Source organism: Emys orbicularis, chromosome 3 (genome assembly GCF_028017835.1).
Source record: "Emys orbicularis isolate rEmyOrb1 chromosome 3, rEmyOrb1.hap1, whole genome shotgun sequence".
NCBI classification, from domain to species: domain Eukaryota; kingdom Metazoa; phylum Chordata; order Testudines; family Emydidae; genus Emys; species Emys orbicularis.
Genome location: NC_088685.1, coordinates 205,488,639 through 205,560,727, shown reverse-complemented (window position 1 = coordinate 205,560,727; position 72,089 = coordinate 205,488,639). Strand labels below are relative to the sequence as shown.

The 72,089-nt window shown below is 42.9% G+C and overlaps 1 protein-coding gene across 1 annotated transcript; it reads left to right on the top strand.

Moving 5' to 3' along the window:
• Window positions 1-36,886: 36,886 nt before the first annotated feature.
• BTBD3 (BTB domain containing 3) lies at window positions 36,887-43,786 on the top strand. Its single transcript, XM_065401566.1, has 4 exons — window positions 36,887-37,212; window positions 37,750-37,840; window positions 38,319-38,437; window positions 42,754-43,786. Exons 1-4 carry the CDS (start codon window positions 36,887-36,889, stop codon window positions 43,784-43,786), a joined length of 1,569 nt encoding a protein of 522 aa, XP_065257638.1.
• The last annotated feature ends 28,303 nt before the right edge of the window (window positions 43,787-72,089 follow it).

Below are 72,089 nucleotides of genomic sequence, written 5' to 3'. Positions count from 1 at the left end.
AACTGTGTTTGACTTTGACAGATTTTGGGGCTTGTTATGCTCAACTCTGCTTTTTCCCTTGCGTAACCTTGTCGCTGAAAAAATTCCAATGTAGACAGCTTTTCCACTGTCTGAATTCTGCTGAGAAAGGAGCTAATTTTAGGCTATTATCTGTTGTAAAGTTAATATTTTTTCTTTGAGACTCTGGTAAAATGAATAGGAGGCAATTGCATTTTATCTACTGTATTCTATGTGCAGTGATGGCCTCATTAAATGGTGGATTTCTTTCAGTCCTTTGTGATCTGTAATTCTTTCCAGACTTTGGGTTTTCTAAATATTCTCAATGCCTTTTTGTAGTTTAACTGATTGTTTCAAGGATTCTTTACTGTACAAACTGGAAGAGATTTGTTTGTTTTGCTCTCTAATTTGTCCTTGGCTTTGCTAAAGCAGCTGTGAGAATAGCTCCCCCACTTCCCCCACCCTGTATTTTTTTTTTTATTACACCAAGTTTTCCTAGCTTTGTTAAGGGACTGCACAGGGATCCAATTTAATGTATTCCTCTTAACTCTGTTCCATTAAGTTCTCAAGCATCAATGTAATTTCAGAGTGCCCATTGATTAGGGCTCTCTTCCCAAAGGACACAGTATACATCCCGTATTGTGTAGCATGTGTGTAGATCTTTGCGAGCCCCATGGCATGAAAAGTGCAATTGTTACTGGGAGGCAGAGAAGCTGTGACTCGTTTTCCTGATTCTCCAAGGCTTTTGCATGTGTGTTTGCACGGATGGACACAAAGGCAATTCTCAGGTACGTTTTTCCACCCTCCAAATGGGCTTGTAAATGTGTCTCACAAGCGGTGCACGCGCTGGTGAAGCTGCAGTCCTGATGTCCAGTTTTGACAGCAGCGTTTTTCCATGCGTAGGATCCAATCCCAAAGCCCACTGAGTCCATGGGAGTTTTTCCATTGACTTCAATGGGCTTTGGCATAGGCCCACAGAGGCAGTTGCATTTGCACTGCAAAAAAGAATCCCTGTTTACTTGCCTGCCTGCCTCCCATGAGCCAGCCACGCAGAGCTGAAAATACAGTCCTGGTTTACTGATTTCTTTCATGTTCTGAATGAGAGATGGATATGAGCTGCAGTTTGATCTAGAGGTAGAGTTTTAATACAAAATTGGCGTGGTCAGAGCTGAAGTTCATTATAAATGGTAAAGGCTACAATATGAAATGTGGGTGAGGCTCTGGGTTGAATATTGAACGCTGCAAAGTTTGGGGTGTTTAGATCCAGAGCCAAAATCCTCATACCCAATACATTTGGGAGCATGGGCAGCACTAACACACGCTCTCTCTGGGGATGGGCAGGGGCTGTTCACCAATCATTTGACAGACTAAAAAACAATACAATCTCTTTGTAAATAACCACGTTTTGGGGGCCAATCTCCTGATTTGTTGGGGATCTGACTCATTTATTTTGTGATCTCTTGAGGTGGGCAATACACCGAGTGGGACTGACTTAATTACATTGCATTTCAAAGCTGCGGAGCAAGTTACACACCCTTGGGGAGACTATTTTGGGAATGAGAAGAAACTATTAATTATTAATTGCTTGTCATCCCAAAATATTATCCTCAAGTGCATGTCACCTTCTCCACTGAGCATGCTCTAGTCCAGAGTTCTTATATTTAGCTGTAATGTTAGCGTCCGCTGTTGAAAATGTTAATTCTGGCGCAAAAGACAGATCGCGATCTAACGTTAGCTGCCAGGGTTGTTTTGATTTTAATCCTACTAGCCGCGTTCGGGATTGGCTCGTGAACATTCATGAGCTCATTTGGAGACAATATGGTGGTGTGCCCTCAAAATAATGAAAGGTATCAAGGTGTGATGCGGCAGAAGAAAAAAAAAAAAAGGTTGGGAACCACTGAGTTATTGAGCTTGATGCAGGAATCACTGAGGGGAAATTGTTTGGCTTCTATGATGTTCATATTAAATGAATCTAATAATCTCTTCTAGCTATAAATAATAATAATCTATGAATCCAAGGTATGTTAGTAGATCTAGGGCCGGAGAATACTGCCTCTAGCCTGCAGAATTTAAACCCTCCTGGGTCAGAAACTTCATCCTGGTATTCACAAATGGACAAGTCTCAAAGGAAGCTACAGTAGCAAAGAATTGTAGCCAAAAGGAAAGGAAGGGGGAGGGAGGAAGGACAGTAATAAAACCAAATTGCTGTTTCTTCTGCTATAAGACAGCGGCATCACGTAACCTTGATCAGCCTGAGACATTTTGCATGTAGTCATTCTTTGTGTTTAACACACGATTATTCAAACCCTCCTCCTTTGACTTCATATCTTGGAAGAGTTTTACTGCGAAGATTAGTATCTCGGTAACCACTCCATACTTTTATTATATTCCATAGAAGGGGGAAAAAAACAGGTTATTTAATCTCTCCTTCCTTTATGTTGTAAAAACTCATCTATCCATATAACCTGTGGCTTTGCTTTACTTTCCATGTCTGAGAAAAGCTCTGCTGCAGCCTGTTTTACAGTAGCACAAAGCCATGGAGGGATTAATTGCAGGTATTTGGCATTCACACTGTGCTTAAGAGGTTGTCAGAGATATGTATATTTGAATCCAGTAGCCAACTAAACCACACAGGTCTGACTGCATTGAGCACAGGGGCATGATTTACAAGGGCTAGCGGTTGCCCAGTTACGGTCAATAAATCACATTTGGTATTTAATTGGATGATGCAGAAGAAAGAATGTTAAAAGATAAGGCAAAACCTGTCAAGACCGAGATAAAATGTCCACTTTCCCAATTAATAATTGGGACTTTTTATTTTTATTTTTTGCATCAATAGACCAAGAAAATGTTTTCCTTTATAATTGCAGAGGTGGATTTCCCTGTATTATATGATAAAAGCAGGACTCACTGTGTCGCTAGAGAGAGTCTTGTATTCAGGAGATCCAGATTCAGGTGACGAATCTGCCATAGGACTTGCTATGTGACTTTGCTCTGTGCCTTAATTCACCATCTGTAAAATGGAGATAATCCTTTCCCACCACACTTTCTCTTGTCTACTTAGACTGTAAACTCTTTGGGGCATGGTCTGTCTCTTACTCTATATATGTACAGTGCCTAGCACAGGGGAGCCCTGATCTCAACTGGTTTCTTTAGGGGCTAATGTAATATCATCACCACCCCCATTAGTATTATGAACAATAATAGCCCCTGTGTTATGGGGATTAAATCAGTCCATGCACACATGGTAATTTGCTTCTTTTTATTGTCATTTAGAAACTCTACCAGCACTGAATTATGAAATTACAACATAAAAAGCAAGACAGTATTTCCTGAAGGTAGGCATGCTAGATGGCATTGAGATAACTCATTTGCCTTCTTTTCTGGAGGCACGAATTTAAATCCTCCTTCCATCACAAGTGAAATGAATTCGGAAGGGTCAACCTAATCTTCGTGGCCACATATCCACCTCAGACAGTCACCATGTATCTTAGAGGTTATTGCTTACAAACTGATGTGCCAAACTAGGAAGCCAGAGGCCTGGAATTCTGGCTCTGTGGGGCTAAAAGCCTAGGCAATGCCGGTATATCAGTTGCTTTACATTTAAGAGGACGTACGTGAGTAGTGACTTTGCTTGTGGCAGATAAACAAGCCAACATCCTACATGCACCTGCTTGCTTCACATGCTGCAAAATCCAGTTCTAGCAGCAAATTTTCCTCTTAACCTGAAACAAATTTGACAATTATAGTAGTAATCCATTCCATATCATATTTACTAATGTGCACTAAAGGTTTCTCTTTTAGACTGAAATACAGGCCCACATCTTGTTCATAAACAGAATACACGGTGCGATTATACCTATATCATACATATAATATACAAACTATGCATGTATATCTATATTCCTAGACAAGCTACATGAAGGCTGCATCTGCCCTTCGAGCAGGGTGTGATTCCCAGCTTGAGTGGACATAGTCATGTATCTCTCAGCGAGCTAGCATGCTACAGCTAGCACTGTAGCGTGGGCAGCCATGAACAGCAGCATGGGCTAGCCACGAGCAGCAGCATGGGCTAGCCACCATGCGTACAAGCCTGCCCAGACCCTGTGGGTACCTACACAGGGTGGTTAGCTTGTGCCATCGCTTGCTGTTGTGGCCAGCTTGAGGAGAGCCAGCCTGAGTGTGTCTGTGCGCACTGAGAATCACACCCCTAGCTCCAAGGGGTAGCCAAAGATGGAGTTAAGGTTCAGAGTAGCCTCTGGGTAAAAAATGTTTCAGAGATGTTATCCCAAAACCTGAGCATTACAAACCCAAGAAATGCAGAGTTCAGGTTAAACTTAAAAGAAATTCAAACATGTTAAGGCACAGAAATGCATAGTTTAACACATAGTAAGGCACAGAAATACATTCCCAGAAACACCTCTGGATTTCCCCAATGCACGTGATCAAATGCCTTATGCGGGGAAATGGCACCCATGGAGTACGTGCCCACGAGAGCCGGTTAGGAGAAGAGCTCTTGCTCAAACTCCTACTGTTCATCCAATCCTACTTACTCAGCTCCTGCTTTATGGCATCCTGTACGAAGATGGCACAGTACCGGAAGCCCTGCTTGCCAAATAGGATTCCATGGTGCAGCCTCTGGAAAATCCTGCTGTGAGGATGTGAGGAGTCCCAGAGCTGTGTAATGTTATTTCAGGCCCATCATTTCAGACTGAGAACAACCAGGTGTCTGAAGCCCCAAAGCAGCTGCTGAGAATTTGGAATTCCAGCCCACAAACCAACACCATAGCCAAGCACGTAACCAAGTCTGCTTTGCTGAGTGAGTGGGAGGAGGTTGTTGGAACTCCTTGGGCATGATCCAGCTTCATGGGCGGCACGTAATGGAGGCTAGGGGAGGCTAAGTCTCCCCAAACCTCGCGCCGCTGGGGCAGGGCAGTGGCGGATTTGGGGTCCCCTGAAAAATCGTCCACCCCCACCACAGCCCCAGAGCTGGAGGAGCTCTCGCTCCCCGCTGAGGCGGGGGCACAGAGCTTTTCCAGTGTCAGGGCAGAGGGGCGGGGGAGAAAGGAGTGAGCATGGGCGGGGCCTCGGGGGAAAGAGGTGGAATGGAAGCAGAACAGAAACAAGGCCACGCTTGAAGAAAGAAATCCAGGCTGGTCCCTTCACTCCACCTCATAATACAGCATTAAATGTAACATCTAGCACAGCACTGGAGCATGCTAATCCTGACTGATTTGGGCTGACATCAACAGAACAGCACCATTCAAGGCGAGATCTCTTGGGGTGAGAAATCAGTCATTAGGTTATTGTTTTCCCCAGCACTATATTATCCCCTTGGATGCTCACTCTGTTTTAAATTACGCTCATGCACTTTAATACTAGTCATGAAAAAATAACCGACCACTCATGCCTAAAAGATTTTAAATGATCAGAAACAATACACGTAGCTATGGAACGCTGATCCTTTTGTTTTCACCTACTGCATGCTTACAAGGCCTAAGCAGTCTTAGTGCTATCGAGTAAGTCCTGCAGGAAGTGTAGAGCTGCCACACTACCTGTACACTGGAGGCGCAGCCTTTGGTTTCCCGGGATGCTTCCTGCTGAGGTAGGAACAAAGAAGCCCAAGACAGGGCAGTCACAGGCTGCAGCTACATAATAGGCCTTGGCTACACTGGCAATTCACAGCGCTGCACTTGCTGCGCTCAGGGGTGTGAAAAAACAACCCCCCTGAGCGCAGCGAGTGCAGCGCTGTAAAGCGCCAGTGTAATCAGCGCCTGCAGCGCTGCACGCTCGCTCGCTGCGCTGCAAGCTATTCCCCTCGGAGAGGTGGAGTACTTGCAGCGCTGCGAGAGAGCTCTCGCAGTGCTGGCGGCGCGACTACACTCGCGCTTCACAGCGCTGCCGCGGCAGCGCTGTGAATCTGCGAGTGTAGCCAAGATAGAGTAGTAGACAGCTTTGTTGCCTCATTTCTGTACATCGTTCCTGTTCATAATAGAGAGTTTATCTTGTCGGACTTATTACACATGATTTTTGAATACTTGGGGTTGGCACTACTGCTTTCCTCCCACTGGATCTATGGCTGCTCCCACTGAAGATGCTGGCAGAACTCCCACTGATTTTAGGGGAAGCGATTACAGTCCCTTAGTCTCTGCTTTAAGTTCAGACTAGAGATAACCCTAAGTCAATGTCCAGGTGTAGCTCCCAATGCTGACAATGTTCAGGGATATCTGGATATGTGGGCTTGGTTCAGGCTCATTTCAAGGGGTCCATGTCTAGGATGAAGATCCATGCATTTCTGCCATGAGATTCAAGGTCCATGGTCTGTAATTTTAAAAGCACAGACCATATGGTTTTTCCCATGATAGCATAACATGGATTCTGTTTGTAACAATTAGCATCTGGATCCAGGGGTTTGTTGTATAATGAAATGTCAGTGTCCAGGTGGGTGGGAGGGGTTATTGCACCAGAGAGTCATATCATGTAGTTTGTGGTTCTAAGTTACCCTTTGTATTCATTTACTTTCGTGTTTGCTGCTGTGATATGAAGACAGCCGCATATGATTGATCTCTAACATGGGGATAGTGAGCCTGACCTCCTTTGTAAAGCACTATATAAGAGTGAGGTGTTACTATACCTCTGCGCCCTTCATTAGCCCATAGTTTTCCTTTGAAAATCTAGAAATGAAAATCCGAATCACATTACAGTATATAGTATTTATTTCGTTTTAAACCCCACTTACAGCAGCACTTAATTAACTTTTCATCATCTAACACCATTTCATCTGCTACTTTGGATTCATTACTGTGGAATATTTTAACCAGCAAGGTCTCCTTTTGAAAAAAAAATTGACACTTAAAACTGAACATTGTATCTGACACATGTCCATTTCATCTCTTATACCGCTATGATCTCTAATCAGTGCAGTCGCCCTCTTGATCTGAGACGTATACATCTTTAAATACCCCCCATTACAGTCAATGTTTAAAAAACTCAGAATGGTTCTGTCTACACAGCAGATGGGAGGTGTTATTCCCAGCTCAGGTAGATGGACACACACTAGCTCTATTCAAGCTAGTATATAAAGTTAGCACAGTGCTGGTGGCAACACAGATGGTGGCTCAGGCTGAGTACGTATGCAGGGAGTCAGGCAGGATTGTAGTTGGTAGTTTGGTAGCTACCATGGCAACACTGCCATTTTTAGGCACTAGCACAGCTGGGAATTATCCCAGTGGTTCTCAACCTGCGGCCCATGGGCTGCTTGTGGCCCAATCAGCACACATGTGCGGCCCATGTGACATCCTCAGGGCCATACAGGTAGTATATATATTGTGTGGATGTGGCCCACATAACACACAGAAACCTGCATATGCAGCCCATGGTGGTAAATAGGTTGAGAACCACTGGTCTAGCTGTAACCAGAGTGGTCTGCCTCTTTAAGAGAATGTCTGGCTTCTTTACTTCTTTTTCCCCCTTAGAGATGCTGCTCTCTTTCCCATTCTAGGTTCCCTGTTTTGTGTGGTCTGGGCGTGCGAGTGAATGATAGGAATGAAATCTGAATGGAGGTGCATTCTTCTTCTGGTTTATTTCTTCATTTTGTTAATCACGGTAGCATTTGGCCTTTTCTCGATCCCACCCTAAGACCTAGGGAATGGACAAGCAGGCAAATGCATACACCTGTGCTGATGGCCACGGGGGTATTAATGACTGGCAGAGCCAGATTAGCCTAGCTCTGCTGCAGGCTGGGGCAGCAGGTGAGCAAATGGGAAGCTGAGGCCCGGAAAAGAGGATTTTTTAAAAAAGAATGCAAGATGACTGTGGTTTGAATAATTTATATTTATTGAATAGAAACAAAGATGGGCGATGTAACACTTATAAGGTTAAAGAAACAGTTGATCGCCTGCTGTGGGAATGCAGGGAGTGTTCCCAGGAAAGACAGGTTCTTTGTGAAGAATTTATGAGAGTTTATTGTGAGGGGTTAGTGAAAGTAGCGGGAAAGTGGAGTGACACTAAAGAGCTGTGCTATGTTTTTTGAAGGATATAGAGCAGTGTAAGTGTGTAGGAATGTCTGAAGAATAGAGCAGGTAGTAGACCCAGTAGGTGAGCCTGCTTCACTATAAAGCAGAAGAAGAAGAAACAAGAAACCTCAGGGGAAGTGGGATTGGAAAGAGAAGGCTTCAGAACTGGCTACCCAGACTAGTAATACTTGGGCTAAGATCCCTATATAGAGAGAGAGAGAGTAAATCATATGTGTCTAGCTCTTTGTGTTTCTTTGCCCCATAATGAGGGCTGAAACTTTCCATTTCACCCGAACTGATCTGCAGCACCTTTTTCTTTCTGAGCCAATTGAATTGACCGGTGTCTATGATCTGGTGCTGGAGGAACAGCCCCACAGAGCCACCTGGACCTGACATAACACATCATGGGGGAGCCTTGTTTCTAGAGGAAATGGTGGCCCTGTTGTGTGTGGAAGAATGACATAGTGCTACAGGAAAAGGGGAGGGGAATTCTAGGCAGAAAGACAGTCACAGTGCAACGAGGTGAGCTGCCGGCCAAGCTCAGGGACCTAAGAGTGGTGTGCTACAAAAAGAGACTATCCAATGAACAAACCCTAGATTTTAATTATGGTGCTCTCTCATTCATGCACAAAATTAAAACCCACCCGTCCTCTATCGTTCTCTTTTTTTAATTAAGAGTTTTTGCTACACTAAATTGTTACATTGGTCCAATTCTATCAAATCAAACTAATGACACCAAATAGTCCCTCTCTCAGGATTACATACGAAGGGCCAACGCCTGCCCTCTCTTGTGTGGAGGAAAGGAACGTATGGCACTTCCTCCCTTCCCCCATGCAGCAGTAGGGCAAGATTCAAAAGCCAGTACTCAGTAGAATGCAAGGAAGCTATGTTCAGCCCAGTCCTGAGGTGGTGGGATGGGGTTGGCCAGCTTGGGGCATGGTCAGACGTCTGACCTCTTTAATGTACTGCACTCAGCAACACATGCTGGGGGAGAAGGGTAGCTGTTCCTCTCTGGAGCACACTTGTCTCTTTGAAGCATCAGGAAGCTTTGGGGATACATGTATAGCTCCCTCCTCCCCCCACCATCATGCTAGGCAGCCCCCTGCTCCCTCCACCCCACTCTCCCTACCCAACACAGGTAAGAGCATGACAGATAGGATTTTACCCTGAACATCTCTCCAATAATGTCAGATTCAAGATGTTGTTCCTGGCAGCTCCTAACGATAAATGCATGTCATTAAAGAGAGAGAGAGAGAGAGAGAAGAAGAAGGCAGCTTATTTAAGAAGTCCTGGGTCAAACCTATGGTGATCAGTTGAATGATACTTGAAAATTACTGCAGGGTGATCCCATTGTAAGTTATGATAATTAAGCCTGCTGTTAACACACTGCTCATCCTTACTGCCAGTTCAATTCCCTTAAACATTTTACATCCTGCTCCTTGTTCTGCCCTGGGGTGTTGTCATAAAATGCAATAATCATCTTCCTTTCTAATTTCCCACTAAAACACCACGTTACTTTTCATTAAAGCTCCAGGCCCCTGGTTAGCTGATGAGTTGTGCCCCCTTTGCTTTGAGGCTATTGGAGCCTGTTTCTGCACCTGGCTGAGCTCTCTAGCAGGAGTGGGTTTATGGAAACATGTTTAGCTAGTTCTGCAGGTGACTCCCATAGGGGCTGCTTCAAACCCATTGAAGTCAACTGGAGCCTTTCATTGACTTCAGTGGGCTTTGAAGCAGGCCCACAGAGAGCTGTGAAGTCAGGGTGAGTTTATCATGAGCCTTTTAAAACCTTTCCACCTAACTCAGTAGTAGCAAAAACACCCTTCTAGCCCTGTGTATACTCTGTATGTGCACGCAAATGTGTCAATGTGTACAGGTATCTCCCAGGGTGAAGAAGGATGGTTTTGGAGTTAAGACACTAAACCAGGACTTGAGACCTATGCTCAGTTTCTAGTTCTGCCACAGACTTTCTGTGTGACGTTGGGCAAGTCACTTAAACCCTTATCCTGGAAAGCCTTATGCTTTGTAACTTCACCCACAAGGGTAGTGCCTCTGAAGCCAAGTCAGGTGAGCAAATTTAAGCATGTGTGTAAATGTTGCATGATCAGTGCCTCAGTTCCCTATCTGTGAAATGGGAATATTTCCTTAACTTACGCAGGTGTTGTGAGGATACATCCATTAATGTTTAAGGCAATAGGGGTCATGTAAGCAGGGAGGGTCCCTGTGCTTGCTGCTGCTGACTGTTGACCTAGGTAAGAGCATGGAGTAGCATCCCTGGGTCAGATTGTCCCCTGCACACAAACTCTATGGTAAGGATAGGAATGAAGAATAAAGGGCAGGTCATTCTCCACCCAAGTCCTGTATCCTTTGCTTCTTGTGCAGCACAAAAGACACGCTTCCTCATCAGGGATGGCTCTGCCGATGCTGGTTGACCCTCCAGTGCCTCCATTTGTTTGACAATGAAGTTGTACACCGTATCCTGGCTTACTGCTTATGCAGTCTCCATTGGCCCTATCACCTACCTTTACAGAGGCCTGGAGAAAGCAAAAGGAGTTAATGTTCTTCGAGTTCAGACATTAAATGCCAGGAGGAAAAATGACCATCTCTGGAGACAAAGATTTATAGTCGCTCCTTAAAGGTCCCTTTTTATCCCAAGCCTTTTCCTCAAAGCAAGTTTGGGTTGCTTCATATTAAAGTAGTCTGGTCACAAATGCACCAGTCCAGGCGAACAGGCAGTAATTCACTTTGGGGGATAGTTCCATGCTACTGAATGAAACTGCCTTTCACATTTTATAATGTCAGCAGAACCTGTCAAATGAATTATTGCCTTGTAACAGACTCAAGTATCTGTATTTTCCAGAGCAGTTAATACTAATGCAATTGAATCCGAGAGAATTGCTATGCAACCTGCTAGAAGACAAAAAAATGGGGTAAGAAAAGACCAATCTGCACCAAAACACTGCGCTGGAAATCACAATCTTTGGCTGCAACTTCCTGGCTTCTGGGTTTGACCTTAAATCTTTTAGTATACGGGATCAGGGATGGCCAAAACTACAGCCCTAAAGAGCTTTACTGTTTGACCTGCAACTAGTTACATGGTTCGAGAGAGCTGTACATGCTAGGACCTGTAGCCTTGATGGGCTACACCTCGCTGTTTAAGATAATGGGCCCAGTCCTGTGAGATGATGAGTGTACTCAGCTCCTCTTGGTGTCCATATAAAACTGTGGGTATTCACACCTTATCAGGGGCATCCAGCACCCCACAGGATTATGACTTACAGCTTCGGCTGCTGCAAACTGCTCCATTTGGTGCAAATCACTTGCAGTCGGGAGATCAGGGAAAGTTACCAATGCATGTCCCTTCGGTCGGGCCAAGTCTGGATGCCTGCGTTTAAGGCTGATGATTTCTAAACACCTGGCTTTTACCCCTAGGGCTTGCATGGTAGCTCATATGTGTCACTCACTTTGCCTGACAAAACAGAGAAGAGAGAGCAGCAGCTGCACAGGTTAATTTTACAACAGCTCAGGTGTTTGTCGCAGGCAGGCAACTTTTCCTATCTTTAGTACTAGACATTATTATATTGTGCTTTCATTTGCTAACTGCTCCAGTTATGGCTTCCATTTGCAGTAAATCTCTCCTTCTGTCTTGCCCTCCCCTATTAAACATAGGATGACAACCTTTCCAGGAAGCCTGTGCTGTGAATAAAATTCACTGAAGCTTTAAAAAAATAAAGGAAAAACAAAAACAAAAAGGTCAGTGCTAGCACAATGTCTAATGGGAACATGCCTGCAAAGATGGCCTAATTACACCCCAGAGTCCTCGGAAAAACCTGCCCAGCATGCAAGCTTCCTTGGAAAATAAATAAATAAATCAATAGCTCTTCAAGCTCTGAGGGGAGCATCGCTTCCTATTACCTGAGACTGTCTTTGTCAAGCAAGAACAGATGTGTCTTAATGTGACTGTTCTAAAAATAAGACTCTTCTTATTTTCCCTGTGCCTCAAAGCAGCAAAATCTAGCCCCGAATAGCATGTGCTGTGCTGTCTAAAGGAAAATATATTTTTAATCATTCGCAAGCCAGATCCTCAAATCCATTCCAGCTGAAGTTAATGGGGGCTATGGAGGTTCAGCACTCCCGAAAATCACTCCTCACTGTAACCTCATAACAGCCTCCCTACCAGCTACAAAAGCTAAGGAGAAGAGATGGGCATGCAGCATTGGCTAAATGTCAGGAGATTCATGGCGAATGACTTTTATACCACTGAAAATTTGAACACAGCCCTGGTATGCTGGAGTTCTGAAAATGTTATGCTAAATTTGTGCATACACTTTTCCTGTCTAATATACTTGTTCTGGTACATACTGTACTTGTGAGTAAATTACAGTAGCAGGCAGCATCTTGCGTCTGCGTCAACTCCTGTCTCTCCCAACAAGGAAATAACCCATTCTGCTCAGAAGCTATAACATGAAAATAGTTTCAAACACAAAGAAAAAATGTATCATTATGCAAAAAGGGCAGGGAAGCAAACACTCTGCCAAACAGCAATACACAATCCTCCTGGAGGGAAATAGAAAGGAAGTCTGATAACATTTTAATTTTTTTGCTCACTGGACATGTGATTCACCTCTTGTTGTTGTCAGAGTGCCAGGGTGGAAAGCAGTCACTCATTGTTACCACAACATACTCAGTACAACTCAAACTGCATGTTACATGGCCCTCAGCATTTGATATAGCAAATTAGGTATGCATGAATATGTGCCCATGCAATCTCCACCTAATATGTGTGAGCGGTTACATTTTTGTGTTGCAGATACAAATAGCCAGTTGGGTGCATAACTGGCCATTTACACACCCAAATTAGATGGACAATTACACTATCATATGGGCGGGTGTAACTGCATACACCCAACCTTGAACCATCAGGCCCTCCATCTAAAACTGTAGGTTACATTGTAGACAAAGGACTGAATCATACGCTCTTCCACAAAAACATACTAAAATGAGAGAGAGAAAAAGTATGTTAGTGAATAAGCTTCCAAGCTCTGGAAAACTCCTTATGACTACCTAAGTGAGCCGGGAGATCTGTACAGGACACTGGCCCCAGCCACACAAAATGGCAGCCCTCTCACATGCCCCCTTCTCCCTCACAGAAGCATGGCTGCCTGGATTGCTGTGCTGCCATTTATTCACGAGTAATGCCTATGTGCATCTATCCCCTCCAAAGTGGTAAAAAGCACATTGCACAGATTAATGCTGCTTTGACTAGGGTTAAATTCCCTTGCCTTTTCCAGTAGTAATTGGATGAGTTTCATAGTGGAGAATACAAAGTAATGAATCTTCTTCCCACCACTCTCACCCTCCCCCCACCCTCATGTCTCCCCCCGGGGCAAAATTTTGCACATCCCCAGCAGTACAGTATTTGCATGGTATAGCTGTCTGGAAGCTCATCTCCTTCCATTATTTTCAGTTGTATGTGGACAGCTTTCCAAGTTCTCGTGTTCTCCAACTTGGGGCACAGGGCCCATTAGTAGGTGTTGTTTCATTAGGATACTTCCATTCATTTTAATGCTTTGGTATTAAAACAAACTGGGTGTTTTGAGGCTCTTTAAAATAAAAAGTATGCTAAACAGTTATCATCTAATAAATTACATAGCATGTCTTAGAAAAACAAATTATACCTGAAGTGCTGCAGGGTTCTGAGACTCACGCCAAGAACAAAATAAGTACTGGAGCTGGTAATTCAGACTGTTTTTAATATACAGTTTTGAATGTTGCCTGGTGTTTCTGAAAGGATTTGTTCTGTCCTCAAATCCTCTGTTTATCTATGGAACCTATACTGTGCAGGCATAAATAGTCTACAAAAACAGTTTAACAACAGTGGTTAAATTCTGAGGACTATCTAGGTTATAACCTCTGGTCCCATCTACAGTCCAGTTACAACCAAGTCAGGAGACACAGTTACAATATGTTTCCATTTTGTAGAACAGACAGAGGTGAAAGTAAGCCGGTCCGGTCCGGCGTACCAGCAAGAGCCAGTATGCCGTGCCGGACCCCACCGGCTTCCGCAGCGGGGATTTAAAGGGCTCTGGGCTCCCCGCCGCGGCGGAGAGCCCAGAGCCCTTTGAATCCCCCCCGAAGCTCTGGCAGCCGGAGCTGCGGTGGGGATTTAAAGGGCCCGGAGCTCGGTAGCGGCCGGAGCCCCGGGCCCTTTAATTTGTCCCTGAGCCCCGGGGGCTCCCAGCCACCTCTGCAGCTGGGAGCCCCGGGTTGATTTAAAGGCCCTGGGGCTCCCAGCCACAGCCGGTGCCCCAGGGCCTTTAAATCTTGAGAGGCCCAGCCTCTTCCGGATGAGGCCACGCCCCCCTCAGGACTCCGGCAGTACCGGTAAATCCTGTAAGCTACTTTCACCCCTGAGAACAGATGAGGTCTTAACAGTGTTTTCTGACCAACCTAAAACCGATTACAGGTTTACCCCAGATATGGAACATGAGTATGGTCCCAATGCACACTATAAATGGATCTGGGTTGCAAATGGGTTACCACCAACTTAATTACCAACAACTTAGTTGTTTACCCAGTGTAAACAGGGACTTATGCTGCCAACGATATTGTACACATTGTGTAGATAAACAGGAATTCAATGTCCGCTCCTTTCAGAAGCAGTAAATTTGCATATAGATAGACAGAGAGCTATCTACCTATATGCAAATTTAGGGCTTCTGAAAGGAGCAGGATTAACATCACAGATACTGAATTCCTGTCTATATATATATCAAGAAGTGCTCAACCCAAGACTTTAAATGGATGATGGAACACAGTTTATGGTCCAATCTACACTACAAAATGGAACTGTGTAGCAACTGAGTCCTCTGATTTGGTTTTATTTGGAATCCAGACAGACTCTTTGTGGACAAAGATCAATTGTGTTACAGCGAGGTTAAAAAACTCTCCTTTGCCCAAGTCTCTACCAAAGCTAACGCATAGATTTATCACCTGGTTGTAACATAGTTTTGCCCTGTCCACAATTGCTAGGCCAATCCGTAGCATAACTTGGATAAGCCACAAGAAAGTCCAAACCACTGGAAAAGTTCTCATTGTGTGAAGAGACTTCAGTTTCCCTGTACTACATCACTACATCACTTGACCTGGAAGAACCACTGCTAGATGTGAGAGAGAGTTCACTCTCCAGGCTGTCTATGAAACAAGGGTTCCAATTAGTGCCAATTGTGGTGGTCTTTTTGTACTATGGATTTCTGTCCAGTAGATACTGGACTGAGCCCAAATTCATTCACATAGAGCATCAAATGGCCACCAGATGGTGATATCTTTCAGTCAGTATTGACCTGGGCAGTATTAAAACTAGAAACCTAGAAATGAAAGGCTCTGTATCCCATTACCTGTCTCCCTGACCCATTCAGGCCCTTAGGCTGTCTTTTTAATTTATACTTTCTGCCTTTAATTCATAGTATAGGTACCGTACAAGCAGCAGCAGTACAAACTTCCCAATAGGCCTCAACCCTGCCCAGAGTCTACCTCTACAGGTAAGAGGATAGCTTAGCCTCAGTGTCCTCTCTGTTGAAATGGCCAACAGGAATGCAAATTGTGGTTTTGTATTGCAGATACACCGTCTACTGGGAACTGGTCTATGACTTTTCTCTTTGGCCACCAAACACTCTTCAAATGTTAACAACTATTTGGCTCACGAATCTCAGGACTGCCTTTGAACTGGTATCCTAAACACAGTATCGCTAGAGTCTATTGAGCTGTCCAGTTTTCTGGCTATGCTTGGCTTTCATGAATTTGTATATCATAGTCATTCCAGACCAGCACTTTGAAATAATTTTGGACAAGCACTTTATTTATTAATGTACGTGTACATGTTTTAAACTGGATTAATTACACTTTTCACTTACATCATGTAAATCACCTTTATTCAAGGATATCAGAGCATTTCCATACATAGTTAAGTTCCCTCTGAGCTAGGTAAACTATAATTCGTGCAATGATTTACACTTGTTTTTAGCCAAATATTATAATATGCCTTCTAAGAATGTATTAGACCTCAGTTCTGCAGGTATTCCACACACATTACTCCCACTGATAGCAGTGAGAATTTTCCATGTGAAAAGAGTGCAAGATGAGATCCATATGAAAAAAAAATCTAATCCTGTTATTTAGTGGGGAATTTTTTTTTTCATCCATTCTTCTGCACACAAAACTCCCAATGGTTTTAATGGGACATACACACATAAGGACTACAGGACAGGGTCCTTAAAAAAAAAAAAAAAGGCCAACCAACCAAACATTTGGACATGCTAACTTAATTTAAAGTGTTAGCAGGACATTTATCCCCCGTGTAATCATAACATCAGGTGGTGAAATCATTTTCTGTAAATTACAGAAGAGGGTCTCATCCCACTATTTCCCCATCTAAATTACATAAAAGCCACCAAAGGGTCTTTTAACTTCAATCAGAAAATAAGACAGAAAATGACAGTGGTTATTTAGTTAAATAAGCTGTTTAAATTTGTTTCAAGCAATGAAAATGTTGTTAGCTTCCCAAGTCCCAGTTAAATCATCATTTACAATGAATCATTTAAAATGTGTACTCTTCTGGTAAAGATCCAAAATAGCTATAGAACGTGTGTGGGTATATACTTATGATTGCTACTGCTTAATGTTACTTTATTTTTGAATAGATAAAATATTAAATCAGGAAAAACAAGGCACTGATTATCCACAGAGATGCATAATTCCACATTGCTAAGATACCCATACTTCCAGTACGTAAATGAATATTCACAATAATCTAATTTCAAATACTTTGTAGAGACAAATGCTTCTTAAAGACTCCTCAGGTAACGGATTTTGCCATGTATTTCAACAAAGTGCCAACAGCATGTTTTAATTTCTCTTGTGTTTAGATACATGAGCATGATCAGCAATCTTTTAAGTGTCTATAAAGACATTGAATAAACGTGGGGCCTTATCCTGGAAACTCTTACTAATGCACGTTCTTACTTGCACTAATGTTCCCAATACTGGTTTAAAAATCAGTCAGTTGCTTGCTTGTTTTTGAACTCAGTGGGACTACAAGAAAGGGTAAGGAGCACTCACATGAGCAAAGATTTACCGGATTTACAGGAATCCTTTGTTTTATAACTTTATTAAATTCAGGCTAAGGAGGAAAGGATATTTATTCTTCCACATAATGTGGTGTTAATCTCAGGATAAAAGCAAAAGAGTGACAACTATCTTCCTAAAGGGATTTTCTCCTTGTGTTTTCTATAGCTCAGAGACTCATCATTTTTAGTTGTGTAGTGGACAGAGTACGAAGATGAACCAGGTACCTAATATTGACACAATGGAACTAACTAGCCAAAAATCTGTTTTTTCTTTATTTTAAAAGCTGTGATCAGGGCAGGAACAGACAGCATGTCATCCTTGAACACTCACTTATTCTCACAAAACATCATATGCATGCAAATATTATCATGCAAAGCAAAAAATGGACATTTTCTCCCTCATCTAGAGGACAACCCCTTAAAATGGCTTGCAAAGAAAAAGAAGTGGTAGGTTCTGTCCTTTTTTCTTTTTCTTTTTTTTTTTGGCTTCTTTATGTTATAGATAGAAAGCTTGGTTGGTTGTTTTTTATAAAGGAAAAAGCTCCATGTTTTCTGGTTTTACAAATGTCAGGTCTTCCTTGTTTTTCTGCAAGAGTCCCTGGCTCAGATATGTGGGCTGAAACCTCTCTCAGCCTTTAAAGGGTGGAGGTGCTGAATCCTTAACAGAAAGGAGAAAGTGTTTCTGTGGTAAGGTGCAGGACTAGGACTCCAAAGACCTGGGAACTGTCCACTGGTTTCCTGTGTGATTTTGGACAGGTCATTTGGGGCCAGAGTTTTAAAGGCATTTAAATGCGGAGGCTCTAGCATGGCAGTGGGGCCAGGCCACTGGCTGCACAGAGGTAGGAGATCATCCCGCAGCCCCAGCCGCCGGGACATGGACTCTGCAGTGAGGCTGCACCCGACCCTGACCCAGCACAAAGGCCGGGCCTGCCTCAGAAACACCCCAAGGCTCTGCCTTTCCGTGCCGGACGCATCAGGTGTGGGCAGGCAGGCTCAGCCCAGCAGGATCCAAGTGTGGACATGCTTAGTGTTGGGGGGATCCAGGTGTGGGGTGAGAGGATTCTGCGGGGGGCAATCTGGGTGCAGGAGGCTCAGTGGTGGATCTGGATGCACAGGGGCTCATTGGCGAAGCCGGGCTACCAGCGGGGAACTGGACGCCTGCATGCAGCAGCCGGACTCCACGCAGGGAGTGGAGAGCCTCCATGCAGCCATGCTCCCTATGGGAACCGGAAGCCCAGGCATCAGCCTGTCTGGGAGTGGGGAGCCCGGGCAGCAGCTGGGCTGGGAGCAGGGATCTGGGGGCAGCCAGGCTCTGAGAGAGGTGGGTGCAGCTCGCTTGGGGGCAGCTGGGCTATCACTCGAGCCCCCTGTGACACTGCACCCCATATTCTTCACAGTGATATTATGATGATAGGACTATGACATAGCTATGATGTATTCAATGCAAGATAAGTCATGTGAGCTGTCATTGGAAAGGTTATGATTTGCTAATACGACTGTCCTATTTCTATGCATGTATCATTTTTGTATCTGAAGTTATGAATTTTGACTATGTATCTATTTCACATGAAGCTATTCCTGGGCAATGCCCACTAGGCAAAAGGCTCTCAGTCTAGATGGCTGGCTGGGAAGGGCCCATTCAAGTTAATGAGCCAGTCTAGAGAATAGGCCTTAGGAGAAGCTTATCTCCCACCTGGGGCACCTTCCTGAGGATGCTACAGACAGCCTCCAAGTAGTGGCTGCTGTTGCACGACAGGGACATGTGACCAGGTTACCTGGTGCTGGACTCCCTCTTGGGATGTCAGTATTTTCCACTGACTGGCATGGGAGCCAAGCTTTGAAACAAAAGGTTCCCGCCATATGCATAGGCAAGGGAGTGACATCATCATGGTTCTTCACTGACTTCCCCACCCAAGAAGACTCCTGGAAACACCTGAGGAACAAAGACTAAACTGGGGGGAAGTGCTGGACCCAGGCTAAAGGGATTTTTAGCCTGTGAATGGAACACCTGGGGATTCTAAGCTGTAAAAGTGCAGCTGGCCCCTTAAGAATCTGCAGCCTGCTTGTATCACTTAGGTTGAGAATTGGCTATTCATATCTGATCCATGTAGTATATTAAGCTTAGTTTGTGTTTTTTGTTTGATAGTTAATCTGCTTAGATCTGTTTGCTATCCCTTATAATCACCTAAAACCTATCTTTTGTAGTTAATAAATTTGTTTTTGCTTTATTTAAAACCAGTGTATGGGAGTCATAGCTCAGAGCAGGAAGCTGTTGTATATTCCTCTCCACATTGAGGGAGGGGGCGAATGTCATGAGCTTACACTGTACTGTTCCCTGTGCAGTGCAAGATGGTATAATTTTGGGTTTACAATCCAGAGGGGGAGCGTGCCTTATGAACTGGGAAGTGCCCTAGCTGGAGCCTTCCCATGCAGGAGCTGGTCAGAGCATCTGCATGTTACTACAGCTGGGTGTGTCCCTACCTGTATGTGTGCTGGTGAAAGTGCAGGCTGGAGCCTGGAGAGGGCTTGGCAGCTTGTCACAATGGTAGTTTAAAAGGGAGCCCAGGCTGATGGGTCAGGGGAGCTCAGTGGTACCCCAATTCCAGGTGGCACCCATCACACCCCCACCTGCTCCAGTGGACAGCCTGGCTTTCTTGTCAGTTTCACAGCGCCAGAATGGTGTCTTCAGATTGACAAGAATGACAATGCATGTCAACAGCCCATGTAAGTAACACAGTTCCTACACAGACACTGCATCGTCCTAACTACATCAGCATAAACCTTACGCCTCTCATGGAGGTGGAGTTATTATGCTGCTCTAGTAGGGCACCTACACTGGCGGAAGCAAGGCTGTAGTGTGTACACCGACATAATTAGGTCAACATAAGCTGCCTTACGTCGACCTAACTCTATAGTGTAGAGCAATTGTTCTGCATGTCCACTGAAGGCAAGACAAGAAGTAAAGAGCTTAATCTGCAGCAAAGGAGATTTAGATTAGATATTAGGAAAATCTTTCTAACTATAAGAACAGTTAAACACTGGAATAGGCTTCCAAGGAAGGTTGTGGAATCCCCGTCATTGGAGGTTTTTAAGAACAGGTTGGACAAACATCTCTTGGGGAAGGTGCAGATGTACATGGTCCTGCCTTAGATCCCTTCCAGCCTTTTATTGCTAGGATTCTATATTTAAATTCAGGCCCAGTTTTCAGACTTTAGCACCTAATGTCTCTCTAATCTTTCTGATCAAATAGGTGCCTTAATTCTCTCACTTGTGTGTTCATACTGACACTTAATTCCCTAGCTATCCATTTTAGACACTCAGGGTATGTCTACACTACCACGGTAGTTCGACGGCTGGCAATCGAAGTTCCGGGTTCGATTTATCGCGTCTGGTGTGGACGCGATAAATCGAACCAGGAAGCGCTCGCCGTCGACTGCGGTACTCCAGCTAGACGAGAGGAGTACCGCGGAGTCGATGGGGGAGCCTGCCTGCCGCGTGTGGACCGCGTCTGAACCGCGGTAAGTTCGAAGTAAGGTATGTCGAATTCAGCTACGTTATTCACGTAGCTGAATTTGCGTACCTTACTTCGACTTGGGGGGTAAGTGTAGACCAAGCCTAAAGTACCAATTTGAATGACCAGTGTGGGAGATCAACAATTCACATAGGTACCCAAGTTTTAAAATTGTTCTATGTCAGCTCCATCATTTATTGTGGAGATATTCAACTTCTGTTATTCTTGTAGTTTCTTACAGATAAAATTTTATGCACTGATTTCAAGCTGAGCAGTTGGGCATAGGGAAGATTGACAGGCAGGATTTCAAGAAGCTCTCAGTGTTGGCCTAACTCTGCTCCACTAAAGTCAATGGGTACTTTTGTGTTTCCCCCCCCCCCCCAGTGAATCTCTCATGTTTCCTGGCACAATCTTTGTCTCTATGCCGAGATGCTGCTTTTTCCTATTAGTGCTGCTTCCTATTGACCAATGCAAAAATGCTGACTTTGGTCCCTTACTCACACAGAGCAGACGATACTTCCATTTATCATCCCAGGTATAATTAAATGATAAACCCCTCAAAACCATCTGCTTTCCCCAGTAACCCGTCAGGAGCTGCAGATCTAGAGGGGCACAGATAGCTGGGGTTGGGGAGCGACATCCCACAATATTCATATTTAAGAGCATCGTTGCTGACCAGGGACCCTCCCATCACTCATTCACTGTTCCCTGCCCCCCCCCCAGCCACATCCCCCTTTCCCCTATTCCTCCCCCAAGCCACAACCTTACCTTCCCCCAGCACAGCCCCCTCACCTCCTCCAGCCACAGATCTTCCTCCTCCCCCTACAGACCCCACAACTCACATCCCCCTCCTTCTTCCCCTCCCCCACCACTGACCCCCTTCCCTCCTCCTCTCCCAGCCACAGACCCACCACCTCTCCTCCTCTCCCCCCAGCACAGTCTCCCTCCTTCCCCCGGCCAACTTCCACTCCCCTCCTCCTTCTCCTCCCCCTGCCAGACCCCCCTCCTCTCCCAGCCACAGACCCACCACCTCTCCTCCTCCCCCCAAGCCAGACTCCCTCCCCCACCTCCCCCCCAATATCACCCCCCTCCTTCCCCTGCCAGACCCCCCTCCCCCCTAAGCCAGACTCCCTCCCCCAGCACAGCCCCCACCTCCCCCCCACATCACCCCCCTCCTTCCCCCGCCAGACCCCCTTCCCTCCTCCAGCCATAGACCCGCCTCCTCTCCTCCTCAAGCCACAGCCCCCTTCTTCAGCCTCAGACCCCTCCCCCCGCCACTGACCTCCTAACACTGATTCCCCTCCCGCCCCCAGCACACATCCCTGTCTCCCCCCGACCCAGCACCAGCACCAGAGCGGGCCGGCGCCGCGCTAGCGGCTGACTGCGGGCTCGCGCCCGAGTGACCGTGCCCCGCGTGCGTGTGCACGCCGCAAGAGCGAGCGCCGGGCCGGGCGCGTTCCCGGTGCCGAGGTGCCCTGGCCCCTGCCTGGGACTTGCCGCCCCGCAGAGAGAGCGAGAGAGAGCGAGGTCAGTGCAGGGAGCGGGGGCGCGCGGCGACCCTCCCTCCCGCGGGCATCGACGGGGGGGACAAGGACAGCGCCTGGGTGGGGATGCGCCGTGCGTGAGAAGGGGCCGGGCAGGGGGCTGAAGAGGCTGGGCTGGGCCCTGGGGAGGGGGAAAGGGCGGCGGCGGCGGGGGGGGGGGGTGTCTTGTTTGTGGGGAGGGGGCTGACTGAGGCCCAGATAGTTGCTGGGGTAGGAAGGACATTTGGAGGAGGTGGGGTTATTTGGGGGGCGCTTTCTTGCTGGGGAAGGGTCTGGGGAGGCTCTGGTTCTGCATTCTTCTCTTCCCGTGCTTGCACCCAGCCATTTCTGCGCTGGGCGAAGTTTTGCCCTGTGTTATGGACCGTGGTTGTGCAGCTTCGTTCCTGGATGCTTGGAAAGGACTTCAGAGCCTGCGGGGCGGAAGGTGCTGCCAAAGGGCAAAGTAAAACCTCCCCTTGCAAAGCTCAAAAAACTGGATTTATAGTGTACGTGTTGGTGGTGGGGTTGTCACAACTTGTGCTGGTTGTTTATGAAAACACATCTGAGTTGTGGAAGTTCTCAGATGTCACACAGCGGGGCCTGGGCAAATGAATTCCAGTTAAAAAAAACAAATAGCTTGTTGCCAATGTCTCTCATAAGGAAAATAAAATGATTAGGTATAGATTGGGTTACTCCAAAATTAAATGCCTTATTTTTGTAATGTGTTCCAGGAGGTATTTTGGGTCTCTTTAAAAGTGGAAGGAAATGGGAGGGCACAGGAGCTCCCAAAGGAGAATCTGAGGCCTTGTCTACGGGAGAAAGTTGTGCCAGTTTTTAAACCACTTTTGCTAAACTGGTACAAACAGCTGAGGGGAGGGGAGGGGAAGGGACATTTATTTAAGTTTACTAAATTGAAATAAAAGTGCATGGGCTTGCCCCAGTTTAATTAAATGGGTTTAAAACTTGCGTTTAGCTAAACCTGTGCAACTTTTTAGGCAAGAATTCAGATGGGTGTTGTCACACTACTGTATGAATGAACCAAGAAATAAATGGCTTTAACTTGCTCATCACTCTGCAATAAAATAACAAGTGGGAGTAATATAAATTTGTGTCCTGATCCTGCAAACACACAAGTAACTTTGCTCAGCAGGGTAGTCCTTTTGAAGATAAATTCAGGAGAGTAAAGTTACTCCTGCACAAAAGTGTTTGTAAGGATAGACCCTTGATTTGGAAAACAAATATATTATTTGTTAAGTTTCCAAAATGGTGATGTTAACTATAGTAACTTAAAATACTATTTGACCCGGGACCGTGTTCCTTTTAAAAGAAAAATACAGAGAAGGCAACTGGTGCATTTAAGGCAAGCCAAGGTACTGATCTACAAGTCTAATAGAAAAGTTAATTTTAGAGTAATTTTTCATGTTGTTTGTAGTAAGTGATTTGGATCCTGTTTATCTTAAAGACCACTTTTCTTCATGTGTTCTGCTACCCCAGAAGTTCTGGTTAGCCAAGAGTCCTTAGATGTGTGTGTCTGGGGGCTGGGCATTGTTAGTAATTTCAGGGCCAGTAACTTTCGAATTTGCTTCTTCCCATCCCTTTTCGTGAAACAGAGTTCAAAGTTGTTGATCTTCACAACAGGCTACAAAGCCTGTTTGTTCAATCAGGCTGTTTTCTGAGTGGGGATGAGTTGAACAAATGAAGGTCTGTTTTTCTGTAATGATGAAGTGTTTGAATTAATATTACACCTCTACCCTGATATAACGCGACCCGATATAACATGAATTCAGATATAACGCGGTAAAGCAGCGCTCCGGGGGGGCGGGGCTGCGCACTCCAGCGGATCAAAGCAAGTTCGATATAACGCGGTTTCACCTATAACGCGGTAAGATTTTTTGGCTCCCGAGGACAGCGTTATATCGGGGTAGAGGTGTATGTTGATATTTAAGTGTGTTTAAATATTAATTGTTAATGTGTCTAAATCAAAATAAGAAATATTGTCTATGTATATGGAGGTATTCTGTCTGAGTGACACTAGCGGAGCTGTTTTGCTCTGTTAATAGTCTTACCATACCTTATTACCAGTTGTGTAGTCTCAAACATTAACATTTAGGACTTTGTAGAGAGAGGTGGTATTGGTGGGCTAACTGTATATAATGCTATATGTGTCCTCACTTCATCTTTTTTTAATCTGAGACTCATAGACTCAAGGCGCGTGGGTGGTGGGTGAAGCTTCTCCTTAGAGAGGCTCTGTCTCAACCTGCCTCTTCTGGCTGACACCCCCCGCTGTCCAGAGACCAGAAAAGTGTTCCTACTGCGGCCATGGAGCTGTGGCATGGAGCGAGAGCTTCTCCAGCCCTGGGGCCATGGCAGGGGGAGATTTTTCAGAGACCCCAAATCCACCATTTCCCCCCCTCTGGCGGCACAAGGTTTGGGGAAGCTTAACCTCCCCTGGCCTCCATTACGCACCACCTGTGTCAAGGTAGTTGTTTTAAGTAGACAAGAACTAGTCCTACTATTTTCTATAAAGAGTGGTGTGTTCTGTCTTGAAACATGACATCTCTGGTTTAATTATAGAAATGAATTCTCCAAATGAATTCTTTAGTTTTGAAACTATTAACTTTATTCATTCAATGTCACAGTGTTTGGGAAAGATGAGCGATAGACAACTTTGGAGGTTGAAGTCCTCTGTTTATCCTCTGCAGTACAGAACAGCCAAATGCACTTTACGTTTTCTCATGTTTCTCCTCCAATATGCCTCCACTCTGACTTGCAGGAAACACCTTCAGAAGTGAGTGTAATTCTGACTCTTCAGCTTGTTTGCTAAGGCTGACAGCAGAGATACCAATTGTGATGGTGATTTTTATTGTGTGGACACTTGCCTATTAAAACCTGCATACAACCAACTTTTCCGATAGCTCACCAAATAGCTATTGATGATGTTGACATGGAATTACTGCTCACCTAGGTTGAATTAAAGATGGAGATCTAATGGTGACAGGCTCATATTCTGTTCTTATGAGAAATCGGGTTGTTTCTGTTTTGTGAACCCGTGTAAAAATATAATACTGGTTCTGTAGCAAGGTGATCTGTTCAGGACAAAACCTAGTTTTCTGTGGTAGATCAAAATAACCCCACACACTCCCTCCCTCCCTGACCCCCCCCAACAAACATACATATTATTATTTGTATTACAGAAGCATCTAGAGCAGGGGTCGGCAACCGTTCAGAAGTGGTGTGCCGAGTCTTCATTTATTCACTCTGATTTAAGGTTTCGCGTGCCAGTAATACATTTTAATGTTTTTAGAAGGTCTCTTTCTATAAGTCTATATATTATATAACTAAACTATTGTTGTATGTAAAGTAAATAAGGTTTTTAAAATGTTTAAGAAGCTTCATTTAAAATTAAATTAAAATGCAGAGCCCCCCAGACCGGTTACCAGGCCAGGACCCGGGCAGTCTGAGTGCCACTGAAAATCAGCTCGTGTGCCGCCTTCGGCACCTGTGCCATAGGTTGCCTACCCCTGATCTAGAGGCTCCAACTGGCACTGAAGCCCTATTGTGGCAGGCATTGAATAAATACGTAGTAAGAGACAATTTGTGCCCCTAAAAGTGTAAAGATGAAAGAACAAAATATTATTATCCTCACTTTTACAGATGAGGAACAGAAGTACAAAGAGATTAAGGGACTTGTCCATGGCAAAGCCCAGAATTGAACCCAGATATGAATCCCCCAATCCAATACCTTAACCACAAAATCATCCTATTGTAAATGTGAGGAGAAAAGTTTAGGCAAATGTACACCTGGCTCCAGTCTTTTCAAACTCTGTATTTTGGGCCTGTCTTCCTTTCTTCACCCTCCACTTGCTGGAACTCTGTAGCCTAGGGAAATTATTATAAAAGAAGAAGAAAGGAGTCTGGTGTTCTTGCCAGCCAATAAGCTATTGATATTTTTTTTAAACGGGGGGGGGGGGGCGGGGAGAGAGAACAGGGGGTGCTACTGACCCATGAATGGTCTGTATGGGCTACTTCACATTCTGAAGGACTACCTCTACCTCAGTGCATGATAGAATTGCCCTTCAAATCAGAAGAGTTTTAAATTACTTACAGAGCACATCCTCCAATTACAGAGCACTCATGCAGTCACAAAATGCCCTGGCAAACATTTTGCAGTTGCTACTGAGGTGAAGCAGCCTACACAGCTGCATAACCCAGGAGGCTTGCAGGTCAGAACATTCAATGGACCAATATTCAGTCAATATTTCAGTCAACTGGTGGAAAAAAAAGTCTGAGTAATTTTGTTTGAAAACATTACATTCCCTAAGACGACAGTTTTGTGCCTTCCGCTTTGACCCAATGACTTTTTCTTCAAGGGTATGAAAGCCAAACAAGTTTTCAGTCCACTGGGCCATCTGCTTTTCTCTGTCTATTAGCCATGAATCTCTTATCCTTGGGTTTGTAATGTTTTCAGGGGCAGGACCCCTTTCTAAATCTTTCCTCTGTGGGCTGAATACCAGTTAACCAGTGACTCACCTAGCCCACATGATAGTATGTTGGCGGATACACAGAGTCTATTCTGCAGCATCAGAGTGGAGTTGTAGGCAGCCACATATTATTCATAACAAATGTATAAGGTGCCTATCGTTGTGGTGTCTGTTTTGTGTACATAATTAAATACACAGTAATAAATAATGCCACATTAGGCATTTCACAATTGTTACTGAAGTAACTCTTTGCAATTGTAGAACTAACAGCGCAAGCACAAAGACCAATAGATTTCAGTGTCAAGTTGATTTCAGTGGAACTGAGACCATTTAAGCCAGTGCTGAGTTTTGTGAATCTTTAGTACAGAGTACAACACTTCTGTAAAATCCTCTGTATATAATGTAATTCAAGGATTTAGAATAGCTATAAAATCACTGCCACTATCAATCACTTAAAAAAAAAAGTGTGTTACTATCATTAGGGTTGTAGTAAAATTGCTCCATTCACTTACGTGTGCTAAAAAAGTATACCCAGGCACAAAATATACATTCCATGTTTAGTACTACTTGTTTTGTCTTACACTTGCTGGCCTGTCAGACGAAGTTGTACTTGAGGAAAGTATTTCACAGTTTAAATAAAAAAATTTCATACTAGATAAAACTTTCTAACATTTCAAGCTAACAGAAATCCATTCACCTCACATGGTCTCTTAAAATAGCTTAACAGCTCGTGTTTGATTTAGTTGTTTAAACAAGGATTTGTTCCTTCCTAGCTCATCAATATTTCCATTTCTGTCTCATTATGAAGTCAAAGTCCATGGAATTTCCAGAGGTCTCTTAGGCAGAGTTACCACGGAGGGGAAATTAAACCTGCATTTAGGTAATCATTGCTGGACAACTACCCCTAAAATGGTTTAAAAAAAAATCTTTAGTTGGAAACACTGTATTCAGAAAACTAATTATATTGAAAATTCATTAAAATGAAGCACATGCCGTTAAATTGTGAGAAGGAGGGGAAAGTATTGAAATAAAAATACTGGAGCATGACTGATCTATTAGGCAAAATGTGACTGAAATGTTTAGATCATGGGAAAATAAATGTAACTTTCTAAAATAGTAGTTTCAAAGGAAAATACCACTTACCGTAATTTTCATCTCACCTTTGGAACCCCCATTTTGAACTTGAATTAGCAAAAAATCCACATAACATAAAGCTCTTGAGGCAAGCTTTTAAAATTATGAACAGGTAATAGGATACAAAGCCTTTCACCTGTATGCCCAAGCTTAATTCAGCTCAGTGTGTTATGGCCAAGGGCCATTTAAATTTAGGTTTCTAATGACTGGAATGTTTCAGATCCAGCTCAGGTTGGCAGTGACCAGAAATTATCACCTCAGATGAAAAGCGTATATAGTATTCTATATATATATTTACAATATCACCAGTTGACCATTTATGTACCCTGAACTTCACTTTTGTGAAAAGTGAGGGTCAGTAAAACAAAACAAAAAACTTCCATCACACTTTGAGTGCAACAGTTGTGAACTGACTGTTATGCCCATGGAGCAACATGCTCTTTTTTTCTCTGATTGGATTAATGTTTGCTTTCCTTTCTGTCCTTTTAAAATTCATCGAAAATAACAGACGTTGCCAATTTTTTCTGTTTTTAAACTCATTTAAAATGTCTTTCACTGAATGCTGCCAGGTATAATCTCCCACTATAAACACAAGTCTGCCAAGTTACTGATTTGATTTAGATTTTTAAACTGCACTTTTTATTTGTAGTAATGTTCAGGGAATTGTAGTTTAAAACAAAATTAACATTATCTCGTTTACCCATGATGGAACAATTACATTTACATTACAATACCTAACACAGGACTTTTTTGAAGGTTCCCTTTATGTTTTTCTTTACCAATTATAAGGGCTGCCAAACTGACAGTCCAGGGAGTTGATGTCTTCCATCCACAGAACAGGTACAATGCGGGCAATGGTAATGTGAGCTTCCTTAATCTACTCTGCCAGTGTGCCTTAGCCCGGCTAAAAACTACAGATCTGTCTACATGCAAACATTGCAATACTTTAGCTTATATCAGTATAGTTAAAGTAGAACAATCTCCTGGATACCATTATGTTGATATAAAACTGCCTTATAGGTGTGTAGCTATTCCCATAGGGAAGGGATAAGCTATATCAGTATAAGGCACCTTTGTTTGGAATTATATACATGTAACTATTTTGTTAAAAAAAATCACACCCCTAACTGAAATAGCTAAATCAATATAAAACTGTGTTGACGACGCCTATCTTTAAGATAAGAAGGGAAGTTCAGTCTGCATAGAGATTCAGTACACCTCTCCACTGAGACTCTAGAAAGAGTGCTAATGTTAATGGTGGCATTACTGAAGTATGCTGTGATCACTAGCTCCTTTCTTATAGGGCACTGAACAATCATTAAATGCTAATGACTTTTGATTACTACTGACCTCTGTCAATTTAGAATTGGTGACCTAGAGATGAAAAGCTCTGTATCTCATTACCAATTTCCTGAGCCATCCAGTCTCTCCTTTACACATCCATTTTTGTAAGAGGCAGTATAGAATTAAAGTTGATCTGTTGTCACTTACTGCAAGAAGGGTTGAATGCTGTCGGGTCTGATTTTAGAAACAAAAATGACAATCACTAAGGAAGAGAACTTACTTTTTGACCCAACAGATTTGGTGGAGGAAAATTACAGTTTTTCAAGGTACTATGCAAAATTTGAGGTTAAATGAAACCAAAATCTTAACACTCCAGTGACTGCGGGGGCTGGGGATGCATAAATAGGAGTTAGTAATTTCCATATTGGGCAAAAAAAAAATATTTTAAATGACTCTCTCTTTTTATGGCTTCTATAGGCCTTGAAGTAGATTTTCATCATGAGGTTGTTTAGTTGCAGATTTACTCATCTAAGAATTTATGTCTAAGATTAACTGTAGTCTTTAGTCATTCTCATTTTTGCTTGGATCCATTAATAAAAAAATTAGTGCTTATAGATTAAATTCTAAATACTGAATTTGGGATATTCCTTACCTATATTCACCAGGCTGACTGGCAGTAGATGATATGTATCAGCACACTGGTAGCGATAAAACTTTTAATGCTATTCCATGCCATTTACAACATGCAGATGGAACAACATGTTTGTGGGCTAATTAGTCTTAACAATAATTTCAACTTGGAGGGCTGCATCCCTGTAGCACATGACATCAGAAACTTTGCTCATTATAGCTGTGGTCCAGACAGACTACATTCATGCAGCAAATTCTATTAAAATAAGCATCCAAGGCTAGCTTTAAACATTCATTTTGTAGATTCAAAGTGGCTAGGTAGTCATCTTTTTGGTCTGATTCGAAGCATAATACTTAAAATGGATCCATAGCTCTTAATTTAATGGTAAAACAATTGCTCCGCTGTGTACTGTCAGCTACAAAAAAAAAAAAAAAAGGGGGCTATGTCACATTCTGGGCTCGATTATGCAGCCACTGAATAGGAGTAATTCCCAGTGAAGTCAACAGTAGTTGCACAATCCAGCCCTCCATTTGTAATGGTCTTCTTTAATATGTACAGAAGGGCTTTGAAAATGTAGGCGACTACTAGCTAGAGAACTTTAAACCTGCTAGCCAGAAGCTAATATAGAAAACATCAGGAGGGGGTGCATCACAATGACTGCTCCTCCACCTGGGTGTTAGCATCCCTACCAGATTCATCATGTCCCTTGAACCTACTGGGGGCTCATATGAGCCTTTGACTAGTAGGTATGTGATTAAACTGATAAACTCACATGCCACCCATTTTATCACCTTAACTTGCATCACATTTGAAATCAAACCAGAAGAAAGATACTTAAAATATCCTGTCATTATAGAAATCGATGCTATTCCCTCATTTTAAATATTGTGTTCTGTTTTGGTCACTCCATCTCAAAAAGGATATCTGAAAGAGGATCCAGAGAAGGGTGGTGAGAAATATTAGAGGCTTGGGAAAAGTTTTGTATGAGGACAGATTAAAAATATTAACCCTGGTTTAGTGAGGAGACCTGTAAGAGGTGGCATGCAGAGATATATCACATACCCTCTCTATACAAGTACAAGAGGACAAAAAATGGGAAAATCAAAGACAACTCTAAAACTGATAATTTTTTAGCACAACTTTGTGTTACACTGAGCAGTGAGTTCAACAGGTTACTACTGAAAAAAAGATCTTAAGAGGATTCAGAGAAGATATCTTCTGCAATTAGACTAGCTAGGATAACATTTATGAGGGGATATCAGCTCTCATACTTGAGGACATAAGACAACTGCTAACTAGAGTTAGAAAGGATTTTTCCCAGTAGACATGTTATTAGTATGGCCACCGTAAAATGAACTACTGCACTAGATGGACCATTGGGCAGGTCTGAAATTGCCATTCTTTTTCCGATGCTACTTTACCTTTCCCCCAACTTTTCGACTGTTTTAAGATAGGAATGGTCTCTGCTATTTTACTCCAAATTCCTGGCTGGTGTCAGAGGTCTTGACTACTATTCCTGTAGCCTCTCTTTCTGGAGGGTCCTTTGTGAATACAGCTTCAGAGTCAATTCTCCAGTGCAACACCAGATTGAAATTGTGTGATTCTGATCAGTTTCCATGCTGCCATTCAGAATTGTGGAATTGGAAGGTTTTTGACAATTTCAGTGGGTTGCTTCTTGGGGGAAATCAAGCATTCTCTCTCTTCAGATTCAAAAAGATGACACTGCAGAAGGTATCTTCATATGTTATCTTCACAATAAAAAGGGTGGGAAAGGTAATTGGGTACATGATTCAGGAGCCTATAATCTGGTCTACACTTAAAAATGAGGTCAACCTAGGTACATCATTCAGGACTGTGAAAAATGAGCGCCGTAGTTAGGTCAACATAAATATGCAGCTAGGTGGATAGAAGAGTTCTTCTGTTGACCTAACTACCGCCTCTGGGAGAGGTGAGTTAACTGCATCAATGGAAAAACCCTTCCATCAATGTAAGAAGTGTCTTCACTACAGTGGCACAGCTGTAGCACCATAACTGTGCCGCTGTAGAGGCTGTAGTATAGACAAAATCAATGAATTCTAGGATCCTACACCACTTAGGTACTTTGGCAAATTTGACACATTGTTTTAAAATCAAAGCTTAAATTCATCAGATATTTGTATGAAAAGTAGCAGTGGACAGATTTTGTTAAGCACTGATATTGAGTATTCATTCATGGTGTATATCAAGACTTACCTTTTAATGTGGGTATGCTCTCTATGAAGGGAAATGTAAAATTTGAACAAATAATTTTAATAATGCATAGCAATAATTACTTCACCAAATGAGGAGATACTTTACAAAAGAGAAGTATGAATTTTCTCACTACTCACTTAGAATTATCTTCCCGTGAACAAGATCTTGTGGTGATAGAGAACTGAGAAATCTGATGAAATATTGTTTTTATTTCTGATTCAGGGTCTTGCTCATTAAAACAGAGATAAAACTACAGCCTAATAAGAGAGGGTGATTTAGAAATCTTAGTTATCTCTGCTACCATGGCATGACAGATTTTCGGGGAAAATGCCATCAGTCCCTGAAAATAATTTTTTAATAGCATGTATAGACTTTTGAATGATGTAATTATAATGGCACCAACATAGTTAAAGTTGTATTAACATTTGTAGTGTAGTATGCCCCTCTGGCATCCTTCACAATAATCACAAGGCACTTTATAATCTTAAAAAGCTAATTTAAAAAAAGCATTGCACATATATTACTTAAATTTGAATTTAAAATAGACTTTAGTTTTTTGACTTGTGACCAGAAGCTGATTTCCATAGGCTTATAACTCTCCTTTAACAGTTTGTAAGGCAATTGTGTAATGCACAATATCTCCGTCTTGAAACGTTTTCTTCCTTATTTCTAACATCTGGTGTTTTGCCAGCCTGTGCTTGAAGAATTAAGTGTGAATTTCCTACATATTTTAACTTTAAAAAATTTTCTAGTTATAATACTTTGCTCTCGAAACAAAGATAAATGTGTTTTTAGAACAAATGGTTTCTTTTTTTATTGTATTTGTATAATACAGAAATGTTCTGCCCTGGTAATATAAAATAGGGAATTAATGAAGAAAGAAAAGCTATAGAACATTAGAAAACCATCTTAGATGCCGCAGAGAAGAGTGTGGAAGATAATCAGTTTGTTTGCTTGATGTTGTCACCAGAGGCAGACTTCTTGATTTGGTGTGATGATCTCGACTAGTCTTTCAATAGTGAGCAGTTCAGGGATAACTTGTATTTTTAATTATGGTAAAATACCAAATTGTGAGGTTACTAACATGTATGTGGGCTAGAAAAGTACAACTTTGCAGAAGGACATGGATTAAAACAGCCCCAGAAGCAGGAAAGAACAGTCAGTGTTATACAGAATGCTAATGATGTTTACCTTAGTAATTTGTGCACAGATTGTATTTCTGTACTTGGACAGACTGGAATTGTTCTGTTCCACTGGCATTGGAAGCCAATGATTGCAAATCCCAAAATGAAATCTTTTAGGGGGGAGGGATAGCTCAGTGGTTTGAGCATTGGCCTGCTAAACCCAGGGTTGTGAGTTCAATCCTTGAGGAGGCCACTTAGGGATCTGGGGCAAAATCAGTACTTGGTCCTGCTAGTGAAGGCAGGGGGCTGGACTTGATGACCTTTCAAGGTCCCTTCCAGTTCTAGGAGATAGGATATCTCCATTAATTTTTTTTTTTTTTTTTAGTTTTTCCTGTTCCTAGATCACGTACTCTCATTCATAACTTTGCTATGGTTTCCTATCTCACACAAAAACAACAAGGAGTCTGGTGGTACCTTAAAGACTAACAGATTTATGTGGGCATAAGCTTTCGTGGGTAAAAACCTCACTTCTTCGGATGCATGAAGTGAGGTTTTTACCCACGAAAGCTTATGCCCAAATAAATCTGTTAGTCTTTAAGGTGCCACCAGACTCCTTGTTGTTTTTGTAGATACAGACTAACACGGCTACCCCCTGATACTATCTCACACAGGAGTGACCATCATGTGACTTTTATATACTTAAGGAAATAAGACCGGTTTTATGGCAGCTGGAAAAGCAAAGAAATGTCATAGGTCCATAATCTGTCATAGCTCTTGGTCTCTATTGTACCATCAGTTCTTCCAGCCACCGCGTGACGGATTTTGCTGCACGGCAGGAAAGTAGTCAAAGTAGTTTTATTTAGGCATATTTTCTATATATTGTGATAAGGCTTTCTACTATTATCCAGATATTATCTTCTTGTTAAATAGGGTTTTGCCTGATTTTTTTTTAAATTTATTTAGACTGAATATACATCAGCTCTTTCTTCTTCCTCTTTTCCCAAGAAAGTGTGGCAGAGGACTGTATCTAGACTTACTATACATGCATTATATTTTCCAGAAGTTTGAAGTATGGTTGACTCCAACCAGTTTGCGTTTACTGTTTCTTTTTCCAGGACTGAGTTATTCAGATCTGCCTGTTCTATTCTTCTTAAGAAATGCATGAACAGTTACAAGAGAGGGCCACTCAAAATCTACTGGAAATAATTCTGGGCATAACTTCTGGATTACTTTTGGCAAATTAACTGGGGGAAAACACACATGAAAATCCTAATTTTAGTTTATTTGAATAGTGTTTTATAAAATGGACTTTTTCACACCTAATCTCCTCTGTAGATCTTCTGACTCCCCACGCATGTTATGTTCTCTTCCCTTTTCTGCCAGACTGATACATTGAAGACCAGATCATTGCAATATTTGCTAGAACATTCATTTAGTTGTATCTGTAAAAGCTTGAAACCTTATTCCTGTGAAATGTCTTTCCCACGGAGACTTAGGAAGAAAACATTGCACATCCAGAAGGTTATCTTCACAACCATTTCTTAAAAAACAAAAAAAAACAAAAAAAAACAACCCTCAAATTTTGCAAAAAAGTGACTACCCCTTATCCCATGTTATAAATTCCCTAAATCTGGCTTATAGTGAGAAATTTCTGCAGAGTGTATTTTTTTCCATTGACGATGAACATGACCTAGACTATCAACTTCCCCCCACAAATCTTTCTATTGACAATCTTCCATCTGTGACAGTCTGTAACCATATTGCTAGGCTATCTCTGTCATTTGAGGTTGCGTAACCTGTTTCTCAATGTTTGTACAGTGCTTTTAAGATGCAAGGCACTATGTAAGTGTGAAGTAGTAGTGTTATCCTATTGAAGAGAGCAAAGGCTTAGCATCTGTGATATCTTCCATGAGTTTGCTACATATCTGTCCATTTTGCTAGGATGCAATGCTGTTGTTGGACTACGGCAAACACAGAGCCATTCTATTAATGCAGTCTATACTCTTTTGGAGAAGAGAGTGGGACAAGGAGAACGTACAGTCTATGAACAACCTGCAGCTAGTTCTTTTAGTTAATGGGAATTAAAGACACCTTGAACATGTTTGTTATAGAGCCGTGGTGATGACTCCAAGAAGTGGGGTTGTAACCAGGTTTCATTAAATACCTGGAGTGAAAATCCGGGCCCCATTGAAACCCAATGGCAAAACTTCCATTGACTACAATGAGGCCAAGATCTCCCTTCCTATTTTTTGGTTCCCTCTTCCACAGCTATCTTGGGAAACTGGTTTGTTTTGGCCTAAAAATCACGAGATTTAATTTTCTAAAAAACTTGAAGAAAATTGTGAAATTGTCTATGAGTAGTGGATCATTTACAAGATAAATAGCTTAATGTGATATTTTGGGGTCCTTCTGTTCGGGGGGGGGGAAGGAAACAATTTTAGTCATGTCTGTTAACTTTTATGACGCTCAGCTCAACACTAAGGCCGCCCAACTCCACATTTAAATTGTTGAGCAAGTCAGTGGCTGAAAAGTACAATTCTTTCATAATAAAACTGGTTGGCTTAGGTAGGCTTAGTTATCTAATTCTCCTGTTATTTCAGAATGTGTTTATTAATGAAATCTGCATTTATTCATATCTAAAACTATGATTTTGACAGACTCCTTAGATAAGACAAAGTTTTTTCATCTAAAGCTTTGAAACATTGATTAAATGTATGGACACTGTTTGAATCTGATTTGCACATCTAGAAGTTTTCTTCTGATGCAGTGCAACTGTGTCTGGTGTAACTTGGCTTAATTAGTACTGCTCAGTGATTTGGGACTCGTATCAAAGACTCTTATGTTAGCAAAAACAGTGAGTTAAAGCTAAAGCTGTGACCTCCTCTCTGTTCATGTTGGACCAAAGTATAAGCTGCACCAAAAGGCATTGTTTAACTTCATCTTTCTCTTTTATGCTGCAAATCAATTTGCTTTAATTTAGTTCTGATATTAATATCCTTCTCTGATTAACCATTATATTTTTATTATAATGGGTTGGGAGAATTCAACAGAAATACATAGTAGAGCTACATGGAATATTCACTACTTCAGAAAGTGTGTCTCTAATAGAAATATTTAAATACAAAGCTATTAATCTTTTTACTTAATGTGGGGCTTTTCTTATAATTGTGAAAATCTGAGTACCATCAAGGACTACTAAAATATAAAAGATACATAGAATTTATACATTCCTGTCTAGTCCTGCCCTGATGTAACTCTGCAATTTCCTTTATTACATAGACTACACATTAAATGCTTTCCCTTTAATATTAGAGCTATGCACATTACAATAGGTGTCACTGTGCTGCTGGGTCCAATCGTTATCAGTGACTTCAGCTATTGGCTCAGAACACTGGCTGTCTGACTCCATCTGCAGGGCTGTAATACCTACTCTGTTCAGATCCATTCAACACACAAGTTCAGCCAGCTGAACAGCCTAGCAGTGCTACGGCACATCTTGCTAGCCTAATTCAAAAAGCCAGTGCGATAGCTAGATGCATACTCTCTTTGCACAGTGTAGCACTTGGAGGTGATTCAGTTTCAGGAAATTTGAAAAAGAGCTTGCAAGTAATTAAAACTGGGAGTCATGATGGAGATGTATTTAACAAGTCAAATACTGGATCAAACTTAAAGCCAGTTTCTTATTCAGTACACTGAAAAGGTCACCTTGTCTTGCTGGAAAAGCAGCAAAATCTCAGCTTTGCTGCATTTTATTTAACAGCTTGGCTCCCACTTAAATTTTTTTCATGTTCTTACCTAGTTAGGCTATCTAGCTATACAAACAAGGATACTCATGGTAGATGACAAGGGAAAGAACATGAAATGTCTCACCTTCTTCTTGATGCTTCCAGAGACAGTCAAGAACAGGTCCAAGAAAAGCTCTAAGAAAGGAAATAGTAGTAGCAGCAGCAGCAGCAGCAAGTTGCCTCCAGTTTGCTATGAAATCATTACCTTGAAGACCAAAAAGAAGAAGAAGATGGCTGCTGATATTTTTCCCAGAAAGAAACCAGCCAACACTAATACAACTGCTGTCCAGCAATACCACCAACAAAACCTCAACAACAACAACACTATCCCTGCCCCCAATTGGCAAGGGCTTTATCCCACCATCCGAGAGAGGTAAGATCAAGAGAATTTATTTTTGATGTTTAAATGAAGTGTTGAATTGTAGCAAAACAGGTTTGCAATGTTAAATTTAGTTTCTCATTTATATACATTGAATAAAACATGCTACTCCTTTTCCCCAAGCAAGTATTTGGTAATGGAAAATTTTTAGTATCTCTTTCCGGACAGTGCAGCTGTTTTCCTGAAGTAGTACAAATGTTGTTGTAAGCTGCAGTACTTTAAACTGATAGGTATTTGCATGCAGACTTACATGTTTGTTGTTTTAGTAATACATGTTCTTGATTTTAATTTTCACTTTTTGAAAAGTTTTCACAAAGTTTTTCTTGGATCTGTTTTCCTTAGTATATTTGTGTGTGATCATGTGCAAAGTGGTCAGAAATTGTGTGACCTGTTTTTTTGTTTGTTCTTTTGTTCTTTAGCTGGTTTGTTACTGAAATGCTACTTTAAGTTGTTAAAAAGTTTAATCTCATGGGTCTGGGGTGGGAATCGGATGCCAGATTACATAAATTAACACATTGCCTCTGTCTGTAGAAATGCAGTGATGTTCAACAATGACTTGATGGCAGATGTTCATTTTGTGGTTGGGCCACCAGGTGGGACCCAGCGGTTGCCAGGACACAAAGTAAGCAACAGCTGCATTATCAGTTCAGATGTGGGAATAGCAAGAGTAACTTCAACTGTAACATCGTGACTTACTGTGGGAGACTCCAATTCTTTGTGACAGACATAAATTTTGAAATGGCTTTGTCCAGTGAAATACTTTACTTTTCTTTGTATTTCCCATTAAACATTGTGTTGTGATAAAAGAGGCTTTATGTAAAGTTGGGAAGACTGTTTTTTGTCCCTTTTTATGGTTGGTGTTGTGAAGATTTTCTAGAAATTCACTTGTTTCTTTGAAGATAAAACATATAATTGTACGAGGTAAATGGTAGGAAAACTTGTAATTTTGTTAGTAAGTTTGCCTTCATTCTCACATAATAGTATCTAATTTCTATGCCCATGAAGCTAGTATACTCATAGTGGTAGTGGCTGTACCTCATTGTTTTTATTGGCAATGCCTTCAGTTTATAGCATGAAATAAGATTTCCCTTTCTCAACAGTACGTCTTAGCTGTTGGGAGTTCTGTATTCCATGCAATGTTTTACGGAGAGCTTGCTGAGGACAAAGATGAAATTCGTATACCAGATGTTGAGCCTGCTGCTTTTCTCGCTATGCTGAAGTAAGCATCATTCTTCTGGAAATGTATTTGTTTATGCTGTATATGCACAGCAATACTGTCACAGTTCAAATATTGGATATCCGTCTAAACAGAGGCATAAAACTAGAAATGAAGTAATTGTTCAAAAATATGCCTTCCGCTATATATTAATTGTTTAAAACTTATTTTCACTGAACTTATCTCTCACCCTCTATTTCTAGACACGGAAACGTTAGGCTAATGTAGGCAGTTGTTATAAATAATGACTGACAGGAGATCTTTGAGCACATTGTAATGCCTATTGATTTGATTTGTCACTACACTTGCTACACAAAAGAAGGGAGTTACTAAAAAGAATTGTCAGCTCTAACAAAAAACCTATTTTACTTTGAAAGTATAGTGAAAAGTAAAAAAATTGGAATTTCTGGGTTCATACACTGATATTCTGCTCTAGCTCTTTTGTATGCTGACTGTACAGAGTTCTTGTCTGTTCAAAACACCCCCGAGTTACTGAATGCAGCCACTGAAAAGTAAAACCTTTCTTTATTTTATTTAGTATTGGGCATTTGGAAAGTATTAAAAATAAAAGGGCTGTTTAAATGAACTTATTCCCCTCCCTGTATATCAGGTTTCTTTCTGCCAACCTGATTCGGAACTAGGTTGCTTTTTCGCTGGATGAAGAGGTTATAATGAAATACTATTTGTTCCCCTGCTGAATTATCCTTGGACTGTGACTATAAACTTTGATTTTCCAATGGAAATTATATCATGCAACCTCTATAATTTGGAGTTTTTTCCTCTGCTATTTAACACTGTCATTGGTTACTTCTGGACCCAGTTGTTTCTCATTTTAATTGAGATCAATATCCGGACCCTTTTAATATGCTACTGGTTTTGTTGCATGCAATAGTGAAATTGCTAGTTAACAACGTTATAAATATATTTCATGGGTTGCCTTGATTAGCTTGTGATTGCAAACAATTACTTTGTTACATTTCAATGGCATGGTAGATATAGTGTTCAAAGTTGCATGCAGCTGCAGAGTTTTCAGTTTGTCAGCAGGAACCTCAGAAATATTTGGGATGCATGTTGACAGATGCCTTTCCATGAAAATCAAAGGTCACTCAGCAATTTTAATATGGAATTGAGACAAAGTTATGATATGCCACCACATGTGAATAGATACATTACAGATCTTCATTTTGCACATTGCTATTTAAAACATGTTTTTCATACAGCAAATACTTTGACTTTACAGAGTGAGATGTAGTTAGACTTTCTCTCTGCAAGGGGCGAATATAAGGTACTTTAATTTTTCTTTTCTATTGGAACACCAACTCTTTCTACATAATTTTATTACTGCTACATTAAACTTGCCATTTAAAGAACAAATGGATTTTGAAATCTGCTTGAAGACATTTGTACAATGGGGCAAACCTGAAAAACGAGAACTTTAATACCAAAATCCAGTGCCTGACGAATTCTCTTGACAATAGTAAATTAGGAAACTTTATCTGAAAAGTGGGGGGACTCAGCCATCAACTTCTTCAGAATCCAAGCTTTCATTTAAAAAAAAAAATCTAGTTATTTTGGTTGTGCAGATTACCTTCCAAATGAGAACTTGATACAGTGCTATTTCCCTGAATCTGCAGTGCTCTAGTATCTCTACTGATGTTCAAAACATTCCCAAGAAGCAGCATGAGACTGAAGGCCCAAAACACTCAGGCTACAAGAAGAAGAGAGTAGAAGAGAATTTGCACCCATCCCCACAAAGCAGGAATGAGAGGAGCATTTAGTTGAACCCCCTTTTCGCCAGGTCCCCTTTTCAACAATCAAGAGGAATACAGTGTAATCTTTTGTAAGAAAAGAAAGAGTTGGAAATGCTCATCTTCTTCTAAGCCATGAACTCTTATAATGTGATATACACGAATCTGTATTTGGGTATTAGTTGTTAATAGTGTTTAGTTGGTTAATTTTGTAGTGGACACATGGAAGACAAACACCAGTAAACCTATTATTAGATGCAGAATCTTCAGTAGTATCCGTTATTGGCATGTAGTAATTATGCCCCCCGCAAAATTGATTAGCTGTTCACTATAGCTTTACAAATACAAAACAGTTACATGTTGCTAAATGCATATCCTAGTTGGCACACTCAGTTAGTGTCTTTAACCCTGAAGACCAGGATTCAAATAATAAATTAAAATTAGACTCATGGTCTCATTCTAATCCCAGCCTGTGCGCATCACACAGTTTGTACAGCTGTAACATACTTTGCTGAGGAATAGACTAGGACTGAAATATCAGCAGTTGGAGATCAGGATAGAGATGCATTGACAGAATGAGAAATGTGGAATGTTACAGACAGCCTATCTGTGCTATGACTGCTTTAAACCAGTGATATTACTTCTCCACTTCCATGAATATTAAACTCGCAGTTTTTGGACTGTTTAAATTTAAAACAGATGCCGCCCTACTCTTTTGTATGAACAAGCAAAGAGGGAGAAAAAGTTGGAGGTTGAGGAGGAGAATTATAAAATGGAACAAATTTGGAGAGACGATGGTTGAAAAAACAAGAAAATATGTAGACCCTTAGGGACCCAAACCTGCAATTTATGCTTCCATGAGTAATTCTTACTCCTGCAAGTAGTCTTTAGTTTTTGACTTCAAGAACTAAAGATTCAGTTCTATATTAATATTTTCCTTCATTACTTGCTAAGTTTCATTGCATCAGAGTTTATATACTCTAAACAGAATTTTTCAAGTGTTACTTAGAGTAGCATTTTTAGAGGCACATGACTGAAAAATATATCTCATTTTATTTGACCCCAGTTTCTCTAGAACTCATAATTGGTGTTATTCTCTGCCCCATTACATGTGGTACATTACTAGTTTTCTATCATTAACTGGAAATCTGCCCAAGCAGGTTGGAGTCTGCCATATCCTAATTCATGAAAACCAAACAACGAAACAAGACTTATACATATTTACAGTAAAAACAAAAACAGCCATAATGAGATATGGGTTGATACGAATCCAGTAAATTTCATTTTATCATTTATTCTCCTAGGCCTTGTATATCCTGTGAAAATGCATCATTTTAGAAAACCAGTTAACTTAACACATTTTCATTAGCATGAAATGCAATTTTGCCTTTAGTGGCTCAGCCACAACCAGCAAGCATATTTTTAAACATAACTCCCTTGTTCACTCTAAAGGCAAATTTATGTTTAACATTGTTTCTAACAGAATGCATTTACCCAGAATAGATTGGACCTAATGTGTGAGATATTAAAATCAAGGTGCCTAATTCATTATTTCCCCAACAGTAGTGGACCTCAGGAATTTAATCACGTAAACAGAATTTAGCTGAATCTCTTCTGTTTTGACATGGCAGTGGGTCTTAACAAGTTTTCTTCCCTAGGAAAGTGAGAGAATACATTTTTTCTGGGGAAGCTAGCATGTTGTAGCATCAATAAACATATGAAATCCTTCCCTTTACAATCTGAGGTTAGTTAGTCTAAGAGGATTCATCAATTGATTGCAAATCTTAGAGCCTATGGCATGATGATGCATGGTATTTGATGTATTTTGACAGTGTTACACTTCTGAGAGCCTAGATTTTAAACCAGTTTGTCTTGGCACCCATGTCTGATGTGAAGTGTTCGTTATTGCTGAAAAACTCACTTTTCTTTTCCTTTGCACATGTGTCTGAATAAAGGTCACCATATAGTTCACCAGAAAAGGAAGTTCAATGTATGTCCACTTGAAATTCATGTCCTAGACAGTATTAACTGTTGTTTTAGCCATATAAACCAACCCTTCTTCAAGAACCTTGATTGACATGAACCCTTTTTGGGGGTGAAAAAAATCTCATTAATCAAGTCATTTATTTGGAATTTTTTCACCCAAGTTTGCTAGGATATGGATACATTAGAGTCACTACCATATTGCAATTGTTGATTGACTGTTTAGAGTGCATTCTCTTCCTCATTATTGAAAGCAACTGTTATTGAACTTGGAAGAAAATGGGAATGAAGGGGTAGCACTTCATAGTTGTATCAGTTTCTTTGTGTAGCATGTGACCCAAATGAAAGGCCCAATTCATCGTTGGCGTAAGCCCATCGACTTCGATGAGCTTAACCCATGGATGAATTTGGCCTGTAGTTTCTTTATCGTGTAATTTGAAGCAGGATTTGATTTTTCCAGGAAGTATTTCTTAGTTTTAATACTGCACTGCACCTTTCGAGTGCTCTGTGCTTCGAGTTTTCAGGTGTTATTGACAGTCAATGTCTTTTTGCTAAAGAGCAGTGTTACATGTGCGTATTTTATTTCAGATACATCTATTGTGATGAAATTGACTTAGCTGCCGATACCGTGCTGGCCACTCTTTATGCTGCCAAGAAGTACATCGTTCCTCATCTTGCCCGAGCATGTGTCAACTTCCTAGAGACGAGCCTAAGTGCAAAGAATGCCTGTGTGCTGCTCTCCCAGAGCTGCTTATTTGAAGAACCTGACCTGACCCAGCGCTGCTGGGAAGTGATTGATGCCCAAGCAGAGCTGGCTTTGAAATCTGAGGGGTTCTGTGATATTGATTTTCAGACACTTGAAAGCATCCTCCGAAGGGAGACGCTGAATGCCAAAGAAATTGTTGTTTTCGAAGCTGCGCTTAACTGGGCTGAAGTTGAGTGTCAACGGCAAGATTTACCTGTTAGCATAGAAAATAAACGCAAGGTCCTAGGGAAAGCTCTCTACCTGATTCGCATCCCTACCATGGCACTCGATGACTTTGCAAATGGTGCTGCTCAGTCCGGGGTGCTGACTCTCAATGAAACCAATGATATCTTCCTTTGGTATACAGCTGCCAAAAAGCCAGAATTAGAGTTCGTGAGCAATGCCAGAAAAGGCCTTGTCCCCCAGCGTTGCCACCGCTTCCAGTCTTGCGCCTACCGCAGCAACCAGTGGCGTTACAGGGGTAGGTGTGACAGCATCCAGTTTGCTGTTGATAAGAGAGTTTTCATTGCCGGCTTTGGGCTATATGGTTCTAGCTGTGGATCAGCAGAATATAGTGCAAAGATCGAACTTAAACGCCAAGGTGTTATCCTAGGCCAGAACTTGAGCAAGTATTTCTCAGACGGATCTAGCAACACTTTCCCAGTGTGGTTTGAGTATCCAGTGCAGATTGAGCCTGATACCTTTTATACAGCTAGTGTGATTCTGGATGGCAATGAACTAAGCTATTTTGGACAAGAAGGAATGACTGAAGTTCAGTGTGGGAAGGTAACTGTTCAATTCCAGTGCTCTTCAGACAGTACTAATGGCACTGGAGTGCAGGGAGGGCAGATTCCAGAACTCATATTCTACGCCTGAGCAAAAATGTTTCCAGAAGAAGAGATTAACCTGAAGTACACATCTGGTTCAGACCTACTGATGCTTAGCTTGTTATCTGCAGCTGTGATCAGTACAGAGAATATGTAGGTAAAAGCTGTGGATAGTTACTGCTTGCTGGACTTGTAGCCTCTTTGTTGATGAAATTTAAATGTAACATTCAACTTTAACTGGAAGCTCTTAAGAGCAAGGAAGTTTCTAAAGCTTTGTTTGAGTCAGATATACCTACGCCCATGATTCCCAGCCTGTCTTGTTGGCGTGCCCCTACTTGCAATGGATCAGCAGATGGATGCCCTCCCTCATATCTCCAATGGATTGTGCCCCCCCAATACACTGGATGCTGCCTCTTTTGGTCCATTTTCTCTTTCTGTCTCAGTTCTTTTTTCCTTCTTGTCTTTTTCTCTCTGCTTCTCACTATTTTTTGCTCTTGTTTTTTGCTCCCCAACTCTCCAGAGGGCTACATGCTGCTCAGAGTCAGGGAAGGGGCTCCACAAGGCTGGGCTGCTTTAGTTCTTACAGCTGAGCCAAGTGTTATGGGGCAGATAAGAGAAGCTTGTGTGTGAACGCGCAGCCCCATAGAGGCAAGCCAGTCCCGTATGTGGCCTGCTGTACTGGGGATGGCTGCAAGAGAAGAGAGGGAGGGTTGGCAGGCAACATTCAAGGAGCCGCACACTGCTTTATACACAGATGCAGGATCATACTTGCAGCCAGGATGAGCTGGGCTCATGCGGCTTTTCCCACCAGCACCCTCTTGAGCTCCTCTGACTCATTCCCTTAAGACTGGGAAATACTTGTGTACACACAAACTGTGTAGGTGGCTTCGAAGCATTTGCCCATTTAACCAAATGTTGCAATAGTTATACGGAGATGCTTTTAAAATTGCTCTCATTTGGCCCACTACTAAATAGCTGGGTGATGATATCTAGCATGAGACAAAGGATAGGTTAATTTCTTTTTCTTTTTCCAAAATAGTCCTAGAACATTTGGAGGGGGATTTTTCCCCCCCTCTAAAAATGAAAATAAACATCACTGCACAGTAACGTGTACTAATCCTGAGTTACATATTCCTTCTCTGTAATGTGAGCTTTATTATATTATTGCCACACACTCTGACTCAGCAGATAATTAAATAGATGATAGCAAGAAAATTCCCAAGAGTGGACTATGTCTGGTGGTGAGCACCAAATGTAATACGAGGGGAAACGTATGTCTAATCTCTTGCAATTAGTTTTAATTTAAATGTGAAATGGAGGATTGTGTGGTCCAAAAACTCTTTTTTTCCCCCCTGAATTACTTTTCAAGCTTTCTGTAGTCCTGTCTGTATTTTTGGCAGGAACGGACTATAGACTCATTGCTGTTTAAGAGGGAAGGAAATCAGTATAACTAAAAGATCCAAGTACCATTTAAACTTAATAAAATAAAGTCCACACTTTGGAAAAGAAACTCCGTAATCACTAGATTGTGAAAATTACTTACCAAGAGGACACTACCGAGGTAATTTGTCTCACCTTTATAATATCTCTGAAGTGGTTATGTTTGCTTTCCATATTATAAGCTAAAATAGAGGACCAAATGATTCTTTGGCCAGGCTAAAGACTAATGTCTGTGCTACACTAAATATAATCATCAGTTTTACAATGGAACCACTTTTCCCATATGGTTACTTATCAGTTAATATTATTACTCCACCTACTCCTTGACTGCTGGAATCTTGGCCTCTGGCCATCTCAAAGTGCTGGTATGTTTCTGCAGTGTCCAAAACATGATCTGGAGTAATGACAAGTGGATTGGAGTAGGCATCAAAAACTCAAAGGCCAAAGCCAGTCTCTTCCCTGTCCCGTGGATGATGGAAAGAAGAGCGAGGGGAAGACTGTTCTGCAAGTACCATGTTCTTTATTCACTGTAATGGTTACAATTTTACATATGTGAGCAAATACATTCTTTCTGAAGTATAAAATACCCTCCGAATATATAGAAAATGCTTTTTATAACAGATGTACCTAAACTAGACTGTTAGTGAGATCTGGACAGAATGTTCCCTGGAAAACTGACGATACTTTTTTTTTTTTAAAGCTCCAGTTAATTATATTTAGATCTCTCAGCAACCAAAAATATACACGCAGTATAATTTTATGGATTGGGGAAATATTTATTGAAGAGACAACGAAGGAATGTAAGATTGTCATGGGATAATAGTCAACTACTTGTAGACATTATCTGAGCAGTAGTGAATTTATTTAAAATAAACGTTAAAGCAAAGACTGGCCAAGTTACTGTATATGAAATGGTTGACATAGATATAATGGCTCTGTCTGAATGATGCTTTTATGGGGTAGAGTGACAGAATGCAGCTATTTAACAATGTTACAGCAAGTAACTGATTCGTTTAGAACGGACTTATGTGCCTCACAGTGGGACAAAAAGTGTACGCTACTAGTATGGATAAGCCAGTCTCTGACTGGCTCTAGTTTTTTGGTGTTTTTCTTTTTAATTTATCTACAAATAAAGGCTTAGCATCTATTAAACTGACTGGCTGGAACAGATAGTTATGGGATCAAATTAATGTATAGCTGTGATATGTAGAAAATTAGCTTTTTTTTTTTACTTGTTATCCCTTGAATATTTTTGACAAAGTAGAATGAAAGCTCTGCTTCTTGCTTAATTCCTCTGAATCTGTTCCAGGTATAAATTAGACTTGTTGCTTATGGTCAAAATATTTAAGCTTGGATCAATAAACTTAGACACCTAAATAAGTGGCTTGATTTTGAGAGGTGCTCGACACCAGCAAGCCCATTGCAGTAAATAGAATCTGCTGTTGCCAAATACTTTTGCACATCAGGCCACTTAATTAGGTGCCTAAATATGGATCTAGATCTGGTCAACTAACTTTAGGCATCCAAGTTTGAAAATGTTAATCTATATTTTGAAAGCACCCGATGTATCATGGTGGAACGTAAACACAACTTCAGCAAAAAGAACATTATGTAGATGGTATTTTATGGCGGTCTTTACTACTTGTATATTGATTTTGCTGGTAGGGGGAACTAAGACAGGGCATTGTAATGTAATATGCTTTAAGCATATCTGAAATAGTATTTAAATGTTCTAATTTCTACATACTTATTGCACTGAACTGTTTTTTAAATTGTTGTGATAAAGTCAGCTAATTTCAGGTCACAGCACCCAGTTATGCTTGACCTTAAGCTTACAGCATTATTTATGAAGGACAGATATATAAATATGAAGTACCTCATGTTGAATGTTATTGTACTGTATCTTTAATGTAACAGTGCAGATCTTGTTAGACACATGAATGTGTATAATCACATTAAACATATAAATAAAACTGGTTCTTATACAGTTGTTTCCTGTGGTACTTTTGAAGCATCCGTGGAATAAATTAGTGAAATCCTTACTTTGGCTATTATTTTTAGTGTTTTCCATTGTTCTAGATAATTGTGCAGGAGTATTTGTTAAGCTTGGGTATTCTGGGATCTTTTGAACCCAAAAGAAGTAAAAGTCTGAGGCAAAACCAAGGAAGAACAATGAATATGTTAATCAGTTACATTGTTAAGACTGACGATTAAGCTAATGAGATGGAGTGAATGGATTCATTTATATGCTTTATGAAATGTCTTGTCTACTAGCATTTTAATATTTTCTATTAATATTACCAAGCTGGGGGGAGGGTGGTGTGTCATTCTGTTTATTCTGAAAGACAGCGGGTACTGAAAGCGACTATAGCTGTCAGTCCTTAAGATTCTGGAACAGGGTACACTGATAGAATTCAGAAAGATTTATGGTGCAGGCTTAGTGGAAAGAGGTTGTTCCCTGTTGGAAATTTGAGTCTTCTCATTCAACCATTTCTTTCCCAACAGAGTTGAATATCGATTCATCATATTTCTTCACAGAAAATCATCAAAGAAGATGAATTTACCCTTCCTTGATCCATTCTGAGGATTTTGGATCCAATAACAAACCAGCTAAAGGGAGGGTTAGGAAAGGGACATTCAGAGAGAACTGGAGAAGTCCACCCTCATGGAAAAGAGAGAATTCTTAACTTGATCCTAAAACGCATTCTGAACATTCCAAGTAGTGTCACTTGTGATGGGTTTTCTAAAATCGTTTACTACTGTTAATCCACATACCATATGATGTGCACAATGAGATGCAAAACCATAAAAAACTGTCTGTCTATGCCTTGTTCTATGCTAACTGCATCAGTACTTAACACAGATACCTTCTGATATGTGTCTCAATCAACTACAAAAAGTATAAATTAGTGTCAGTCCAGTTTTAACTGGACAAACTGACTGCATCAGAAAACCAGCACCTTCAGCCTCTCTATTGAGACTCGGCATTGAATGAGTGTGGAGAATAAGCTATCCTCTCGCCCAGAGAAGTGTTCTCTCTTTGCATTGTTTCTGCCTAAGATGAACCTGCTTTTCCCAAGACTTCCCCCTATAAATACATAATGTGAAATCCCAATCAATGGGAGTTTTGCCTCTTCTTCAGTAGGGTGACCAGACAGCAAGTGTGAAAAATCAGGACGGGGGTGGGGGGTAATAGGAGCCTATATAAGAAAAAGACCCAAAAATCAGGACTGTCCCTATAAAATCAGGACATCTGGTCACCCTATTCTTCAGTGAGGTCAGGATTTCACCCACAGTGTTCAGTTAACATCAATACTCCCAGAACACACCATTGCTGAGGGAATAGAAAATTTTAAAATTCACACTGTACTGTGATTATCTAGAAGTCCAAAATATCATAGATTCTAAGGCCAAAAGGGACCACTGTGATCATCTAGTCTGACTCCTTGTATAATGCAGGACATAGGATAGAAACCCCATAATAAATCTTAAAATAACCCTCATGGGCATATGGCAAACAATTCAAACATTTAACATGAAATAATTTATCCTAAACCACAGTGATATTTGCACATGTCTTTATGTACATTTTTACAAGGGTACTTCAAATTCATAGCACACAAGGTATAGCAGGGGTATAGTAATTTTCACATTAGAAGATGTTTGAATTGCAAAGGTTCATATGCTCAAAAGATCTGTTCAAAGTGAAGGAAAAACATAGAAAGGCTTTAGCTACTTTGCTCCAAGGTTCAGTCCTTTTAAAAGAATCTCTTAAAATCTGTTTAATTTGTCAACAGTGTCAGGAATGCATTTATATTAATCCTTTAACAACAATATTTTAACATTCACTTTTTAATTGTTTGCTAGAGCCAACAATAGTGTAGTTGGCTGTCGGGAGATCCTATGTTTTGCTGCAGTGGAGTTTTCTCGTTCTAACTTTAAAGCTTCATAGCTACTTCAGCTACCACTCTGGGAGAGTCAGCAGTTCAAGAATAGCATGGGCTGGCTTTTAGACTAAACGAGCTAGAACTTGGAAGAGGGGGATGAGGTCAGCAGCAATGCCACAGGGAAATGCTGTGGACAAGGTATTTTGTCTCCTTAGTGGGTGGACACACCTTACTCTGTTGTCTTATCCACCATCTGTTGGGGGGAGGCAGGGGCTTCCTGGATCCTCCTCCACCGCCCCGGTCCCATTGTCCACCCTCTGCCCCCTCCCCCAGTTGGCAGCACTTGGGGAACTCTGAGGCAAACACAGAGCAAAGGATTGGCTTCTCCTCCCCTGCAAGAGAGGAGAATCTGGAAAGATGGCCAGTCTCTCAGGCAGTCCCTGGGGATTAAGCCCTATGGGCTTCGTCTGTCAGAGTCTCTGGCCCTTTGTGGGGTTTGCCTTCTGTCCCTCCTCCTGGGGCATACTATTTTGCCACCAGTCAGGGCAGTTTTGGGAGCCTGTGGCTGTCTCCTCCTTGGCTGGACTGCCTCTATTACAAGCAGTTTCTGAGTGGGGCAGCCTTCTTCCTATTCCCTGCCCCTTTCTTCTTTTAAGCTCCTCCCGCTCCAGGCTGAACAAGCCTTGCAGGTGCACCTCTTTAGGGCTGAACAGGCCAGAAAAGCTCCTTAGTCTCCTCCATACCAGTGTGAGGGCGTGTCCCTTCACACCATGCCACGGTTAATTTCAGCAGCAGGCTGAAAGTCACATATATGGTACAGCAGCAGTACAGGGGGAGTGTAAAGAGACTTGAACAGCAGAAAGAGAAGTTCTAAATGAAGGTAGTGGTGAAAACCGTGAGATAGGCCTCGCGTTCCCAGATCGTCCCCTCAGGCAGAGAAGACTGGCACGGCAGATTCCCCTGAACAGTCCGGTGGTAGAGAAAGGACCCTTACAGCTCTGTTAACGTTTCACTACTGTAAAAACAAAGAAAATAAGCTTTGCATCAGTAAATGTCTTTTCTGGAGCTTCCGTCAGGATTTTTTTCTGGCTAGAGTGCTTATCTCCTACAGAGCTCTTTCGCATTTATTTTACTATACAAATGAGACTAATTTCCTCAGGCTCCAGCCAACCACGTAAGATGTCTGCTATCGAAGTGAATTTTACGGGATTACTCATCACCTCACTTCCACAGAGCCAGGCCTGTACTTGGATGCAGAGTCCTTGCCGTTTGTTTGAAAGATGCAACAGTCCTCAATAAAATAATTTAGCTTTGTACACTTAGGCACAAGGCCAAATCCTCAGCTGGTGTAAAAAAAAAAAAAATCAGCTTAGCGCCATTAGAACCAGTTTCCATCAGCTGAGGAACTGATCCACAATTGATCCTCTCTTACAATACCGTCCATGACAAAACATTTATAGAGCGTGAGGGCCCTGATCCTATAAAGACTTACTTATGCTTTACCGTTAAGCCCATGAATAAACGTAATGGGTTCAACAGGGTGACACATGTTTAAAGTTGCGTCTTTTCAGGATCAGGGCCTTCCTTTCTAGCACCTTGATTTTAGGACTTTACAATGCAGTAAACTAAATTCCTGCTGGGATGACATTTGGCTTTAGGCTGGGAGTGGATATTTTTCCCCAAGTTTGAAAAAAACCTTGTAAATTCAAACTCTAGTAAATTAAAAGAATGTGGGGTTTTTTTTGTTTTTCAAAAAAAAAGGGAATTCTAGTTAAGGGGTTCAGATTAGTTTGTGTTCATCTGGGTGTTGAACGCTATTCTTCAGGGGTTCAATTCTCACATTGCAAAGATACAAGGTTGCAGGATGGGGATTCTTGGCATGCAAGGTTGAGCCCATGTGTGCTTTCTTTATTTATTTTTCCTCCTCCCCTCTTCCTGAAACACCGTGGTGCACTCTCTGACCAGGGGATAGTGCCAGCCACACTGCTTGTGTCCGACATCGTTAGTGCTTAGGATATAGTGCTGGAGAGAAAGGAAGGTCAGAGAGCTGGAAGGAGGAGGAAACTAAGAAATAAGAAAAAAATGTATCCTACCAGTAAGGGCAGCACTTGTCAGTTACAGACAATAAACAAAACACTGGCTTCAGAGGAGCCGTTCAGGAGCCAATCACCTGACGTAAGGTAAGACTACAAAGGCATGACCATTATTTGAATATTTTTGACCCTGTTTCTCATGCTTGATGGGACACAGAGACCTTCCCGGACTCTGTAGCTGTGGAGATTATTTTGAGAGGCAAAACCAAACAGCATATTCTCTCTCTCTCCTAGCTGCTCCTTCCCAAAACGTGGCAAATGAGCTCTTGAAAATCATGTGGGGTGGATTTACTGAGCAGGTCTTTTTGCCAGGATTGTTGCCCGGTAGACTCAGCCTACTGGGAAATAATTTTAAAGATGCTGTAGCCTGAATTTGTCAGGCTGCTGCTGGCGGAACAACTGCAACTCCAAGCACCCACCCTCCCTGTCCAGAAACAATCACTGTGGCCCTCAGTGAACAAGGTCCCCTGAAGATGATGGCAGAGAGGAGTCGTGTAGTAGCAGTTGAGGAGGAACCTTTCCCTTCCTCCCTCTCAGACGTTCAATGGTAGGACACCGCCCTCCTTTCACCCCGTTCAAAGGGATGGATTTTGTTTTAAAATAAAAAGAAACCCCCCTGCAGAGCCAAGCGCAACCTGGCCACCCCATAGGATGGTACTCAGTCTCTGAGTATCTCTCCTGGAGAGTAGTATCTGATGAGGACACTGAGAAGGCCCAAGAATTGCAAGGGAAATAACAATCCTTCCCCCACCTGGGAGGACACTACACCTCGCTCTTCAGGAACAGCTTTGGGTCCTCTTTTGAGGGTGCTGGGTGGCTGGTTTGTTGTCTTCCACGCCAGGCCAGTCTTTCCTCTCCTAGTCAAAAGGAACAGCATCCTGGCCTTGAAGGCCTCAGTGACATGACGCAGGCACAAACCTTGCGTAGGCAATTTCAGCAGCCACAGTCTCATGCACTCTGCTGGCTCCTGTGTTCCTTCTCTGTCAGCCAAGAAATAATACAATTCGCTCTTCCTGGCACAGATGTGAAATTAACACAAATGGCATCTGCATTTCTCAGCCTGGCCTAGCAGTGGGCATCAGAGTCCAATATCTAGGGAGATGCTGGCCATTGCATTTGCTCTGTGGTCACGCTAAGCACTGATGCCACCAGCTCCAGTGTATTATGACCAGGCACATCCTGAAAAATGTGGCTTTCGAAAGCTGCTCGGGGTGTGCTTCATAATCAGACGAGAGATTATTATACTGGATTATTTAACCCTTTCTAGGTTTTAGCACTGATGCATTCTGTAGCTTCAGTCATGCAATCATGGGGTGAATATTGATTTCCATTAATGTGGTGTGTGAAGAAATCCTGAATGCCAGCGTCACTGGGGTTAATAGCAAATACCTACCACCTTCCACCAAGAGAAAATCTAGCACAGACATTCATCATCCAAAGTTTTCACTTTGTTGGTAAAAGAAAGGGGGGTGGATATTAAGGGATCCCTGTTTTAACAACAGTGTGTCTGTAACATCCTTGCTCAGTGGTAACACCATCCACTTTTCAGGATTTTTTTTTTTTTAAATCAGATTAATTGAAATGAATTTTGGAATGAAATGCTGATGTGAGCGTAAGTTGATCTGGGAAACAGTCTTGTAGTAATAATACCTAGAGAACTAAAATAAAAAAAAAAGATACAGCCGGGAACAACCATGCATGGAAGATGGGGGGAATGGCATAAGTAGAAATGAGGAATTCATAAGTCTATTCCATCTCTACTTTCTGTGACCCAGTACAGAGAGTTACGTGTATCACTTATGGGAGATACATACAGAAAAAGCAACATCATATGTCTAGGACCAGATAAGGGCACTTAAAAATAAATAAAAAGGATTTGGACAGTTGGCGGTGGAATTTAATAAACCAGGTCCGTTCTCTTTGTCTTGCTGCATCAAGTGAGTGAACACATGAAACATGTTTTCCCTGTGCTTCTGCGCCGGCACCCTAGTTAGAAAAACAAATTAGCCCGGAAGACCAGAGTGAGAGGTCTTTCAAAGGTCATTATCAGAAATGGTTTCTTGTCAATACAGCACTTGATTGGAGGAAAGTCACAAAATTGCAAGGCTTTGATTGCTGAGGAGAAGCTTTTAACTACTTCCTGCTGTTCTGTCATTTTGCACTAACCCCAAATGGCCCAGTTAAATTGATGTAATGTTTCCAATTCCCTGCCTACAAATCACTCTTCTCTAGTTAATATTGGAAACATTCGCACATGGTAGGACTCAAAGTGGCTAAACAGGAAATCTTAAAGACAATAAAGAACTCAAGGCTTTTACTTAGTGATCAAGGCATTATTTTTTTCTGACACTTCACAATAAGCAATTACCAAGCCACCTTCTTTGAGTACAATGCAAAGCTCCTAATCTACATTAACAGCCTCTTGGTATATATGCTAGGATCAAACCGTTCAGCATGAGTCGATCTGATTTCTGTCTGATAGCTGGTGTCTCATGATTGTCTTAAAGAAAATGAAGGGCTGGCACTTCAACAATGCAACCACCAATGGGTGCTGGTCCATCCATGGCTCTGTAGATAATGATAAATATTACCATTGAGGGTACCGTCACCGTTGAAATCAGAACACAAGCACCAAGTGCTCAGGATGGAACAAGGTGAAGGAGTTTTTGATCCCAACCAGAGAGACACTGTTGCCTCTTTGGCCCAAGTGACCTTGCAGGGTTGTATCCCTCAGGATGAGTCATATTCTTGGTTTAATCTTGTTTAGATGCAAAGAACAAACACAAAGTCCTGTTTCCTTGCACTGAAATCTCCCAGTGTGCCTTCCCAGCAAGTTCTGTGCTCAAGCAGCCCTGTCTCTGCTTCCTCTCAGGATAATGCTCACAACTTCTTCTCAAGGCTTTCTCCTTCAACACACACAACCAAATAACCTAGCCCCTGGGTTGGTTACCAGGGAAACCCATCAGTCCACACAACTTAACTCTGACCTGTCTAGTCTTTGTGTGGTAGCCTCCTTTGTTTACAGCTGACTTGACTACATAAAGGAGCTTGATTGCTCTTTCTGTTGAGCCTGAAAGAAACGGGTGAAAAAAAATCCTGATATTTGAGAGTTCTATCCTGAGATCATGAGTGAGGCTGAATTTTACTTAGGAATTACTGTCAGGTCCAGGTGGCCAGGGTTCCCCTGCCAGCCTGGGAAGTGGGAGAGGGGACCCCACTGCAGCCGCTGCCCCTCAGACTTGGGGAGGGTGAAGAACCCTAGGAGGAGCAGAGGTGATGGTGGATTATGGCCTGGGGGCTGCAGGGGGACTGAAGTGAGGAGGGTGGGTGCTGATGGGGTGGGAGGGCTGTACTGATGGTGGGTTCTGAGCAGATGGGGTGACTGCTGGAAGGGTGAACCGAGGGCGGTGGGGTCAATGGGCTAGAGAGGCTGAACTGAGGGGGACCTGAATTGAGGGGGGTTGGGTGGGGACAGAACTGATGGGGGACAGGATTAATTTCTGGGCAGGAGATAGGCAAATGTGGGGGTGAGCTCCTGCAGCAGGAGCCAAAATCACCTTATCCAGGACACGTGGGAGAGTGGGCAACACTAATTGTCACATGCCCACACCCTGTGGATGGGCAGGGAGAGGTCAAAAATCAAGAGACCGACCTAGAAACACAATATCATCTTTTTTTTTTAAAAAAAACCCTCATGATTTTTGATCTCTTGAAGTTGGCAGTACTGTAGATGTAACTAAACCTTCGAAATTAGCCCTACTGAAAATCAGAATGAAGGTGGATTTAGGTGGAAATCCTTTCTAAAATCTTTGTAATCCTTAACTGCCTACATTCTGTTGTTTTTTTAGAAGAATGAACGGCCTACCCAAAAGTAAATACAAAATGAAAAATATCCCCATAGCAAATATATTACTGGTTTTTAAAATAATGCAAAAATATGTAAAAAATAAAGAAATCTCCTAAGATTTATGTTTAAAGAGGAATTAATGCAAATATCACAGTTTTATCCTTCAGTTGCTCCCTTCAGAGGAGTCACTGGGGAAGCAATTTGTTTCTTTTTAACTAAGACAGGAAGCTTTGAAGTTGGTGAGTTGTCTATCTCTGCAAGTATCCTATTTAATCTTGGGGAAAAGGTGTCAAATCTAAGCTCACACGAGTTGTTAACTATTTGTGAACCTTTGCATTCTTTATAGCTCTGTTAATGAAAGATCTCCAGAGATCCACCAACCCATGGTGGAAAGAACATTCACGTATGGAATGTATTTATCAGCTGTTCATGTTGCACATGTGGTACTATAGGGAGAACAATTGTGCAGTACAATCCCATGAAGACATTTCTTCCCAATCTACCTAGTGATCAGTTTATACCCTGAAGTAAGGAGAGTTCCATGTGCACTGAAATGTGGGAGCCACAGACTTTGTTGCAGAATCCACCTTTGCAACAGAACTGATCTCCAGCATCCATTAAAAAAAATTACAGACCAGATCCTCAGCTGATATAAGTCTGTGTAGTGTGACAAAGTTCCTCCTCTATCTTGGTGGGTCCTGCGCTTATTGGCGGATTTTTCTTGTCTCAGAGATTCACCATGTGGGTTGGGGAACAGCCCAGAGACCTTCCCCTCTGGAAGAACCCACAGTCCAGGTCAGTTGGGAGGTTTGGGGGGAACCCGGGCCCACCCTCTACTCCGGGTTCCAGCCCAGGGCCCTGTGGACTGCAGCTGTCTATAGTGCCTCCTGTAACAGCTACATGACAGCTACAACTCCCTGGGCTACTTCCCCATGGCCTCCTCCAAACACCTTCCTTATTCTCACCACAGAGACCTTCCTCCTGGTGTCTGATAATGCTTGTGCTCCTCAGTCCTCCAGCAGCACACACTCTCAGCTCCTTGCATCTCTTGCTCCCAGCCCCTCACACTCGCACCGCAAACTGAAGTGAGCTCCTTTTAAAACCCAGGTGCCCTGATTAGCCTGCCTTAATTGATTCTAGCAGCTTCTTCTTAATTGGCTCCAGGTGTCCTAATTAGCCTGCCTGCCTTAACTGGTTCTAGCAGGTTCCTGATTACTCTAGTGCAGCCCCTGCTCTGGTCACTCAGGGAACAGAAAACTACTCATCCAGTGACCAGTATATTTGCCCTCTACCAGACTCCTGTATCCCACTGGTCTGGGTCTGTCACAGTAGTCTCATTGAGCAGGGTCTTGCCAGCTTCCACCATCTCAGTTTCTGACCCTAAGTTTCTAAGCTGTAGGGTTGCAAATTTGACTTACTGACTTATGCCTGTGGAACATAGGGCCTTCCCCATTGCCTTCCATCTTTGGCTGTCTTTTGCTCCAGTTTTACCTTCTTCTCATGTCATTTTGATGCTTTCAGTTCTGCTTCTATTATGTGTTTCTAAGTTGTCCTTGGCCTCTTGTCCTGGGGACTCCAGTCCAATGCGTATCTTGTTATGTTGTTCAGTTCTTTCCTCCATGTGTTTGTTACGCTGTCTGGAGTGGCTCAAGACCGTGAGTGCTGAGCGCAGGGCAGACTGTAAAAAACAGAGCAGACCCCCCCCCCCAAACTAGTGGTATTTTCAATTATTAGAATTCACTAAGCCACTGACAAATGTGAACTCCTGGATCGCTCTAACAGTCTTACCATGGAGTCACAGACAGTCCCCTTAGATTCTCTAGTCTATCTTGTCACCCAGGTAAACTGGACTTAGTGATAAATGGTCACTTATACCAAAAATCACAAAATATTCAGGTTGCTTCCAGTCCCGAGACCAGTCACTTACCCCAGATCTTACACCAAAGACAAAGCCTATAGCTGGTCCTGTAATAAACTATTAACTAGGGGGGGAAAAGAGAGTTATTTACAAGTCAAAGCATGCAAACATATACACACAAATGTAGCAGCGAGCAGCGGCCCCCAGGAGCCGGCCAACAGGGCTGCTAACAGGGGAGTTTAAGTGGGAGTGAGTCTCATTGGAGGAGAAGGTATCTGTACTTGCGTCTGTCTTTGTAGTGCTTGTATGTGTAGAGGCCTGTAGGGGCAGTGTGCTGAGCCCCGAGCCCTGAGTAGGGGCTCCGCCCTGATTAGGGGGCGGAGCTTGGCTGATTAGGGGGCCTATAAAAGAGGCCTCCCAGCCGAGCAGCGGCCCCCAGGAGCCGGCCAACAGGGCTGCTAACAGGGGAGTTTAAGTGGGAGTGAGTCTCATTGGAGGAGAAGGTATCTGTACTTGCGTCTGTCTTTGTAGTGCTTGTATGTGTAGAGGCCTGTAGGGGCAGTGTGCTGAGCCCCGAGCCCTGAGTAGGGGCTCCGCCCTGATTAGGGGGCGGAGCTTGGCTGATTAGGGGGCCTATAAAAGAGGCCTCCCAGCCGAGCAGCGGCCCTAGCAGCGAGCAGCGGCCCCCAGGAGCCGGCCAACAGGGCTGCTAACAGGGGAGTTTAAGTGGGAGTGAGTCTCATTGGAGGAGAAGGTATCTGTACTTGCGTCTGTCTTTGTAGTGCTTGTATGTGTAGAGGCCTGTAGGGGCAGTGTGCTGAGCCCCGAGCCCTGAGTAGGGGCTCCGCCCTGATTAGGGGGCGGAGCTTGGCTGATTAGGGGGCCTATAAAAGAGGCCTCCCAGCCGAGCAGCGGCCCCCAGGAGCCGGCCAACAGGGCTGCTAACAGGGGAGTTTAAGTGGGAGTGAGTCTCATTGGAGGAGAAGGTATCTGTACTTGCGTCTGTCTTTGTAGTGCTTGTATGTGTAGAGGCCTGTAGGGGCAGTGTGCTGAGCCCCGAGCCCTGAGTAGGGGCTCCGCCCTGATTAGGGGGCGGAGCTTGGCTGATTAGGGGGCCTATAAAAGAGGCCTCCCAGCCGAGCAGCGGCCCTAGCAGCGAGCAGCGGCCCCCAGGAGCCGGCCAACAGGGCTGCTAACAGGGGAGTTTAAGTGGGAGTGAGTCTCATTGGAGGAGAAGGTATCTGTACTTGCGTCTGTCTTTGTAGTGCTTGTATGTGTAGAGGCCTGTAGGGGCAGTGTGCTGAGCCCCGAGCCCTGAGTAGGGGCTCCGCCCTGATTAGGGGGCGGAGCTTGGCTGATTAGGGGGCCTATAAAAGAGGCCTCCCAGCCGAGCAGCGGCCCCCAGGAGCCGGCCAACAGGGCTGCTAACAGGGGAGTTTAAGTGGGAGTGAGTCTCATTGGAGGAGAAGGTATCTGTACTTGCGTCTGTCTTTGTAGTGCTTGTATGTGTAGAGGCCTGTAGGGGCAGTGTGCTGAGCCCCGAGCCCTGAGTAGGGGCTCCGCCCTGATTAGGGGGCGGAGCTTGGCTGATTAGGGGGCCTATAAAAGAGGCCTCCCAGCCGAGCAGCGGCCCTAGCAGCGAGCAGCGGCCCCCAGGAGCCGGCCAACAGGGCTGCTAACAGGGGAGTTTAAGTGGGAGTGAATCTCATTGGAGGAGAAGGTATCTGTACTTGCGTCTGTCTTTGTAGTGCTTGTATGTGTAGAGGCCTGTAGGGGCAGTGTGCTGAGCCCCGAGCCCTGAGTAGGGGCTCCGCCCTGATTAGGGGGCGGAGCTTGGCTGATTAGGGGGCCTATAAAAGAGGCCTCCCAGCCGAGCAGCGGCCCCCAGGAGCCGGCCAACAGGGCTGCTAACAGGGGAGTTTAAGTGGGAGTGAGTCTCATTGGAGGAGAAGGTATCTGTACTTGCGTCTGTCTTTGTAGTGCTTGTATGTGTAGAGGCCTGTAGGGGCAGTGTGCTGAGCCCCGAGCCCTGAGTAGGGGCTCCGCCCTGATTAGGGGGCGGAGCTTGGCTGATTAGGGGGCCTATAAAAGAGGCCTCCCAGCCGAGCAGCGGCCCCCAGGAGCCGGCCAACAGGGCTGCTAACAGGGGAGTTTAAGTGGGAGTTGGCAGGGGAGGCAGGTGGGCGCGGTGGTCGGTGTGCTTTGTTCCCACAGAGACTGCAGGCAGAGACCATGGCAGCCATGAGCCAGGCAGCAGGGGACACAATGCAGATGAAAGCATGTAGCAGCTGCGGTATGTATATAGTCCTAGCAGGTGCACCTGATCAGAGGTATGTCTGTATGAAATGCCGCCTACTTGCCCTGTTAGAGGAAAAGGTTCGGGGGTTGGAGATGCAGGTAGAGACCCTGGTAGAGTTTAGAAGGGGGTTTGAGCAGCTAATGGAGCAAAGGCAAGGGGTGGCTGAAGGGGCATGCTCAGGGGTGCAGATGGAAGCGGGGGCTATGGTCTGTGAGGGGGGAATGTCGGGGGGAGAACAAGAGCAGTGGAAGCATGTGACTGTGAGAAGCAGGCCAAGGAAAAGGAGGGCTAGTGAGGGGGAAATAGAACTCAGGAACAGGTTTGGGTGTTTGGCTAACGAGGAGGGGACGCAGCAGGTAGTACCTGATGGTGGGAGGCAGAGGAAGAAAAGAAGGGCAGCTAGTCCAATACACAGGGGGGAGGAGTTGATGGAAGTAGCATCAACACTTGGCCCCGGGAGGATACAGGATGGCAATAGGGGGACTATAAGGGAAAATAGAGACAGACAGGAGTTACGGCCGCAGGGAACAGGGGATAGATTGGTAGATTGCGCTGCCCCCAGGCAAAGGCAGGTTTATGTGATTGGGGACTCCTTACTGAGGAGGTTAGACAGGCCTGTGACCAGGTCGGACCCGGAAAACAGAAGGGTGTGCTGTCTGCCGGGCGCTAAGATACGGGATGTGGACCTGCGGTTGAAAAGGATCCTAAAAGGAGCGGGTAAGAACCCCTTGATCATCCTTCATGTAGGAACGAATGACACGGCTAGGTTCTCGCTAGAGAGAATCAAGGGAGATTATGCCAGGCTGGGGAAGACGCTTAAGGAAGTCGAGGCTCAGATTATCTTCAGTGGGATTCTGCCTGTTCCTAGAGAAGGACAGCAAAGGGCAGACAGGATTGTGAGGATAAATAGCTGGCTTAGGGAGTGGTGCTATAAGGAGGGCTTTGGGATGTATGGCCACTGGGAGGCTTTCGGGGACAGACAGCTGTTCTCGCGGGATGGACTTCACCTGAGTAGGGAAGGAAATAGACTTCTGGGAGGGAGGCTGGCTCATCTCATCAAAAGGGCTTTAAACTAGGAACTTGGGGGAGACGGTTGGGAGATGTCCAGTTGATCTCCACGCCAGATTCCAACACTGAAAAAGAGGGCGAGGAGAAAAGCACAGATATAGGTAGGGGTAGGGAATTGGACATAAGAAGGAGGGGGCAGATGGACACTACAGGGTCCGTACCAAAGTGCATAACTAATGGGAGAAAGGATAGACAGCATACGGTAAGATGTTTATACACCAATGCGAGAAGCCTAGGTAACAAAATGGAGGAATTGGAGTTCCTGGTCCAAGAAATGAAACCTGATATGGTAGGAATAACCGAAACATGGTGGAATGGTAGTCATGACTGGAGTACAGGTATGGAAGGGTATGTGCTGTTTAGGAATGACCGGAAAAAAGGTAAAGGTGGGGGTGTGGCATTGTATGTCAATAATGAGCTAAAATGTAAAGAAATAATAAGTGATGGAATGGATAAGACGGAGTCTGTCTGGGCAACAATTACACTGGGTAAAAGAACTACTAGAGCCTCCCCTGAGATACTGCTTGGGGTGTGCTATAGACCGCCGGGATCTAGCCTGGATGCGGACAGAGAACTATTTAATGTTTTTAAGGAAGTAAAAACTAATAAGAGCTGTGTGATCATGGGGGACTTTAACTTCCCAGACATAGATTGGGGAACAAATGCTAGTAACAATAATAGGGCTCAGATGTTTCTAGACGTGCTAGCAGATGAATTCCTTCATCAAGTAGTAGCTGAACCGACGAGGGGGGATGCCATTTTAGATTTGGTGCTGGTGAGTAGTGAGGACCTCGTTGAGGAAATGGTTGTAGGGGACAACCTTGGCTCGAGTGACCATGAGCTAATTTGGTTTAAACTAAATGGAAGGGTTAACAGAAATAGAACTATGACTGTGACTAAGGTTTACGATTTCAAAAAGGCCAACTTTAATAAATTAAGGCAACTACTTAGGGAAGTGGATTGGGCTAACATACTTAGAGAGCTAAAGGCAAATGAGGCCTGGGATTATTTCAAGCTGAAGTTGCACGAGCTGTCCGAGGCCTGTATCCCGAGAAAGGGGAAACGGTCAGTAGGCAGGGGAATTAGACCCAGCTGGATGAGCGGGCGTCTCAAAGGGGCGATTAAGAAAAAACAGAAAGCGTACAAAGAATGGAAGAGAGGAGAGATCAGCAAAGAAACCTACCTTATTGAGGTCAGAGCATGTAGGGATGCGGTGAGAAAGGCCAAAAGCCGTGTAGAGTTGGACCTCGCGAGGGGAATTAAATCCAATAGTAAGAGGTTTTATAGCCATATAAATAGGAAGAAAACAAAGAAAGAGGAAGTGGGGCCACTGAAGCTTGCAGATGGAGTGGAGATTAAGGACAATCTAAGCATGGCACAATATCTAAATGAATATTTTGCATCGGTGTTTAATAAGGCTAATGAAGGGCTTAGGAATAGAGGGAGCGGGTCAGAGGGGAATAAAGGAGGGGCAATTGACATTAAAGTATCAGAGGTGGAAGCCAAACTTGACCAGCTAAATGGGACTAAATCGGGTGGACCGGATGATCTTCATCCTAGAATATTGAAGGAGCTGGCGCGAGAAATTGCAAGCCCCTTGGCGATAATTTTTAATAAATCTGTAAACTCGGGGGAGGTACCGATGGACTGGAAAATAGCTAATGTGGTTCCTATTTTCAAGAAGGGGATAAAAAGTGACCCGGGTAACTACAGGCCTGTTAGTTTAACTTCTGTAGTATGCAAGGTCTTGGAAAAAATTTTGAAGGAAAAAGTAGTTAAGGACCTTGAGGTGAATGGCAATTGGGACAAATTACAACATGGGTTTACGAAAGGAAGATCGTGCCAAACCAACTTGATCTCCTTTTTTGAGAAAGTAACAGACCTTCTAGATAAAGGAAATGCGGTGGATCTAATTTACCTAGAGGATGTTAAATTAGAAAAGATGGGGATCGATATGAAAATCCAGAGGTGGATAAAGAACTGGTTAAAGGGGAGACTCCAGCGGGTAATACTGAAAGGGGAACTGTCGGGTTGGAGGGAGGTCACCAGTGGGGTTCCTCAAGGTTCGGTTTTAGGTCCGATTTTATTTAATCTATTCGTTACTGACCTCGGAACCGAATGTAGGAGTGGGCTGATAAAGTTTGCGGATGACACAAAGTTGGGAGGTATTGCCAATTCGGAGAAGGATCGGGATATTTTGCAGGGAGACTTGGATGACCTTGTAAATTGGAGTAACAATAATAGGATGAGATTTAATAGTGGGAAGTGTAAGGTGATGCATTTAGGGATGTCTAACAAGAATTTTAGTTATAAGTTAGGGACGCATAGGTTGGAAGTGACGGAGGAGGAGAAGGACCTCGGAGTCCTGGTTGATCGCAGGATGACTATGAGTCGGCAATGTGACGTGGCTGTGAAAAAAGCTAATGCAATCTTGGGATGCGTTAGGCGAGGTATTTCTAGTAGGGACAGGGAGGTGCTGCTTCCGTTATACAAGGCGCTGGTGAGACCTCATTTGGAGTACTGTGTGCAGTTCTGGTCTCCTATGTTTAAAAAGGATGAACTCAAACTGGAACGGGTACAGAGAAGGGCCACTAGGATGATCCGAGGAATGGAAAACCTTTCCTATGAAAGGAGACTCGAGGAGCTCGGTTTGTTTAGCCTAACCAAAAGAAGGCTGAGGGGGGATATGATTGCTCTCTTTAAATATATCAAAGGGATTAATACCAAGGAGGGAGAGGAATTATTTCAGCTTAGTAGTAATGTGGATACGAGAACGAATGGATATAAACTGGCCGTGGGGAAGTTTAGGCTTGAAATTAGACGAAGGTTTCTAACCGTCAGAGGGGTAAAATTTTGGAACAGCCTTCCGAGGGAAACGGTGGGGGCGAAGGACCTCTCTGGCTTCAAGATTAGGCTTGATAAGTTTATGGAGGGAATGGTTTGATGGGATAATGTGATTTTAGTCAAACAGGCATTAACGGGCCATCGCGGGTAAAATGAGGGTCCGGCTGTAGAATCTTGCCTGTATGCTCGGGGTTCTGCTGATCGCCATATTTGGGGTCGGGAAGGAATTTTCCTCCAGGGTAGATTGGCAGAGGCCCTGGAGGTTTTTCGCCTTCCTCCGCAGCATAGGGCAGGGGTCGCAGGCTGGAAGATTCTGTTGTGGGTGAGTCAGCTTTTGTGGCCTGCATCATGCGGGAGGTCAGACTAGATGACCATATTGGTCCCTTCTGACCTTAAAGTCTATGAGTCTATAAATGAGTTGCAATCTAAATCCTAAGAGTGACAGAGTTGTAGTGATCTGTCAATTCAAAATGTCTTTCAGGGAGGACCCCTGGGTAGCCCCTGGAGATCTCTGGCTTCACTTTAGTATCTCTGTCCCTGTGAGAGTTCAAACAGCAAAGAGATGACAAATGTTCTTGTGACCCTGTTTGGCCTTCCAGTCTATGAGACAAGCTCCCTTGCATGTAGCATTTCCAAGGTGTGATAGGGTCATTCACCAATCCTTTGTATTGTGATGTTTCTTCATGGCCTGTTTAATCTGGATAGGCGTCCTAAATGGCTGGAGCAGGAAGAATGATTCCCGTGCCTGGGTTCACAAGTTCAGAGCGGACGTTTTGAAAGGAAAACTTAAATATTTCCTTATAGCATGGAATACAGGCATTGCAACTGAAATTAATGATGCAGCAGCTTACAAGTATTCCATAGAATCTAAACACTAAATACATTCTTATAAAACTAACACTATTTTGAACAAGACTAACATACAGGGGAACTGGTTTGATTTGCAGCTATGAGTTTGTCCGTTCTTAGCTAACACCTATGGCTTTGGCCAGAGCTGACATTTGGTTTACCAGTGTCACAGTATGTCTTGGCCATTTCCATTTCCATTCCAAAGGAAACCTTCCAAATGTGACCAGAGTACAAAGCCATGCAGTGTGGTTAGTCTGGGTCTGGAGCTACCTTGGAACGATAGTCCTAAAGGAAGTGTAAATTACCTTCAGTTATTTCAACTGAGTGTTCACTCTGAAATCTAATGAAGTAAATTTCACTGTCAACATTTCACTGCTGATCATTTTAACATCCAGTTAGTGAGCTTCATTCACTGACCCTAGCTGTCTCCCCATACCTTTTCTGCAGGTTTCACAAACCCTGTCTCCTATCCTGCTACTGAAATGCCAGCTTCCCCCTGACAACTTCTTTATAAGACAGCTGTGCATTTTCAATACAAAATTCTGCAGCAGGTTGAAAATTAAAATTTTGCAGGAGTGTAAAATAAAATGAATGTAATAGTCAAATTGCAGAGGGGTTGCTCTAGTGAATGATTCATTTTCTTATTTAATTTGATATAATGTTCTTCTGTGGTCCCCGTTCCCATAGTATCTTTAACCTCACAACACCCCTGTAAGGTAGGAAAGTATTATCCCCATTTTACAGATGGGAAAATGAGGCCCACAGAAAGTCTGTGGTGGAGCAGGCAATGAACCTCAGTTTCTGAGTCCCAGGCTAGTATCCTAAGCACTGGAGCATCCTTCCTCTGAAGGCAAACACCTTTTGTATTTTATCTGCAGCTACTGGAGGCTCAACAGTCTGCTGCACTGGGATTACACACAATGAAGAGATCAATCCTCAGAATTTATGTTAAGCTTTCTGCCGAGCACAGGTGGCTTTGCTTATAATACATCTCCCAATAGGACTGGGCCTGTTACAGGAGGGAAGAGTGTGGAGTGCCTGTTTCAGAAGATCTCACTCTAGTTCTGGTGGGGAGTAACAAACACTTGGACTGTTAGCTGAGTTAATGGCCTCTGCAAATGCACCATAAAGTCAGTTTCTATAATGGCTTGGAATTTATATCCTGGTTCATGAAACATAGGCGTTGGTGATTATTTTAATGACTAGCATGTGGCATAAATAGTACGCTGGGCCAAATTCCTTCCTCTGATAGTCTAGGGAACTCTGTAAGTTGGGTGGATATCCGAGGGCAGAATTTAGTTCTCTGTGGATAGGTGATATACTGAGAATAAGTATTATCTCCTTTAGGAATAAGACCAGGAAAACAGATCAGGAATCGAGCTTGTTTAAGTAGCTGGAAGAGAGAGCCATACTAAGCAGGAGCTGGCTGCAAAATGGCCAATTTATGGTAGCAGTTGTTTGCCTCTGCCAAATTTAAAGGGCCAGCTGACAGAAAAGCAGGCTGGGAAAAAGCTCCTACAAAAGGGCAACACTGCTGTAGGGAGAGATAGTAGAATCAAGATTGTTATATAAGGGAGGGGCTCCCAGTGTGGGTTATTACTGTATATCACTCTCTACAGCATGTATAGAGATGGTAATTCAATACAAGGAGAGTCTGATGAGCAGACAATACAAATGCTGATATTAGTATAAAGAAACAGATTTATAAAAAAAGAGGAAAATTATAGAAATTCTGATATTTGTGCCATTCTCTACTGTTAGAATCAGGAAGCAAAAGTGAATAACATTTGCCAAAAATCTGTAAAACAACTTGCAAGGGAAAACAGCACTTTGCTGATACCTGTATTATTTTGTCTCTTTCTAAAGCCACTGCTGCTGTCTAAGATTCATGGTCTATCTAAGCAGTCACCATAACACAGCACAATCAGTTTAAAATTTGACTTTTGCTCCTTCTACGATACGCAGCTTTCAGTATTGCTGAAAACTGAACTGCTTAATTCCTGACCATTTAGCAGGCAAAAGTGAATTTCTTCACCAGTTTCTAAAATTGATTTGCTGGGGGCAGGGGAATTTAAAGATTACAGTTTTTGTGTGCACAACATGAAAGAAAATAAGGACAAACTCCTATTTGATCTACGGTAATTTCAATTAAGCAAATCACATGCAAACAGCATCAAAGTTTAAGCTAATTATATTACAGGTTGTCACACACACAAATACAGAGAATAATATAGGCCTTAATAGAAACTATAGGGCACCAGAAGGGCTTGAGGGCTGAAAAAGCATTTATACAGGCTTAGATCAAGAGTTCAAATCCACCCCAGGTCATTAGTGATCAAGAGCTGACACTGTCTCATATTTGGTAATTTATTTGGTGATTTCGGAGCAGTTCCCACTAGTTTAAGGCACAATAAAAGTCTGCCATCCTAATTCTATTACTTGACTAGTAGTCCTAAAACAAACACAAGGAAGTAGTGCACACAACACACAGTCAGCCAGTGGAACTCATACCAGGTGACGTTGTGAAGGCCAAAAGTAGAACTAGGTTCAAAAGAGAATTAGATAGTTAACGGAGGATAGGTTGATCATGACTATTAGCCAAGATGGTCAGGAACACAACCCCATGCTCCATGTCCCCTAACCTCTGACTGCCAGAAACTGAGACTGGATGACGGGATAGATTACTCAATAACTGCCCTATTCTTTTCATTCCCTCTGAAGCATTGGGCACTGGCCACTGTCAGAAGACAGGATACTGGGCGTGATGGACCATTGGTCTGATCCAACATGGCCATTCTTACATTCTTAAGGATGAAATGAGCATGGAGACTGGACTCCCCTCTCAGGCCTAGAAGAGGCCCCTCCAAAACAGAGCTGGGGTCCAAATGTGGGAGTCAGGTGGAGGAACTGAGCAGAATAGTGCTGTACGTACATATCTATATCTATAGATATATATATAGAGAGAGAGGATCTTGTGTTATCCAGGGCAGTTCAAGCCAGTACCTTTTACAAGCAAGGAATTCACAGAAGGTTTAAAACTAAATACATTATAACATCTTAATGAATTCTAAAGATGACACAGCAAAATAAAAAGAAAAGAAGAAACATGATCAGTAGAGCAAGAAGGACGTGATTGACCATGTGGAATTACCAGGGTGTGAGCAGTTATGCCTAATGATTAGAGTGTGGTATCAAGCCAGGGGTCAGAACCGGGGACTGTGTCGGGGGTAAGGCTTAGGAGCAGGGACCTGGGGTGAAGCAGGAAAGCAGGACCTGGGAACAGGTGGGGGTCTGGCATAAGGAGGACAGGAGCTGGCGGGGAGGCAGGGCTCAGGAGGGAGGGAAGCAGGAGGGGTCTATGGTAGCAGCCAGCCAGGGATTCCACTAGTAGTTCAGACAACTGCCTGTGCTTCTTCCAGTGTTAAATAGAGCCCAATGGGGGTGCTGGATGTTGCCTCCAATCAGGAGCTTTGGGGTCAGGGCCCTTTGTGAGCTAGAGCTTCACTGGTTTTCTTCTCCAGTTACTTAGATGAGCTGCTGGGTGGCATGTGTGGCCTGCACACTGCCTGGGGACCAATGGGGTCAGGTTTGAGGCCCAGGGGCCCTCACACCCCATTGGCTGTTAGCCATTCACAGCAAGAGTGCAGGCTCCAAATCCTGTTAGATGGTAAGGAACAAAGGGACACGGCAGAAACGTGAGCTGGAAGTCATGAAACGCTCAAACATTGTTTCACATTTCTCAGGATCAGGAAGATTTTTTATTTAAAGTTAATAAAACGCTAAGTTTCCAAAAGACACAGCTCCTCCCCTCCACCCGATCATCTAAGTTACAATCTAGCCCTTCCCAGCACCTGTCATAACGATGATGTAGATGAGCAGTCTAACTATCTCCGCAGCTCCAGAAGCCCAACGGTGTTTTCACACTGCTCCTTGCTTCAATTCATCAAAGTTTTCAGATCATCGGCGGACTGCAGCTTCCCCAATAAAAGCCACGTTGGTAGGGAATGGCTGCTGTTTATGCATTTTTGCAGCCATGAATCTGTTGGATGGCATTCCTGCTGACTGAAATGCCTTGCAGCAGTTATCTCATTGCAAGTAAAATTTTCACTGGTTTGCTAAATTACTGAGCCAGAAAGGTTTATTTGCTAAAAAACCAGAGGCTAGAAATAGGAAGGGGGGAAAAAACAAGGCAGGAGGCTGTATAAACTGTTGGACTGTGATCAGCATTTTGAGCATTTTAAGGTTTTGTTTTTTTTTTTTTTTTAAATAAAAAGTTTACACTGAGAGCTGGGTGAATAATTATCAGATCCTGTTCCTGGTGAGTTTCACTGCTTTGACTGATTGGGAATGATCCACAAACAGATCATGATTTTATGAAATGTTATTCACCGGACAGTTTCTTTAAATAATCCAAGAGCTGTAGCTTTGCCATGAGCTGTTCATTGTGAGTCAATGAAAAACTGTGATTAAAATGAGACTAACACTGTAGCAAAATGTACAAGTCCCGCTGTCTTGTCAGACCATGAGAGACGTTTACTTTTTTGATTTGCTTCTTCCACCTTTCAGTTGTGTCCAGCGCTTAGATACCAGTGATAAGTATTGTATTAAAACTTGAGAGAGAGAGATTTAAAATATGAGAGGTTTTGATTGGACACTTTGATCATATTATATGTTTTTGCCCCCACATTGGATAGACAAAACTCTTTAGAATCAGATCTGTGCTATGCATATTCATGAGCACACATTTGAAATTCCCTTTCTGCAAATCCTGTGCAGACAGCTAATCTCTGAAAAGGCACTTTCTTATTACTGTTACCCTTTATCCTCCTTCCTCTCCATTCTACCTATTACTAGTTACACTCACATGTTGTATCTTGTCTTAGACTGTAAACTCGTCACAGCAGGGACAGTGTCAGCTTATGAATTTGTATAGGACAATGGAGCCCCAAACCTCATTCTACAGTACAAATAATATTAAACAATACAAATAATCTTCAGTATGATCTTCCAGAGGCATTGCAGAAATTATTGGTCTTGTAGCTGAAAATGATACAACTATAATATACCTATGCTAAGATATCCTGAAAGCACCTAGTGAAAGGATGGTCAGTTCATACAAACAGCAAACAGAATGGTAATGTTGTTAAGGCGCTGAATTGGGACTCAGGAGATGTAGGTGTAATTCCTGCCTCTGCCACAGACTTCCTGTGTGACCTTGGGCAAGTCACTTAATGTAAGTTTCCCATCCGTAAAATGTATCGAAGGGGTAGCCGTGTTAGTCTGGATCTGTAAAAGCAGCAAAGAGTCCTGTGGCACCTTATAGACTAACAGACGTATAGGAGCATGAGCTTTCATGGGTGAATACCCACTTCTTCGGATGCATGTAGTGGAAATTTCCAGGGGTAGGTATAAATATGCAAGCAAGAGTGAGTCAGGCTAGAGATAACGAAGTTAGTTCATATCTACACCAGCGACACCATCACAGGACCTAACCAGATCAGCCAGACCATCACCGGTTCATTCACCTGCACGTCCACCAATGTAATATACGCCATCATATGCCAGCAATGCCCCTCTGCTATGTACATTGGCCAAACTGGACAGTCCCTACGTAAAAGGATAAATGGACACAAATCAGATATTAGGAATGGCAATATACAAAATCCTGTAGGAGAACACTTCAACCTCCCTGGACACACAATAGCAGATTTAAAGGTAACCATCCTGCAGCCAAAAAAACTTCAGGACCAGACTTCAAAGAGAAACTGCTGAGCTTCAGTTCATCTGCAAATTTGACACCATCAGTTCAGGATTAAACAAAGACTGTGAATGGCTAGCCAACTACAAAAGCAGTTTCTCCTCCCTTGGTGTTCACACCTCAACTGCTAGAAGAAGGCCTCATCCTCCCTGATTGAACTAACCTCGTTATCTCTAGCCTGACTCACTCTTGCTTGCATATTTATACCTACCCCTGGAAATTTCCACTACATGCATCCGAAGAAGTGGGTATTCACCCACGAAAGCTCATGCTCCTATACGTCTGTTAGTCTTTAAGGTGCCACAGGACTCTTTGATCCGTAAAATGGTGAAGCTAAAACTTCCCTCAGCCTGAGTGGTCCTTTGAGGATAAATTAATTAATGTTCATGAGCCACAATGATATTACAGCGATAGGAAACCACAGAAATCTAGCTAGATAAATACGGTATCATAGCATAGGGTGACCAGACAGCAAATGTGAAAAATCTGGACTGGGGTGGGGGCCTATATAAGAAAAAGACCAAAAAATCAGGACTGTCCCTATAAAATCAGGACATCTGGTCACCCTATCATAGCAAGATGTAGGACGCATTGAGATGAAGCTATCAGGAAAATAGAAAGGAAAAGACAAGCACAAAAAGAATCTATATAAAGTAAAGGGGTGTTGTAGCGTTAGGGACTGAGGCTCTGTCTTCACTGCAGAGTTATCCTGTGTGTGAACATCCCCACTACAAAGCCTCTCTCATTTTGCTGTGTCCTCACCATTTCTACACTCTCCCGGTGTGTCTGGTGACATATAGCCCATGGTTCTTTGTGCTCAGATGCTCTCAGATTCTTTCTATCAATTGTGCTAGAACTTATCTGTCCTTTGGGGAGAATTGTGGGAAGGGCTTTGGAGGACTGTCAGCACTCAAGTGATTTCACCCAAGTTCCAGTCCACGTTAAAGCAGAGCCTAGGCTGTAACCTGCAGCCCCAGCCAGGCAAGGGGCCCACGCTTACAACACCATCAAACCTGGGTCAGAGGTTTTACTGGGGATGATAGATGGGCTGGGATAAGAGCTGGGTTAACTGTGCAGTGATTGGCTAATAAGAGGAGCCAATTAGCAACCTGTACAGAGCCATTTTCTGCCCTAACTTATACCCTGGGAAACCCCACTGAGTCTCAATCAGGGCAGAAGTTGGTGCTAAGTTTGTTTTCCAAATATACAATGTAGTTGACTTATTAATATTTAAGCCCATCAGGGGGCTGGGATGTCTTTGAACCCCCAGGTTCATTTAGGTAACTGAAATGAAGGAAACCACATTACATGCTAAGTCTCTCTTTTCTAAGGTTGATGGCGCCTTGCTGTCTAAATGAGTTCCCCTTTGAATCATCCCAAGGAAGCTTTCATAGGAGCACCTGCACTTCTCCACCTTCCTCGACCTCTGTGCACGTCTTTAGAGATCAGAGATGCACCAATGATTTTTGCAGCACTTTCTGTTATTAGCTAATACCCATGCTCGTGAGCTTTTGACCTGTGGGCATTTTAGTGTACCCAGTCAGAAAGCAGACATGCTGTGGCATCAGGAACAAGTTATATAGAACTTTGCAAGAAGGAAATCAGGCCATTGATGAAGGAAATAAGATAATTAAGCTGGGCAGCATTTTTCCTGTTATTGAAATGTACAGTTGCTTTTAATAACTCTTTAAACCTCAGCTCTTTCGTACCTTTCTAATAACCCTCATAATAATCACCTAGGATTTCTCAGGGAATGATTTGTGAATGTGTTTTGTACAATGGGGGGAAAAGAAAAGCTGCTTGACAGACCACCAAAGACTCAAACCATTGCCAAAGCTTTCATACTTGAAACAATCATGAAACGATTGTCAGCTCTGAAACCAAATTACAAACGGTCTTTGAATTTTCTGTTTAGAAAGAACAGCCCTACACGCCACACACCACTAAGCCAGTCTCAGGTGCATACATCAGGAACAGGTGAAGGATTAAAAAAAAAAATGAACCAAATCAGCATCATAGTAGAAGAGGCTAGTGGTATTTGATGATTATTCACAAGTGCCTGTTGGAGGAGATATTGAATAAATAAAATTGGGTGGGTCAGTGACCAGTAACCACATTCTGATCATCTTTAAGTGACAGATGTATCTGATCATGCATCTGTTCTTTAGGATATCCAGAGGGAGTACTCTGCTTGGAGCAGATGAAATGAAAGCTCAATGTTTCTGAAGGCTTTAGCGCCAGAGAAATACAGCTGCAGGTAATTTTTCTAGCTATAAATAAAGTGATCCTTAAAGTTGGATGCTGAGAAACAGCAGTTTAGGGGTGACTTGGCTCATCCTCTCTCTTTACTCAGGGCCGGCTCCAGGCACCAGCCGACCAAGCACGTGCTTGGGGCGGCACCCTAGAAGG

Excerpts from the sequence above, each read along its gene's own strand:
- BTBD3 (XM_065401566.1), top strand. The coding sequence starts at position 36,887 with ATGGTAGATGACAAGGGAAAGAACATGAAATGTCTCACCTTCTTCTTG. Across the intron at positions 37,213-37,749 it reads TATCCCACCATCCGAGAGAG|AAATGCAGTGATGTTCAACA; the intron begins GTAAGATCAAGA and ends CTCTGTCTGTAG. Across the intron at positions 37,841-38,318 it reads AGCGGTTGCCAGGACACAAA|TACGTCTTAGCTGTTGGGAG; the intron begins GTAAGCAACAGC and ends CTTTCTCAACAG.